Raw genomic sequence first — 72,089 nt, forward strand, 5'->3', positions numbered from 1 at the left:
TCCAGCGTCAATGACGTTCCCCTCGATAGACATCATCAGGCTAAACCGAGTAAGAGCCAGGCGTGCCAATGCGGAAGATTTAGCGCAGTGTAAATCCCAGTTCCTTGCTGCTCTTAGTACGTACAAAGACGAGCTGTCTAGGAGTAAAGAAGACAATTGGAGGAGATTTGTACGAGACAATGGTGATGATCCATGGGGTATAGTATACCGTGTGTGCCGGCATGGTGGGTCTAAGAGACAGCTTGACCTACAGGGGTTGCGTAGCAGCTCTGCGACAACCACCTCGGGGTGGGGTCAGAGCGTAGGGCTTTTGTTTGGATCATTCTTTACGGAATCGGAGACTCCATCATTTCCTCCGGTTTTTGAAGAAATGAGGGTGCCTCCGGGTTTGGATCGTATAGAAGTTGTGGACAGTATCTGCCGGGTTAGAAGTAGAAAATCGCCAGGTATTGATGGTATGACTGGAAGGATGGTGAAAGCCATCTGGAAGGTTATGCAGGAATATATCGAGTCAGTTTTCTCCAGCTGCATTCGTCATGGATACTTCCCGCGTACTTGGAAGTGTGCCCGAGTTGTGGTCTTGCTTAAGTCGCCTGATCGGGTTAGGAGTGATCCTCGTTCGTATCGGGGCATAAGTCTTCTTCCAGTGCTTGGAAAGGGATGTGCAGCGGGGTTGCCCACAGGGTTCCATTTGTGGTCCATGTACATGGAATCTTATGATGGATCTCCTGTTGCGGGAGCTAGCTGCCTCCTTCAAGGTCTGTGCGTATGCGTATGACTTGCTCATCATGATTGAAGAGGATAGTCGCCTTGAACTGGAAAATCGTGGTGAGCAAGCTATGCAGATTGTGCAGGCTTGGAGTGACTACCGAGAAGACGGTGCTGATGCTGCTGAAAGGCAGATTGGCACGCAGTCGTCCTCCCTGGTTCAAGCTGGTGAACGCGACATAAGGTATTTGTGTACTGTCAAATATCTCGGGATAACGGTGTCAGAGCGTTTGAATTTTCTTCCACACTTCGATCGGTTAAAGGAGAAGCTGACAACGGTCGTTGGGACTATCAGGCGTGTTTTGCGGACTGATTGGGGGTATCATATATGGTGGGCTTTTTGTTGCCTGCGCAACTTATGGTGCACCTATATGGTACAGAACTGCCTCTTCTGTCTTTGGGCAGAAGAAGCTCATTTCGTGTCAGCGGGTCGTCATGTTAGCATGCTTGCCAGTGTGTCGCACTGTGTCAACAGAGGCGTTGAAGGTGCTGCTTGGCGCCGCGCAGCTTGATCTTGAGGTGAGATGTAGGGCTATCATGTATAAGCTTAAGCGCTGTTTGCAGTTGGATGAGGATGAATGGCTCAGGCCTTCTGATTTGGTGGATGGGGAGAGTAGGCGGTAAGCACTATCCTTCGGGATTGTGTTGTTGATAGGTGGAGGACAAGGTGGACGAACAGTGACAAAGGGAGGATGACGTACGAATTTATTCGTGACGCAACGTTCGTAGTTGACCGGCCAGACTTTCGCTTGGTTTAAGTACTGGATTCCTACTGACGGGGGCTTTGCCCAGACGGATTTATGTGGGTGCGGGATGACTGAGGACTGGAAGCATATACTGACGGAATGCTGTTACTATTATGACATTAGAGATTTAGTAAGTTTGGGAATATCGAATGGAGGGGCGGGGTGGGATTTCAGTAGGTCACTTGAAGACGATCGGACCTTTAGTTGTTTAAGTAGTTTTGCTCGTGAAGCATTTAGGAGAAGGACAGTACTTAGTGGAGGTGGTCCTCGTACATAGCCCCTTGCAGTTGGGTTTGGTCGGTTGCACCGGGTGGTGGTGGGTAGGTGCACCGGGTGGCGGTGCGGTTATCGGCGGTTGTTGGCAGTTGTAGGTGGTGTACGTGCCGCGTGTGCATCGTGGGTGGTTCGTGGTTTCCACTTCAAGTGTTTCACTTCCTGTGGATGTAGTGTAGGCTGTCCGTGAGGGCAGTTTTGTTCATTATTTGTGATGTGATGTCCGATGCCGCGGTCCTTTGGGCCCTTTGTGCAGTCCGTGAGGACGTATGTTAGAATTGGTCTAAAAACGCTCTTATAGATCCAGTGTATCATCTTAGGATTGAAACCCCATTTAGAGCCTATGGTTCTTCTACAGAAAGACCTTACCAATTAAGTTTCTTGTCTAGAATTACTCCCAGATACTTAACTTTGTCTTCATACTGAACTATTTTTGTTTTTCTAGTGAAAATACATATCTCCGGCTTTCCTGCATAGTAAGTTAGGGTTCTTTCCCCTAAGAAGTATTATGACGTCATCTGTATAACAGACTGGTTCAAATCCTTCATCGGTTAGGTTCCATAAGAGTCCATTTATGGTAGTTAACCACAGGAGCGGTGACAAAATCCTTCTCTGTGGTTTCCCTCACCTACTTCGTCTCTGATTGTTATGTCCTGTATGCTACAGCTAATCTATATATTCCTTAGCATATAATTAACCCAGTCTATTATTACCCGGTCAACTTGGAAAGTATCTAAGGATTGGATAAGCGGATTAGTGCTGACATTGTTGCCTTCAATCATGTCAGCAATAATTCTGTTTCCATTGATTTCCCCCTTACATACGCATGTTGTTTATGTTTCAGCGTATCATTCAGTATACTGCTCTTAATCATAGTGTCGATAGTATGTTCCATGGCTCTTAGTGGGAATGAAGTTAGGCTTATTGGCCGATATGATTTTTGTGTGGCGTAGTTTGCCTTGTCGGGCTTGGGTATGAAGACTACCCTGTCTTCCTGCCAGGCTTTCGGTGTGTACGTCAATCTTAGGTATGCATTAAAGAGCGCGGATGTGGTGATAAAAATACCGCCTCTTTTTGTAGTAACGCGGGGAAGACGTTATCCGGTCCTGCCGCTTTGATTGGTGAGAAGCTTTTTAACACGTCTAACACCATTGCCTTTTCAATTATAGGTTCCTCTGATCTTTCTTCCCTATCTGCCATAAAATCGTCCATTGTCAATGTGTTCGATGGGAAATGTGCATTCATTTGGAACATTAGTGTTTCCTCGATTGTCTCTATCCTGTTACCCTCACCGTCTACCATAGTTTCGGGTGGGTTGGGTCTTGGATAGAAACTTCCTGATTTTTGAAACGTCGTTCAAGCTGTGTATCTGTTCGCAGAACAGCTTGCAGGAGTTGCGTTTGGCGGTTTTTGTCAATTTGTTGTATTCTTTCCGTTTATCGTGGAAGTTGTCTCAGAATACTGTAGATATTGTTACGAATTTAGATTTAAGTTAATTTAGATGAATTCCGTTAATTTAAGAATTTGAATTGTAACGCAAATTTCTACAGTTTATTCGAATAACTTCACAACAACAACTACTGTATAGATTTTTCAACATCCTTCCATTTCCTCTTTCATTTTCTATTTTGTTATTGACGTACAATTCTTGTTAAACGTCATCATTGATGATCGCTTAATTTCTCTTTCTTTCGTTTAGAAACTTCTGTAGCGACAGGCAAGGCTCATATAAATAGGGAAACTGGAAAGGCAGTTAGTCAGTTGTGAATCAGATCGCGTATTGAAACCGTCAAGTACCGCCTCGCCTGTATATGTGTTGTTGTTATTGCTCACTCAATGTAAGTTTGTATCTGTTTGTTGCATTGGTAGATTCTTCGTACTCTAGGTGTTACCAGATCGTCTAGAAACTTCTGTAGCGACAGGCAAGGCTCATATAAATAGGGGAAATGGAAAGGCAGTTAGTCAGTTGTGAATCAGATCGCGAATTGAAACCGTCAAGTAAAGTGCAAAGTAAAGTTGTGTCAATAAAATCATTGTAACACTCGTAATCAGAAAGAACCCGCGTTTTATTTGGTACGAACTGTATTGGGAAATAAAACAACGTCTACACGGGATTAAGCAAAATCCAAGAACGTAACAATATTTTTTCGGCGGGCTCTGTTGTAAAGCTTTCGTGCCTCTTTTCCTTTCTTCCGAATCTCTCCTGCCATCCAGGGTTTTTTCAAAGGCGATCTCCTTTCTCGAAGTGTACAACTTTCCTCGAAAGACTTTACAATTACTTCCGTTAATTTGTTGACGTTTTTGTCCCTGTCATTCATGTCTAGGCACTCATAATTTGGTTCCCCTAACCTGTCCTTGATTAGTCTCATAAACTTTATGTATTTGTGGTCAGAAAAGGAGTACTCTTATGAGACTCTCCATTCCTGGACCTCATCTATCAAGTATGGTGAATATATTGTTATATCTAATACCTCCTCTCAAATTCTGTTAACAAATGTAGATTTATTGCCTATGTATAATCTAGAATGGTCTGGCTCATTTTGTTGGTATTTGTACTACCCCACGCAATATGATGTGGACTTCTATGAGAGAGGCATTATAAAGATACCTTTAAAAAGACAATGACAAGAAACAAAACGGTGCATATTTGGCCCAAATCGGACATTCTGAAGCATCTTATAGCCTAGACAGACGACAGCCTTAATTTGCATTAACAGCCGTAATTCAAATTAACTTGTACATTATCCTCATTTTTATGTGTTGTTAATGCACAAAATCAAACTGAATTTATACTGAATTAAGCAATTTCAATATGGCAATGCTGTAGAAAATAAATTGGTTGTTGTCAAATTTTTTTACGTTTACGAAAATAAAAATTAGAAATAAAGGCAAAATTCAACATTTCTTCAAATTTGGACCTGTTTTATCTTCATTATAGCTGTTAGTTTTCCTTCCTGTCATGTATCAATTTCAAAAAGATGTAAACCTTAAAAAATATTGTAAACAAATGTCAATATTTTCTTCCTACACACAGACAAACAATAGTTTTGAAAGAAAAAACTGGTTCATAAATGCAGAAACTCTCGTCTGTCAGGGGTAAATTTTAATTCGAATTAAGAACTTTTTAATGCAAATTAAGGCTGTCGTCTATCCTATAGTTCATATACAAAATAAAATTCTATGTCGATTTATGCATGCACTCTGTGTCTTCGTCTGTTGTACGACGGAGATCGAAATATTTAAGGTATTTTGAAAATTGAAATCATATTTTTTTTCACGTCATTTTCGTTATCACGAGAAATAAGAATAAACTTATTGAATAAAAAATTGATTCGAAATAACTACAAAATTTAAGTGTGGTCTGGAACTTTTTAATGCAATTTAAGGCTGTCGTCTGTCTATGGTATTAAATAAAGTCCTATAGTTCATATACAGAATAAAATTCTATGTCGATTTATGCATGCACTCTGTGTCTTCGTCTGTTGTACGACGGAGATCGAAATATTTAAGGTATTTTGAAAATTGAAATCATATTTTTTCACGTCGTTTTCGTTATCACGAGAAATAAGAATAAACTTATTGAATAAAAAATTTATTCGAAATAACTACAAAATTTAAGTGTGGTCTGGGGAGTATTTTCTCAGTACAATTTAAGAATCAGAAACGAACAGTTCGTTTGGAAATTGGACAGTACATTTCGCCAATTCCTTTTTTATGGATTACATTTCCTGTTCCCAATATGTATAAGACATTGCTGAAACAAACAATACTGGTTCATATTTGTGTACCTCACGCTTTGATGTATTTAAAATAGGTTCATCAACTTCTAAAGCAATACTTTCAGTTGGTTCTCGTTTCGACATGGGCTATCCTTAACGAATTTTTTGTGATGAGAGTTCTATCACATTTTAATATCAAATTTAGAGTTATCAATGGATAAAATACCCTACTTACGTTTATAAATCTAATTGTTTATAATTATATATTTTGGGTTTTTATTGGACAGCCAGTCTTTCTACTAAAACTTGTAAATAGTGGTCCACGTTTTAAAGTAGACGCCATATAACTCACGAAATTTCGATGTTTCATACTAAACACCAATAACGACTAATAATTTTCTAAACAATAAGTTCAGCCTTTCTCGAGATAAAACATTTAAAAACCAGGAAGAAACGTAGTAAAGTCGACCTGGGCCGACTATCACCTCATTGGGTATATTATATATATTTAGATGTCTCCTTTTTGAAGGAACATTATTGAAATACTCATTTAACTTCATTCGGGCAGATTTAGAGTAATTTGCGTACAATGCACTATAGGTAATTTGCACTGTTTTTGGGGCAAAAATTAACAACAGCGGTGTTATACGATTTTTTGACTTTTTAAATGATTTATATTGTTACGTTCTTGGATTTTACTTAATCCCGTGTAGACGTTGTTTTATTTCCCAATACAGTTCGTACTAAATAAAACGCGGATTCTTTCTGATTACGAATATTACAATGATTTTATTGACACAACTTTACTTTGCACTTTACTTTACTTGACGATTTCATTCGCGATCTGATTCACAACTGACTAACTGCCTTGCCCTTTCCCCTATTTATATGAGCCTTGCCTGTCACTACAGAAGTTTCTAGACGATCTGGTAACACCTAGATTACGAACAATCTACCAATGCAACAAACACATACAAACTTACATTGAGTGAACAATAACAACAACACATATAAAGGCGAGGGAGTAACAAAGAAAGAGGAATTACATTGAGTGAACAATAACAACAACACATATACAGGCGAGGGAGTAACAAAGAAAGAGGAATTAAGCGATCATCAATTATGACGTCTAACAAGAATTGTACGTCAATAACAAAATAGAAAATGAAAGAGGAAATGGAAGGATGTAGAAAAATCTATGTAGTAGTTGTTGTTGTGAAGTTATTCGAATAAACTGCGTAGTAGAAATTTACGTTACAATTCAAATTCTTAAATTAACGGAAATCATCTAAATTAATTTAAATCTAAAGTTATATTCGTAACATTGCCCCCCGCTTAAGCCTGTCCGTCCCGAATAGGCACAGTTCCCGTTCCGTAGGGGGTCAGCCGCTCCAAATGTATAACTTTCATCTTCGACCTGGGACTGTCGCTCCTCTGGATGCGATAAACGACGTCATTTATTTTCGTGACAATCTTGTAGGGTCCTTCCCAGTGTGTTTGCAATTTGGGGCATAGTCCTTTTTTCCGTTGTGGATTGAACAATAGTGCCAGTTGCCCTTCTTGAAACCCATCGGTATTTGCCGCTCTATCGTACCTTGCCTTCATGCAGTTACTAAGCTTTTTTATTCGATGGCGAACTGCATCGTGGACTTTACTGAAAGAGTTTTGACTGTCTTCATCTTGGTTCACATCGTCGTTTGGGGTAGCACCAAATATCAAATCGCCATGTAGCTTTAATTCATTTCCGAACAGAACTTTGGCTGGGGTCCGGGATGTGGAATCATGAATGGCCGATCTATAAGCCAGTAAAAACTTTGGAATATGCTCATCCCAGTTTCGTTGGCCACTGTCCACCACTTTCCGTAGATGTTCTTCCAGGGTGCGATTGAATCTTTCCACCATGTCATCTGATTGTGGATGTAGGGGCGTCGTTCTGGTTTTCTTGATTCCGTAGGAGTCCCACATTTCCTTGAAGATCGCTGATTCAAAATTCCTACCTTGATCGGAATGAACCTCCGATGGAACACCATAGCGACAAATCCAATTTTTGCTGAACACATCCACAATTGTCCTGGCTTCTTGATTTGGGATAGAATAAACCTCTGGCCATTTGCTGAAGTAATCCATGACCACTAAGACATACCGGTTCCCAGAGTCACTTATTGGGAACGTTTCAGCTACATCCATTGCGATTCTTTCAAAAGGGGCTCCTGAATTATACTGCTGCATGTAGCCTCGACTCTTCCGTGTTGGACCTTTAGCTCTTATGCACCTTTCACAATTGGCGATCCAGTCGGCAATGGATTTTTAACAGCCGACCCAGTAGAATCTCTGCTTTACCTTTTCAGCGGTTTTTTTGAGATTTACCGTCCTCACTTTCCCATTTGCGATATAAGCAACCATCTATTATAAGTAGACTGTCCCACTGGGCCCAATAGGATTTTAAAAGAGGGCTTTCGGAGGTAATTTCTTTGCGACTAGGTCGCTTGCCCGTTTCTATGGCCGAAATTATTTTGCCCAGAATGGGATCCCCTCGTTGTTCCGTCGACCAATCTTCACCCGACTCAAACTGCAATAGTCGGACATCAACGATATTCTCCTTACACTCAGCCTTTGAGCAATGCCTGCATTCTACCTTAAATGGCCGACGAGACAGGGCATCAGCATTACCATGTTTTCCGCCTTTTCTGTGCTCGATTCTGAAGTCATAACTCTGGAGCCTCTCGATCCAGGGGGCTAGTTGAACTTCCGGATTAATAAACTGCAGCAACAATTGGAGAGCAGCGTGGTCGGTCCTCAGCAGGAAATGCTGGCCATATAGGTATTTGTGGAAGTGTTTAACGCTCTCAGTCTCCCGCTCTCCGCGGGCTCCCCCGTTGCTGTGCGCAGTCTGACTCCATTAAGTTGCGTTATTTTTCACTTTACAAGATCTGATCTTATGATGGACTTTGATGCGCCAGTATCTAACGTCAGAACTCGCTTATCACCATTGGTGTACCCAGTTGTTGTTAGGTTGTGACTTTTCTGTTGTACTATTGCTATGGAGATTGTGGGGCCATCGTCGATGGGAGCCAGTTCATGCCCCGCTGGACTGGCTCGATTTAGTTTAACGGTGACTCATTGGTGGACTGTTGAGCCATTCTTCTTCAGTTGAGCCGGTCTCCAATTGGCGAATCTTGTGGGTCTGGGGCTTAACAATTATTCTTGCCGTCTCTTGGGCAAGGGCAAACGACACGGTTTCGGCATTTTCTTCTCCAGATTCGTAAACCTGTGGTCGTGGGCCAGAAATTTCTCATCCATTCATAATTTGGACCTCCACGGTTTCCACTCTCCTTCCAATAACTTCTGTAATGTTCTCGAGTTTCTCGTTCATTATTCTCGAATTTTCGTCAAACATTCTACAATTCTCTGCCTTGAGTTCATCTAACTTTCTGGAATTCTCTTCGAACATTCGTCTCGTGTTTTCTTCTAACTTTCTGGAATTCTCTTCGCTCCTTCTGAAATTTTCCTGAAACATTTTAGCCAGCATTTCTCTTAAATCGTCACCTCTGGCAGCTACTGACGAGACTTCCCCACCGTTGGATTCGCCCATTTCCGATAAATCCACTTCATCCTTACTGTCAAACTCATATGTATCGATGTTCATACCACGGCGCTCGAACTCATCCAACAGACGTTTTTGTAGCTCAGCCTTGTTGCCAGTAGAGGACAATTCCAATTCATTGAGCTCCTTCTTCAAGTCTTCCACTCGTAGATCCTTAAACTTCATCGTAGTATTATCGTAATCCCACTTCCGACACCAATTGTTACGTTCTTGGATTTTACTTAATCCCGTGTAGACGTTGTTTTATTTCCCAATACAGTTCCTACTAAATAAAACGCGGGTTCTTTCTGATTACGAATATTACAATGATTTTATTGACACAACTTTACTTTGCACTTTACTTTACTTGACGATTTCAATTCGCGATCTGATTCACAACTGACTAACTGTCTTGCCCTTTCCCCTATTTATATGAGCCTTGCCTGTCGCTACAGAAGTTTTTAGACGATCTGGTAACACCTAGATTACGAACAATCTACCAATGCAACAAACACATACAAACTTACATTGAGTGAACAATAACAACAACACATATACAGGCGAGGGAGTAACAAAGAAAGAGGAATTACATTGAGTGAACAATAACAACAACACATATACAGGCGAGGGAGTAACAAAGAAAGAGGAATTAAGCGATCATCAATTATGACGTTTAACAAGAATTGTACGTCAATAACAAAATAGAAAATGAAAGAGGAAATGGAAGGATGTAGAAAAATCTATGCAGTAGTTGTTGTTGTGAAGTTATTCGAATAAACTGCGTAGTAGAAATTTTCGTTACAATTCAAATTCTTAAATTAACGGAATTCATCTAAATTAACTTAAATCTAAAGTTATATTCCTAACAATATGTACAAGAAAGAGAAACGCAGATTTCCGGTTATAGCGAACAACGCTTATAAGCAACTACACATATAACAAACAAAGCTAATTCTTTCTCAGATATTTTCATTAGTTTTCTTACACACAACAAACGGTTGAAAACTATTAGGGTAGTGTGTTAAAAAAATGTCGACCCCGCGATCAGATTTTTAAAGGAGTAACTATTACAATGTTGTATGTTTTTGCAGAATGCATTAATAACAATTAATTCAGTACCCATTTTTACTCTTTAATGTTATTAATATGTAAAAGTGAGATAAAACCATGCTTACTACAGTTGAACACGATTATATTAAATCCTGGATATACTGAACAACATTTTTTCATATGTCATTTTTTATTTTTAATCAATGCTGAAAAAAATAAATGTTTGGTGGTTTATATTCTAAGGGAAACCCAAGCCCGGCATTTCCTGTTCTCCAATTTTTAGATTTTTTTATCATAATCTTTTCTTCGACAACCTATTTTCGGTTTACGACTCACGTTATTTATATTGTAATCAAAATTCGAGTGTATTCGGTTTTTTCTTCCTATGACATTTGGTCCATCTTGACAAATGCATGCAAAATAACCAAATTCCCTCTTTTAATTTGACGTATTTTTTGTCCATATTGTTGTTATTGCCAACTTTACTTGCGGGGACGTAGTAAACAAGAATATGTTTCTTTGCTTTTATTTCTTTCATCAAACCAAATATTAAAAATTTTATTGTTTTTTATTCTAAAGTTCTCTAAAAAAATCGCAATTTGAGACCTATTGGAATCGATTTAGAAGGCTTTCATTTATATATAACAGTTGCTAAAAGATCAGACAAACTTAAACATTTTAGTAAAAGTCTATCTAAAATGACTTATGTGTAAAAAATAAACACATTTATTTTATTATAGTCAACTATGTAAATTTTGAATCGCTACACAAACCTATTAAAAAATATTATATATTAAATAACCAGCACACACCACAGCAAATACTCTCCATGTCTAATTTTTATGTTTATAATTTGTATTTAGCGGTTTCAAACGTTTTAAAATACGAATTGATATTTAAAATTTTTTATTTCTTTAAATTAATTTTCAAAGTGTAGAGTTTGGCTACGATTTCCACCGCTTTTATGGCACTTTTACGCAAAAAATCTTAGAGAATCATACATTTTGACGTTTCGTTTTTATTGCCACCAAAAAATATATTATTATTAAATTTTGAAAAATGACTTTTTGCCTAAAAAACTTTCCAAATTACCTATACTTCAATGGGACAAATTTATGTTAATCGATTTAAAGTAAACGTAATATACGGTATTCGGTATGCTCACTCAAAATAAAATCTCAATCAGACACCCATTCGAAATATATGTGAAAGCTATATTTGCATCTGCACCAATTTCAACAAAACGCAATAACGCCATTCTAGTCTTAATTTGATTTATACTAACTGCAGTACATTGTACAAATTGTGTGTCAATCGTAGAAACTTTGGATCTTTAGTGCACAATTTACATAAAATTGAAAGAAAATATATATGTCAGCTCTATCTAAATCTGAACCGATTTTCTCGAATCAATTCAGTGCATTGTGCCTAACTTCGTACAAATCGAAGATATATAGGGGCTTTGGTGCACCATTTACATTAAATCGGACGAAAATATATACCGGAGCTATATCTAAATCTGAACCAATTTTCACCAATTTCAATATGGTTCGTCCAAACAAGTTACCTGAACCAAATTTCATCCAAATCGGATTATAAATTCGACCTGTAATTTAATACTAACAGACGGACATGCATAAATCGATTCAGAACTTGATTCTATGTATATTCTCAAAAGGAACCATGGGTCTATCTCGTTTCCTTTTGCATGTTACAAACATAATACCCTGAACCATAGTGTATTGAAGGGTATAAAAAGGAAGTGTGGGAGATCCGCGACGTTATCCACTTTTGGCTTCAAAAATAGCTTCTCTGGCCTATATAATCTAAATACAAAAGTTGATCAAAATCGGTCACACCATTTAGGAGGACAATTTATACGAACACTGTCACAAGTGAATTTAATATATATAGCAAAAAAGATATGTATGGCCTTTGAGAAACATAATTTTACTACACCTACCTTGGCTGCCATCTGTGCAATCCCACGTATTGAAATATGCCTCTATACGAACGTTTAGAGCCATTTAAAAAGCAAGTGTCGTGAACAGCTGTAAAGTGTGCTAGGTCTGCGCCATTTTCGGGAATTTCTTGTATATGGCAGTTTACGAAGAATTCGTTTCTGCCATGATAAACCAATTCGTTGTTATCAATTTCACTTAATGTTGGTATGTCCCATGGTATCTGTTCCACATCTACACTATACCAAATATATATATTGTGATTAACTTCCCGTGATGTCCAATTTCGTATTTTACTTGACTTGGGTACTGTACAAAGAATGATCAAATATCAAAATAATAGTTTTAAGTTGAATTCAATTATAATTATTAACCAAACAAGACAAGAGGTGCATAGCACCGAAACATAAATGTTAGAGATCAAATAAAGCAACACCATAGCAGTGTGAATAAAAACAATCACTTCTAACATTAACTGGCGTCCAACAACCACAAGGATTAACACATCCTAGAACCCAACAACCGCAAGGATTAACGCATCCTTGAACCCAACAACTACAAGGATTAACACAACACAGAAGAAATGTTAAAATAAGATTAAACAAAATAAAGAATAACACAGAAAGTGAAACTGTGACATCTAATTTACAAAAAATCATATTTGTGCTAGAATACGTTTAATAAAAATAACAAAAGCAAGAAGAAAGAAATGTTAGAGTAAGGTAAAACAAAAAATAAAGTGTGACATCTAAATTTACAGAAAAAAATCATATTTTTGCGTTTAACAGAAATTAACAAATGTAAGAAATATGAAATGTTAGATTAAGTTAAAACAAAAATAGAGTGTGGCATCTAAATTTACAAAGTCATATCCGTGCTGAAATAAGTTTAAATAAATTTTGATAATAGATTTGTGACGAGAACTAGGGTTTGGTGTTTCAGGACAGACATCTTCGTCCTCTGGGACTGCTCCCGGAAGGTTTATTCCCTTTACGGAAACGCAGACTAATGATGTGAAGCGAATAATACGTGAGACGGTGGCAAACCTTCTCAAACAGGGGGAGAATGTTATCGCCATTAAGGATGTCGTCATAGAAGGATCTGGGGATATCTCAGAAGGAGAGAGAATACCAGACATAGTGAACACGTTAAGGGAATTTTGGGCAAGCCAGGAGAATTTAGTTCGTGGAGAAAGGCTGTTGATAGGATCATGAACATTTATGAGTCACAAAGGGGAACAACCAAATACTTCACAATTCTACACACTGTTAGGCACAAAATTGTTCATGAGACCGACACGGCTTTGGAGTCTTATCGGACCCCATTAAATTGGAAAGCGATAAGAAAGTTTTTTAGTGCTTCATTCTTTAGATAAGAGAGATATTTCGACCTTAGAGTATCAACTGATCGTTTTGTCTCAGGGTGGGCAAACCATAACGGATTTTTACCAGAAGGTTTACAACCATTTGTCGTTGATTCTGGACAATATTGATTGTCTGGATATAGGGAATGAGGCCCTACTCAATATCGTTATCAGAATTTCCGAAGTTGAGAACCACAATATGGAGGGCAGGAGAACTTTTCGAATCGACCTCCAGTAGTGAATAATTTTGGACACCCCCAATACGGAGGATACAGACTCCCACTTCCTTCTAAACCTGCTGTACCAATGGACGTGGATCGACGAATACAGACTAGACAGGTAAACTATCAGAATAGGCCACAGATGAGTAATGCTTTTAACAATGGTCAGCCTAACATTAAGAGAAATAATTCAGGTAAATTTATCAGCCGCAAAAGCAGCAAAGAATGTTTAATGTTGAGGCCCAAATACGTGTGGATGCAGAGCCGGATGAAATGAATGGTTCTGATGAACAGGAATATGAGGTTGCCTATGACGAAGCGTACGAGGAGGATCTAGACGATCAGTTGGCAATTGTAGATGACGTTAATTTTTTAGACTAGCTTCAATGTTGCCATACCTCGCTTTCTGAATGAAAAATGTCAACGAACTGAAATTTCTTATAGACACCGGTACGAACAAAAATTATATTAATGGCAAATTTATTAGAAACCCTCTAAAGAACCAGAAACTTTTTCATGTTAAGTCCGTAGGCGGCATAGTTAGTATCGATACCCATAGTTTTATTGACGTTTTTAATTGCGGGATCGGAAAGTTAGAATTTTACATCCTTCCTGGTCTAGAGACCTTTGATGGGATAATAGGGACTGATACATTGAAATCTTTGAATGCAGTGATTTACACTTGGAGATCCTATCTCACAATTCTGGATGGAAAGAAATTTCATTTGAAAGAGCTGCAAATTAATGAGATTAATAAATCGTCTAAATCCCGACGATGAAAAAGAAGTCAGGAATATTTTGGATGAACATCCAAACCTTTTTGCAGATCCCAATAAGAAACTCACTTACTCGACAGTCGTACAAGCTGAAATTAATACGAGTAGTGATAGTCCAGTATACTCAAAATCCTATCCATATCCAATGGCACTAAAATCCGAAATTGACAAACAGATTAAAGAACTATTAAGGGACGGGATAATTCGCCCTTCCAGGTCAGCATATAATGCTCCAGTTTGGATAGTGCCAAAGAAACCAGATGCTTCAGGTGTGAAAAAATACCGCATGGTTATTGACTATAGGAAACTAAATGAGATAACTAGACCTGACAGATACCCCATACCTGAAATTACAGAAATCTTGGCTAACTTAGGCGAGCAGAATTACTTTTCCACCATAGATTTAAAGAGCGGATTCCATCAGATTCCACGTAGGGAATACGATATTGAGAAAAAAGCTGTTTCCGCCAAGAATGGGAAGTTCGAGTTCACAAGACTACCATTTGGACTACGTAACGCGTCTGCAATATTTCAAAGAGCTCTAGATGATATTCTTCGAAAACATATAGGGAAAAGGTGCTACGTCTACATAGATGGCATTTAAATATTTGGTAGGACTAAAAAGGAACACATTGAAAATTTGAGGATAATATTCCGGACTTGGAAGACTCTAATCTGAAAGTTCATTTGGACAAGAGTGAATTCTTAAAGGAAGAAATTGACTTCTTAGGGTTCAATGTAAAGGAAGGAGGTTTTTCCGCAAACCCAGACAGACTTAAGGCCATAGTTAATTTCCCTCAACCCAGAACAGGTCATGACTTGCGATCGTTCCTAGGTTTGACTGGACATTATCGTAGATTCATAAGGGGCTACGCTCAAATTGCAAACCATTAACCTCCATGATGAGAGGCGATATAGGGAAAAACCCGAAAAACCAGTCAAAAAACATCAGTGTCAATTTGAATTCCGAACAGATTGAATTCGAAATACGCTTTAGGAGCAGTTTTATCTCAAGGCAAAAGACTTATCACATGCCTTCTAGAACTCTCAGTAGGACAGAAGAGCAATATGCGACAAATGAGAAAGAAATGCAATCGATAATTTGGGCTTTAAAGGAATTGAATTGTTACTTGTATGGAGCAAGATGTATAAAGATATTTACCGGCCATCAACCTTTGACATTTGCGCTAAGCAACAAGAACACAAATGTGAAGATGAAAAAGTGGAAGGCACAGTTAGAAGAATATAATTACGAGTTAATTTATAAACCAGTTAGCACGAATGTAGTAGCGAACGCGCTATCGAGACCAACAGTGACAGATGTTAATTCCCTAACGCCCACGGTTCACAGTGCCGAGGATCTGGGGATATCTCAGAAGGAGAGAATTTACGAAGTGGAGAACAACAATACGGAGGACAGGAGAACTTTTCGAATCGACCTCCAGTAGTGAATAATTTTAGATACCCCCTGCCTAAACCTGCTGTACCAATGGACGTGGATCGATCCATACAGGCTAGACAGGTAAACTATCAGAATAGGCCACATTTGAGTAATGTTTTTAACAATGGTCAGCCTAACTTTAAGAGAAATAATTCAGGAAATATTCATCAGCCGCAAAAGCAGCAGAGAATATTTAATGTTGAGGCCCAAATATGTGAGGATGCAGAGCCGTATGAAATGAATGGTTCTGATGAACAGGAATATGAGGCTTCCTATGACGATGCGTACGAGGAGGATCTAGACGATCAGTTGGCAATTGTAGATGACGTTAATTTTTTAGACTAGCTACAATGTTGCCATACCTCGCTTTCAGAATAAAAAATGTCAACGAACTGAAATTTCTTATACACACCGGTTCGAACAAAAATGATATTAATGGCAAATTTATTAGAAACCCTCTAAAGAACCAGAAACCTTTTCATGTTAAGTCCGTAGGCGGCATATTTAGTATCGAGACCCATAGTTTTATTGATGTTTTTAATTGCGGGATCGGAAAGTTAGAATTTTACATCCTTCCTGGTCTAGAGACCTTTAATGGGATAATAGGGAATGATATCTTGAAATCTTTGAATGCAGTGATTTACACTTGGAGATGGAAAGAAATTTCCTTTGAAAGAGCAGCAAATTAATGAGATTAATAACATGAATCTACGTTTAAATCATCTAAATCCCGAGAATAAAAAAGAAGTCAGGAATATTTTGGATGAACATCCAAACCTTTTTGCAGATCCCAATAAGAAACTCACTTACTCGACAGTCGTACAAGCTGAAATTAATACGAGTAGTGATAGTCCAGTTTACTCAAAATCCTATCCATATCCAATGGCACTAAAATCCGAAATTGACAAACAGATTAAAGAACTATTAAGGGACGGGATAATTTCCAGGTCCGCATATAATGCTCCAGTTTGGATACTGGAGACTCTAATATGAAAGTTCATTTGGACAAGAGTGAATTTTTAAAGGAAGAAATTGATTTCTTAGGGTTCATTGTAAAGGAAGGAGGTTTTTCCGCAAACCCAGACAGATTTAAGGCCATAGTTAATTTCCCTCAAGCCAGAACAGTTCATAACTTGCGATCGTTCCTAGATTTGACTGGACATTATCGGAGATTCATAAGGGGCTACGCTCAAATAGCCAAACCATTAACCTCCATGATGAGAGGCGATATAGGGAAAAACCCGAGAAACCAGTCAAAAAAATCAGTGTCAATTTGAATTCCGAACAGATTGAAAGTTTCAAACAGCTCAAGAACTCAAGTCGTTTTGAAGTATCCCGACTTTGATAAGCCCTTTGAACTCACTACTGACGCCTCGAAATACGCTTTAGGAGCAGTTTTATCTCAAGGCAATAGGCCTATCACATACCTTTCTAGAACTCTCAGTAGGGCAGAAGAGCAATATGCGACAAATGAGAAAGAATTGCTGGCGATAATTTGGGTTTTAAAGGAATTGAATTGTTACTTGTATGGAGCAAGAAGTATAGAGATATTTACCGACCGTCAACCTTTGACATTTGTGCTAATCAACAAGAACACAATTGTGAAGATGAAGAAGTGGAAGGCACAGTTAGAAGAATATAATTACGAGTTAATTTATAAACCAGGTAGCACGAATGTAGTCGCCGTCGAGCTATCGAGACCACCAGTGACAGATGTTAACTCCCTCACGCTCACGGTTCACAGTTCCGAGGACTCATCGGAAGACCTGATTCCTTCCGCTGAGGTGCCAATAACTACCTTCAAAAATCAGATCATTATGGAGGAATCATCAGCTTCCTCATATGAATTTAACATTGTATTTCCCTCCTTGTCTATGGTAGGAGGGAAATACAGTGTTAAATATCATTAAAGAAACCAGTCTAGCGGAATCAGATCTGAAAGTCATATTAAAGAGATATTTAAATCCTATAGTAGTCTATGGCATCAAGACCTCTGCGCCAGTTATGCTTATGATTCATGCACTGTACCCTCATCATCCGAAAGCTCCCAAACTTAATAAAACACCTATGCTAACTTATCCTGGGCATACAATCCACATAGATATCTTCTCTACAGACAAGATTCGAGTTTTAACCGCAATAGACAAATTTACAAAACTCGCAGTAACCAGAATGGTAAATGGCAAAGGTATTGAAGACGTTGGGAAACCATTGAGAGAAATAATTTTCTACTTTGGGGTCCCGAAGTCAATTGTATTTGATAACGAGCGATCTTTCAATTCTCAGACCATTCGGTTTATGTTGGAAGATGAACTTGGCATGGAAATTTTTACGGCACCGCCTTATAAGAACGAGGTTAATGGACAAATAGAGAGATTCCATTCGACCTCATCGGAAATTATGCATTGCAGTAAGTGTGAGCGACCCGATTACTCTTTTGAGGAGCTATTGCAAGATAGTGTTAACAAGTACAATCACACAATACATTCGTCAATTGGAAAGAAACCCGTAGATCTATTTTTCGGACGACCGACGACCTTTGGACCAGAAGATTACGAAAGGACTCGCCTTAGCAACTACGAGAGACTCTTGAGGAAACAGGAAAATGATTTCAGAAATTATTTGATAGGCAGAACAAGAGATTAGGAACGTTTTACAGAAGAAATTGTAAAGGAGAACAGGCACTCAAGAGAGTCATATCAGTTCTTAATTACAGGTTGCGTAGGGGTCACAGAAATATTGGACTACTCTCAATCAGAAGTGGTTCTTATAAAGGGTGGAATAGGAAAGATACAAACAGGGACATTAAAAATTTTGCATGTGATTAACATCAAGGAGTATCATGACACTCTAGAGAGGATCAAGGACGACTTGGCCAAAGGAATCCCAGACAACCACCCACTACTGCCCTTCCTACATAATGACATCACTACCCTATCCCACCTTATAAATCGGCTAATGCCTGAAGAGAGTTCTTAAAGATCTCTTGATAGAATTGGCATGGCGTGGAAATGGCTGGCAGGTAGCCCAGACCATGATGACCTTATGCTTTTGACAAACAAAATAAATGAGTTAGCGGACAACAGCAATAACCAGTTAATAATCAACAGAGATTTAATAGAAAGAATGCAGGAGATAATGAATGCGACAAATAGTATTTCAAAAAGTTTAAAGACTAATGAGGATTTCCGTAATACCCTCATATTGCAGGGAAAGTATAAAATTGAAATTCTAAAGGAGGATATAACGAATATTAATACGGCCATTCATTTAACAAAATCCCACATTGTAAACACATTTATTTTATCGGAAATAGAAATTAGAAAAATAGAAGAAATATTTAATCGAGATGAAACCCCGTATTAAAACATTGAACAAGCTTTAAATTTCGCACGAGTAAAAATTGTAAACAATAGTACTAATATAATTTACATTATAAGCATTCCCAAAACTGTAAAAGAAATTTGTAATGTCATAACCCTAAAACCTCTAAAAAATCAAAATACTGTTTTAAATCTTGATTATAAGAAAATTGTAAAATGTGAAAGAGCAACATTTGGAATTAAGAGTCCTTGTCAAAAAATAAATGGTATTATGTCTAGAATCTAATGTAGCCAATATAACAAACAATACATGTATTCCTAAATTAGTAACTAATATCCCACATAAATGTTCAATAGTAAATGCCGATCTCATTAATAATTTAGAAGAAAGAGAACCTGGATTAATTTTGATAAATAACATAAAAGAAAATATTGTCATAAATGGAAACGAAAAAAATGTAACAGGAACTTATTTTATAAGATTTAGCAACTCTTCAATTAGGATATGCATTAAAAATTTCACCGTCGAAGAAGCTGCTTAATCCAAACCGTTGCCTGCGCTACTAAAACACTCAGCTAGAAACAACTACACCGAAGAAATACTACCTCTACAACTACTAAAAACGTTGCGCGTGAAAAGTAATAAAAGAACCGAGCGTCAAATTAGTATTGGTCATCCTCCTAATGGCAGTTAAAATGAATTAAAGGCGCAAAACGAGTATGAAAATTATAAATATGTCCCCACATGAAGGAATGTCTACACCTCGAATGGAAATTACTGTGTCAGAAAGCCAATTGACAGCCGGCACAACAGAATCTGTTATCAAAACAAAACAACTAGCAAACCACAATATTAACTAGAATCAACGCAGCAGTCTTTATAATCTGCCATTTTTCTAAACAGATCAATCGAAGGGGAGGAGTTAACGGCTCACCCTAATAAACATCAAACTAAACATGCAAACCACCAAGTAAAGCATTCCCATGATTATGCTGCGCAAGCAGTCAGTCAAATCAACAGGAATCTGACACCAGGGCAGTCATCCGCTGCACACACGCGCACTAATACCAGCGCACCGCAAGTGATGACTTAGCGTAACAACGAGCACGGCCAGGATGCAGTAAAATAATAGTTTTAAGTTGAATTCAATTATAATTATAAACCCAACAAGACAAGAATGAATAAAAACACTCACTTCTAACATATCTTATATCCAGGTTACCATACCTCTGTCCTATCTGCATTAGTGTTCTGAACTGTTTCATTTCAATTGAACATATTGATAATCCTGACTTTTTCTGCTCTGTCTATTTGCCGGTACATTTTTACAGCATCCGCAGAAATAACATACTTTCATGTTTGCCATTTGGTAATAATATCAAATATGTATATTAGGGTCCAACGTGAAGGTCATCGTCAAGAGATTTGTCGTTTGATGTTTCATAAGAAGCATCGAATGCCACCCTAAGAGTCTAAACACAACCAGAGAGTCAGCGGCATACTTTTTCGCCGGCATGTAAACCAAACGAAAGAGTTAGCGGCTACCTCATTCATCATAACTTTGTGTTTTGTCCGACAATTTTCTCGTCGTGACGAACTCCATCTTCCAGTATTTGTGAGAACAGTAGGCCTATTCTGTGCCTTTTTACAACATTCGATATTGTTTATTTCACAAAAATTTCATTTGTTTGTTTTGTTGTTTTTACAATAACAAAAGAAATTTAAACAATATCGATAGTTATTAAAAGTTACAGAATAGACTTACAGATCGGCACGGAAAATCTTAGTCTTATTTCCAATACTGCTTTTGGTTTTGCAACTCCCACCACCGTTTCTCCGAAACCTTGATTTTTATTTGTTCTTTTGTAGTTGCAGAAGTTGTGCTGAGTCTTCAAATATAGATGTAATTTGCGATCCTTGTTCAATTAATGCTCTTTAAATTACAAATTCTCCTTGCAATGATTTTACGCGAATTTTGGGCCGTTGTTAGTAAGACATTAATGGTTGACTTCGTGTTCGTAGATTTTGCACTTTCTCTTTTTTCTAAATGTAATAATGTATGGTGGGATATCGACAGTTCTCACATTTATTTTCAGATATGCATCTCTCTTCCCTTTTTTCGCCCAATTGCACCTTTCCTGAGATGTCTGCCTCAAAATTGCTGACTTCGATTGTTGTATTGGAGTTGTTTCTGCTAGATGACGCTTCTATTACTTAGTATTGTTGTTCCAGGAATTCCATTTTTTTAAATTTTTGTTCATAGACCAGAAGCCCCTCCTTATCGAGTTCTCTTTTAATTATACGGGCTATAATTAGAACCGCATCTTGGTTGCAGTGCGTGTATACCTTCGTTGACGTTGTCCAATAAATGTTTCAAGTTCGATAGTGAAGGACTAGTCACATTTGGATGATTCAGTATATTATCCACCAGTTTACGTTTTCAGATAATACAGGTTTTGAACTTCTGATAATTTTGGATTGGTATCAACCATCTTTTGAAATAGATTATGGACCAAACACACCGATTCAACGTTTATATCAAGACATAGTATTCATAGTTCGTTTCAATTCGACTGTTTGGGCTTCTTCTCTAAGGTCATCAATTTTTTTAATCAAATCAAAAACATTTGACTCGTATTTTTTTCAATATCCTCCATTTCCATGTCTACGTCCTCTATGATATGCACAGTAGACAACACCAAATTAAGTTGTTTTATTTCGTTCAATTGCTTTGGTTGGTCGCGGATAATTCTGTTGTATTTCCTTGTTCTGGTATATTTGTTTGGATATTTTTTTCAAGACTCTTAAATTTCTGCATCTGGCCTTGCATGGGTTTTTGAAATTGACTTTCACCATATTTCATGGATTATCATTATATATCGAAGGATATGACTTTGTTATATAAATGACAAATTCTCTCTAGAATACACTTTATTGCACTAACAATTGACCTATATATGGTATAAAAGGGTGACATTTGTGTGAGAGCTATGTAAAAAATGAAATCTTCTATGAAAAAGTTGTTTCCAACGAAGTTTTAGAAATGTCAAATTGCATCTATGGGTTACAAAATGTTCCTAGGGCCATACAAAACGTCTACACATGGGCTGTTTCCTAAGATCGACCGATCGAACTCGCTAGAAAGCGTGTCTTAAATCCTAAAAAAATTTACAGTGATGGGCTCCTATTTTTTGTAAGAAACATTTTAAACCAATTTTAATATATAAGGTAGAGCTTATATACCTATCTACCTAAAGAATATTAAGTCTCCGGTAAATATTTCGAAGTGTCGTCAATGGAATGACAAAGTTAGTACGAACTCCGTTGTATAAGTAATTCATTAAAACTTGGACCTACAGTTTAAAAAAAAAAAACCCTAAAAGGAAGATAATGCGGTGCAAAAATTTAAATAATTGAACCATCTTTATTGGCCTGTACTGCTATTTTCGGGCTATATTAAAACAAAATTGAAAACAGCTTGAACTTCAAATATTCCAAAGCGGACGGTTCCATTACATAGTGGCTATAATAACGTCATATTCGCTTGAGTCATGTGACAGGTGTCTTGTTAAAATCACATATTCTCCAAGTCGCATTCTTTAAAAGCAGACAACAAATCGTTATTACTCCGATTTGACTGTGATAGTTGTTCCCTCGTTGTTTTGGAATATGTAATGTCCAATCACACCTTCGAAACAAGGAACGCACAGAACATTGACTTTAAATGGATGTATTGGCCACTCCTCAATTTCTTGAGAATTCTTATTGCCCCCATATTTTTGAAAACCCGGCCAAACATTTTATGGCAATCAACATATTTAAAATTAATGGGGGCTTCTAGGACATAACCCATGTTATGTTAGGACCTTGAACATACCGAAAAATATTGAAATTCTCAAAATCTCTAAATATGGGGCTATAACACAACGGAGATCAATGTTTACATTTTTTAGTAGTGAGATTTGACAGCCAATGATAAAACAAAATACCAAATTACAGTCAATTTGTTTGGAAACTTTTCCAAAATCCCTTAAATACGGAATACTAGGGGGTATCGTTATATGGAGGATACATTGAAACATAAGTCAATGTTAATAATTATTAACATAAAGTTTTACTATAAGTCTTAGAATAGACTAAAACTCAAAAATCAACCTAAACGTCAAAAATCTTAAAAAAAGAAAATCTCATTTTAGGGTTAATATCGTACTTATTACTAGTTTTTATCCATTTTTCCCACAGGATGTCCTTTTAGAAGGATAGCATAAAGGACAAACATATTCTCCATCAATTTTTAGCATAAGTCACTGAACAAAAGAAATCTGTATATATAATGTATGTATCGAATATATAGTCATACATTTTGTATCAAAAATTCAAAATGTTCTAATATTTTTTTTCAAAGACATTTTCCAGTATTTCTTCGACAAAATGCATTAAAGTAACATGAAACTTAATTTTAGGTATATAATGTCAAAGAATAAAATATTCTACGCTAAAATCCACTTCAAGTCTCAGAATAAACTATAAATTAATAATTAATAGTTTTTAAGAAGATTAAATAAATTACTGGCAGCCTCTTATAGTTGTTAAAAATTTTACAATCTGTCCAATGTCAATTCGCAGAAATTTCATATCGAATGTTACATTCAATTTTTAAAGGGAGCATTTTGTAGTGCTTGCGCATTACATGAATGTTCATGAAGAAAAAAATTTCTTATTGTTTAAAATTATTAACAAGTTGAAAAGCGTTAAGCTCGACCGGGCCGAACTTTGCATACCCTCCACCATAGGTGAAATGAAACCGATGGCTAAATCGTCTGAGAAATCCATCATTGGTAGGGCAAAACTGACTATTTCGAGTAACGAAATACAGAAAATAAAGATATTTTCAATGAACAACCTTAAGAATACATTTATTTATTTCACATATTAGTATTTTTACTGAAATTATAATTTTGCGAATATGTCATTAACATTCGTTTCTTCGAATATTTCAATTTGTGTGCGTAAATAACAATGCATCAATAATAAAACCAATGCCTGATTTCTTTTTGAACTGCGGTACAAATACGTGGCAGCTACATTTTGAAATAGTATGCAATCTAAATATTTGTTAGAGGACACTGGGGCACATATCTCAGTACACATGCCTGGTTATAGTCCTCTGATTATAAAAATTTGTACCAAAAACATATAATAAATTAGTAATAGTTAACAATTATTAGAATTTAAAAAAAAGAAAAATTCGCTGAATGTGCCCCTACCCGGAAATAGCTTCGGTATTTGATTGTGCCCATTCGGCACCAAAGTCATAGCCTGGTATTTATCACCGATATCAGTCTGGTTGAAATTCAATATTCTTTTTTGTTTTAATAGCTGTGTTCCCAAACCTGCAATATAGTACTAAATTGTACTAGTTTTGGAATTTTTGTTAGAAAAGCGTTCCCTTACGCCGAAAAGTAGGAAAAATTGAAGTTAAATTTAAGAGAGTTAGAACCAAAATGGCGTTCTCTTCTCCTATTTTCTGCAAGACCAATTTGGCCTAGCACGAAATAGTAAATGTAGTAAATTGTGAATTTGACATTTGATTGCCAGAGATATACAGTCCGAAATAAAGCATATGAAAGTTAGCGCTTCAACCAAAGGGATACACGCACACACATTTGCTTGAAAATAAAACCAAATAAGAAATTTAAAAATGGGCAAAAAGATTTTTTATTCTCTTTTGGAGGATAGTGAAGATGAATGGCTGGCAGAAGATTCAGATGAAGATACTATAGAATGAAGACTTGGGTTGGAAACATGCATATGTTCCGAAATTTCAAGGCCAATATCTCGGGATATCACAGTAATCAGCTCCAAGGAGGGCTATTAACGGTAATCATTTTAAAATGATCCGAGTGGAGCCCCTAAACTTTACTTCTTCCATATCTTGTTGTTCTAGTGCGCTAAAACAATGCAATAAAAATATCTACCAATTTCAATAGCATTAACATTATGGGAGCGTCCAACCATGTAAGCTTTTCCGGGCTTGGAGTCGTCGGAAACTCCACTTCCAAATATTCGATAATATTTTCCTATAAATTATGCAAATGAAATTTTTTATTTGGACGTTTCTTCATGTTTTAACTATTTTCCGTTCCTTTACTTTTTGCGCAAATCTTGTATGTGAGAGTAATTTTTGATAGTTCGCTCTTTTACTAGCTTTACTATCAAAAAGTACGGGAACGAACCTAATATTCGACTTAATGTTTGGCTTTTAAGGCAACAAGGCCACACTCACCATCAGAAATATCTTTTTCTATAGCATTTCGATCATTACAAGCACGTTTGGTCTTGTATATGTAATGTGGAAACAAATTAAAGGACTATGTTTAAAGCCAAACTCAAAAACATTTTAAGGAAATAATATAAAATGCCGAATATACCCCGAAGGTACTTTCTATAGTTTTTTAATTTTCTCTAACAATCTTTTATAAACATTATGTTTTTAGTTATTTATATTATAATTATGCTTTGGTATTAATAATAATACTGTTAAATGTTTTATACACGAAATGGAATGGAAATGTTTCAAAACGTCTGTACAAATACTTATAAACTAGAGATTTCAAACTTTATTTTAATATTCGATACCTATGGATCAAAGCTAGTGATGTACAATGAGAGCTTCTTATCGAAGACGCCATTGTCGAATGTACCCCGATGCCGAAGGTGCCCCAGTCTCCTCTACTGTTGCATTATGAAAAACAATGCATTGTCCGAATGCAAATCAATTAACATTTTGGAAGTCAGCCAGTTTGTGACATGGAATTCGTTGTAAGGTACATTTTTAAAAATTCGTTTTCATTGGGCTTCTGTTTTACTCAGACCACACAAGTATTGCTCTAAATTTTATATTTGATGAAATACAATGTATATTGTGGAATTTTACGAAAATGGTGAATTTTATTTTCTTGGTGATGTCTTCATCTTTATCATTGCAGTTGTTATCGAGGTTCTTAGTATTCTCTTCGGGAAATATTTAAAAAATTAACATATATTTGGTAAATTTAGCATTTTTGGTAATTAATCATAGCTCGAATCCAATATTGAAAATGCAAGAAGTTCTTTGAGAAAATTATTTATACTATTATATATATATATATATATATATATTCTTACCGCAACTACTATATGGAACATGAACACATGCACCATCTGTTCCGCGGAAGCGCCACTTGTGAAATGGACATTCAATCGTATCACCAATTACTCTTCCAGCTCCAATATTGGCACCTAGATGTGGACAATAAGCATCCAATACATAGACTGATGAGTTTAATGTTCTAAAAACGACTAAGTGCTCTCCAAGCGCAAACACATTTCTTGCTTCCCCTGTCTTCAGTTCAAATGATTCCAAAATGCTGTACCAACCATTCGGGTAAGGTGGTGGTAGCTCTTTTAATCCGATCTTTCGTAGCTTATTTATAGAATCCTTCCTTTTCACAACATTAATAAATCCACCGTTTGCCAAACATTCGTTTCCCATTTTCTTATTATCAATAAAATAAAAGTAATAGTAATTGATACAAAAATAATTCTATAGATTTTACGACGTAAAACTGCACCTAGTTGAAAATGGTCTATATTTACATTAAAAATATCGTTGCCAATTTTATGTATTATGTCAATCATTATTGCTATTGAATACAGTGGAGTCGTGAAATGAGTAATGTTTGTACTAGTATAAATTTTGATGTCATAGAAATAAAAAATTATAATGCAAATTTTGTAGTTTATTTAGTCGAACACGTTGCTCTTCGCAGCAACGGGTTTCAGCAAGTGAAGCACTACGATTTTTAGTGTTTCGCTACGTGAAACACAATGATATTTAGAGTACGGGCCGCGGTGCACTACAATTTTGGTGCCGACCGCGGTTCGAAAAGTTGTTTAGGGTACGATGATGTGGAACACTTCGACATTCGTTGGGCTAAATTAAAATATATTTTAAGGTTTACGTATTGGAACACTTACACTAAAAGCATTTTAGTGTTTTTTGTACCCGGTACGTTACACAACAATAGTTATCGTAAACGCATCATCGTTATTTCTTCATCTGAACCATTTTATACTCCCTGTCTTTTAGGATTGGATATGTAATTATCTGAGTATCATATACACATAAGTAATGTATATTAGCAGAGTTACTTTCGATTCTATAACACAACATCAATGAGGAGTTTATTTAGCCTATCTTAATTCCATGGGATGGTACGACGTACCATCAACAATAAAAAATTTCAATTAAAAACTATTCAAGGGTTCTGAACCTATAACCAAAAATGTTTCAATTTTGTATATAAAGATTAGTTCCGTTCCAGAACCTAAAAGAATCTACTAATTTTACAAGTTTTGCAACTTTTTACCTGAAACCCGTTCCTGAAACCACAAAAGTGGTAAAACATTGAAGCAAATTTAAGAGAACACAAAGCAAAATGCCGTTCTCTTTGTAAACGTTTTAATCCGAACTTTTTAATCCGATTGGCTGTTATGTTGATTTTGAAGTATTGCTAGATTTACGTTTCCGAACTTTTTAAATTATTTTGTGCTGTGAGAGCGATTTTGACATGTTTCCCTTTTGCTAGCTTTACAATTAAGAAGTACTGGAATAAACCAATTTTTAAAACGCATTGGGGAGTACATTTACCCATTTATATAGGGATGATGCGATTTGGTAACCAAGTTACTCCGACATATTCTGAAGTGTGAAGCTGTAATACTCTCAGAGGCATGATTACATTGGATGCCATAACTCCACATCCAAGCGGAATTTTAGCAGTTTATCTACGACATGTTACCTCTATTTGATGGCATGGCGCGTTGTTAATATCATAGTAAAATCTGTTCAGCGGTTTTTGAGTCTAAAAACAAAACAAATTTTATTTTCTGTATGTAGATTATTTAAGGGAATACATTTTCCCTGATCGTACTAAGCTCATTTTATATTTTATATGCACTACCATTATTTAGGAAAATTTTGAAAATACACGCATAAAACATGTTTAAAATTATTTAAACATAAGCGTTTTCAATAAAAAAATAACAATTTAAAAATATTCCAAACGATTCGAAGATAAATCAAAACACTTTTCCCTTCACGTGTGTGCTAATTACGTGACAGGCACTGTATACAGTGAGCAGCAAAAGTCATGGTACCCCATACAAATAAAAAGTATTCAGTAATTACTCAAAAAATAATTTACAAAATTTAAAACAATTATTTTTATTTTATGTATTCAGTCCTATACTAACAATGGAAAGTTATATTTCATTTATTTGTTCCAACAAATCATAAAAAATCGAGATCGTGTTAACTCAAATTTTTGCACAGCATAAGTCATGGTAATTACTCAAAAAAATAATTTACAAAATTTAAAAGAATTATTTTTATTTTATGTATTCAGTCCTATACTAACAATGGAAAGTAATATTTCATTTATTTGTTCCCACAAACCAGCAAATTTTTGCACAGCATAAGTCATGGTAATTACTCAAAAAATAATTTACAAAATTTAAAACAATTATTTTTATTTTATGTATTCATTCCCATACTAAAACAATGGAAAGTAATATTTCATTTATTTGTTTCAACAAATCATAAAAAATCACGATCGTGTCAACTCAAATTTTTGCACAGCATAACGGTGCTTTCCACATTTCCAAAAGTATTTGCTTAGTGCTACAGTTGAAAGCAATTTTTTTTAAATGCCTAGAGAAGAACTAAATATTGAAGAGCGACAAATAATAATAAATAACCAGGAAATGGGAAAATCCTATTCCGAAATAGGTAAAAAGATAAACAGAACCAAATCAGCAGCCCAAAAAGTGGTTAATCAATACTATTGGCATGATACCGAGATGCAGTGAAACCACAAAACTAAAGAAAAGAAAAAAAAAACGAAAGAGTTTTTAAGTAAATATTTTCAATCTTTATTGTAAAGTAGGTGGGTTTCGTGAAAAACAAGAATTTACCTTAGCGTGCGTTAACTACTATAGCGAGAGAATAAGTAGTATGATAGACGAAAGCGCGAATGCAAGTGTTTACTCTACGAAAGCAAGTGTTCAGATATGAAAGAAGCCTCTGAACCCTTGCAATCTCACTCTCGTCGGCTACACTTGCTTTTTAACTCTGGTTTGTAAAACTTGCTTTTTCGCTTTCGTAGAGTAAACACGTGAATTCGCGCTTTCGTCTATCACACTATTTATTCCCTCGCTATCGTAGTTAACGCACGCTAAGGTAAATTCTTGTTTCTCACGAAACCCACCTACTTTACAATAAAGATTGAAAATATTTACTTAAAAACTCTTTCGTTTTTTTCTTTTTTTTCCTTTCTTTTCTTTTATTTTTTTATTTTTGGGGTTTCACTGCATCTCGATATCACGCCAACATTTCGATCCATTCGAGCCGGATATTTCCTAGCATTGTTGTTGCATTTTGATCCCATTAAGTCGGATAATCTACCAACAATTTCGCACTTTTCGCTATTTTAAAGGAGAAAAACATCATCACCCCTCATCAAACACAACACCTCATCATAGACATAAAAAAAACTTCATCGTATCCGGCTCCAACGGATCAAAATGTTGGCGTGATACCGTGTAGCAGTGAAACCCAAAAAATAAAGAAAAGAAAAACGAATAGAGTTTTGTAAATGTTTTCAATCTTTATTGTAAAGTATATGGGTTTCGTTAGAAACAAGACTTTACCTTAGCGTGCGTTAACGACGATAGCGAGAGAACTAGTGTTTATTCTACGAAAGCGGAATAGCAAGTTTTACAAACGAGAATTAAAAAATAAGTGTAACCGACGAGAGTGAGATTGCAAGTGAAGTTCCGATGGGCAAGAAAGCTACAGCAAGGCCGTGTTCAACAACTACGACCACAGCATTGGAAAGCGCATCTCTGCATCCGAACAAAGCGAATGTGGCTCCCAGGAGAAATAGTAGAATAGATCGAAACTCTCCCCTACAATCCGAACTGGGCGAATGAGGCTCCTGGAAGATATGCAGAGAAGATTTCCCCATTGGCCTCCGAAGAGTGGCCAATTAAAGTGGTTAATTGTAATGCTGTAGAAGGGGAAACAATGTATCGAACATATACATTGCCGTAAGCAATGTATCGAACTTAAACATTGCCGCCCACCTAGCTGCGTGGCAACCGATATTAAATTAGTACGCGACTTAAACTAGGGTTAGTAATTGCATTGTGAATTAAATGCATCGATAGGTATAGTAGTTCAGTTTTTATTGAGCAACAAATTAACAACAAATAGCGAATTTGCAATATGATATATATAAACTACAATTAAAAGTTGTTCGTTAAGTCAACTATACAATTTGACTAGGAATCGGTACTGTAAGTATATAACCGAATATATTTTCTGAGCCACCAGTGAATTCAAAACAATGTGAGTCGACTCTGCCGATAGAATTTTAGAGTATAAATCTGCACCCAATAACAAGTCTATATCTTTATTATTGGAGGTGTCAGCAAAATCTATGTGTGATAAATTACTACTCAGATCCGGATAGACTACAACGACAATAACACTGTGCTACAAAATAACAAACAAATATTTTTCAGGGATTCTAATGTACCAATTCTGTTTAGTTGGAGTCTCTGGACCACGAAAATACCTTTGGTTTTTCTGGGTCACTTCGAAAATTAATTTTATAACGGTAAATATAGAGAAAAACGTGGTTTCATGGATTTTCAATTTAAAACTCGAATAACTTATTTACTTTTTAACAGATTTATATTACTCTTTTTTTCTTTCGAAGAGTACAAATTTTCTTTTGAAACAAGGTATATATTTGGTAAATCGGTTGAGGATTGGCTGAGTTACAGCGGTTGAAATATGAAAAAATACGCATAAAATGACAAAATTTATTTTTCTTCGGACTGTACGATGAAATTATGATATCAAGCCATATAAGTTTTACTATATTACGGCAAGAAAATTAAATTAGCTTTCGACTTATACAGATTTTTGTATTGATTCTATGCATATTCTCTATAGGAACTATAAAGTGCAGTAGCGTGTGATGTCTATTTTTCCAAATGGAGCAATTGTGTTTACTTCTACAGTTTTTAACCGGGTGTCCATGTGAAAGACAGTTTATGCAAAGACCATGCTTTTTTACCAATGAGAATCTATTCTCAAACGAAAGTTTTAGAAATCGAGAGCAGACTCGTAGATGATGACGTTGCTGTGGACACTCACACAAGTACGATAGAACGATTTGGAAGTGGAATTAGGCGATTGTGGTGTGGAACTAGGCGATTGTGATTTGAAAGTAGGCGATTGTGATTTGGAACTTGAATTACTATATGGCGAATGCAATTTTGTGGGAGAATTGATAAAAATCAAATTATCAAGACACGACAATGTTTGTATTCTATCTGGAAGGGAAGCATCGAATTGTTTCCAAGTAGATAGATATGATTTGTCTTTGATAGTTTGTTCCCAGAGTGTTACTGTTAGTTTTGGTAAACGATGAAGACAAATGAAAACTAGCATAGGATCCCAATGATCCGTTACTAAATCGTAAACAGACATGGCGGAAATACAACTATTCACTCCACGTTGAAGAGTTTTGAGGCCAATGAGTGATTCTTTTTCTAGTGCGGGAAGATTAAAAAGCAACTTGAGATGATTGTTCACAAGGATACGTTTATTATCAAAAATGTGATACAATGATTTCCAAGCAAGTGAAAAACTACGATAGGTGAGTGGAAAATTCGAACAATTTCACGAGCCTCGCCGCTAGTTTTTGGAATCAAGTGACATAATCTTTCAATGTCACTCAAACGAGAATTATTTATGAACAGCGTGGAGAACAAATCACGAAATGTTGGCCATGACATAAAATCTCCACTAAAGATTTCGATGTCGCCAGGAGGCAAGCTTAGATATTGAGAATCGAATAGATATCGACGAAGCGAGGGTTTCGTAAGAAAGCAAACTAGAAGGTTTGCTTTCGTCGCAGATATTTGACACCGAAGATATTATGTCCGAATCAGTAGGTGGTACAGAAGGCGTACTTGCAAGGCGTTCCTGTGTAGGTGAAACTAGCTTCTGATTTATTGCCGAAAGCCAATGTTGATATGCCCGAAAGGAGAACTCGGCGATTTCGACAGGTGGTCAATGCAATTATCATGCAAGTTTTTGAAGTTAGTCCATAGTTGACAAATTTCAGATCTATGTAGGTCGAGACTAAACAAATTGAGTTTCTCGGGTTTGATCTGATCGAAAAACGCGTCGTATCTTATGAGAGCGTCGGCGGCTCTAATGAAACGCGTAAGAGGACTGATGGACATGATTGCAACGAAGTAAGAGGAAGTAAGGGGACGAAAGAGGGAAACGAATCAATTCCGAAAAATATATATGGGCACAGAAGTTTAGGACACGACCAAATTGAATCCAAGTGTGGCAAAGTAACGAAAAGTCAACTAAAGAAATTTTAGAAAATAGAGGAAAATGTGCCGACTAAGTTTACAATTTTCTTTATAATATCGAAAAGGTAGAAACTGAAAACTAAGTTCTACCCGTAGAGTGCGAAAGCTTAAATCATATTGAACACAATATTCCGTGATGAATTTATGTTGTCAATCTGCCGATGAGGAAATTTAGAATTATCCAATTTATGGAAAATATCTATCGAGTTAGCAACGAATTAATATTCAATTTAAGATATGCGATAAGAAACTTCAAGAGCAAACAACAAAAAAATGATTGAGAGAAATTGCAAAGATTCTTTATTTGAGGAAGTAACTATCGAAAGTAGTCTGTAAGATGTAGGGTACCAATGTCAAAACTACCAAACATGCAAAGAATAATGTAGAATATTTCCAAACCAAACTATAAAAAGTACTACAAAACCAAGATAGTCGATTGGAACGACAAAAAACAACAAAGTGTATTATACTTCCAAAAAGAAAACAAAAAGTAGCGAAAGTAATTTGAAAATTGCTATCCCCGACTGTAGGGTGCACGAAATTTCAGATTGTGCTACAATTTTACAGCCAATGAATTTTTTGTGTAAAAGCAAATAACTATTTTTTTTCGAAAAAATTACAAAAAAATCAATGAAATTGCCAAAAAGAGTTTTTAATTAACCCACAAATTAATGCTTCGAATGCGCTTTTAAAATGCCGAAAGTAGGATATTTTTTGGTAAAAAGGCCAAAATCTACAATAGACCAACAAATATAACAAGAATTTTATATAAATTATTTTTAAAAAATAATTTATAAAAATTCACTATTTTCCATTCGGACCCACTGTGCAGTGGTGAACAACGAATACCGCACAAAGGAAAATAAAACACAGAGATGATTCGATATATAAATGGTTAGTAGGTTTAAGAATAACAAAAGAAATTAGAAAGGGCACGATGAGTATTTGTATTGTTGTTAGTGCTTTTTCTCACTAGTGGCTGTCGAAGTCATCCAGAAAGCGGAGTGTATAGGTGGCATTTAGTGAAAAATCGCAAGTAAGCACTACACAACACACTACTGGCAAACAAATTATATTTAGGAATGCGCGTGTTAAGGTAATTGTAGGGCGAACAATGCGTGACGTAGCGAACAAATTTAACAAAAAATTGAATATTAGATATTTGTTTTTGTAAATCGAAAGTAAAAAAACGACAACACTCGCGCTATGCTCAATATAAAAGAAACTGAACTACGTACCTTTTTATATGTGATGTTTGTTGATGATGTATTTGATGAGGTGTTGTGTTTGGTGAGGGGGCGATGATTTATTTCTCCTTAGCAAATAGGAAAAAGACCGAGATTAGCTACAACGTCACAATTTATTGGTTGATGATCCAACAACGAAAATTCCAATTTTTATCCGGTTCGAACGGATGAAAATGTTGGCGTGATACCGTGTAGCAGTGAAACCCAAAAAATAAAAAAAGAAAAACGAAATAGTTTTGTAAATATTTTCAATCTTAATTGTAAAGTATATGGGTTTCTCTAGAAACAAGACATTACCTTAGCGTGCGTTAACGACGATAGCGAGAGAACTAGTGTTTATTCTACGAAAGCGGAATAGCAAGTTTTACAAACGAGAGTTAAAAAGCAAGTGTAACCGACGAGAGTGAGATTGCAAGTGAAGTTGCGATGGGCAAGAAAGCTACAGCAAGGCCGTGATCAACAACTACGACCACAGCATTGGAAAGCGCCTCTCTGCATCCGAACAAAGCGAATATGGCTTCCAGGAGAAATAGTAGAAGAGAGCGAAACTCTCCCCTACAATCCGACCTAGGCGAATGAGGCTCCTGGAAGATATGCAGAGAAGATTTCCCCATTGGGCTACGAAGAGCGGCCAATTAAAATGGTTAATTGTAATGCTGTAGAAGGGGAAACAATGTATCGAAATATACATTGCCGTAAGCAATGTATCGAACTTAAACAGATACAAAAAAGAAAATATAATTGAAAATAAACCGCGATCAGGCCGTCCCAGGAAGCTCAACATCAGAGAAGAACGAAAAATTTTATATATTATTAAAAAAGATCCATTTACCAGCGCTCCTAAAATCGCTGCAGACTTAATAGAATCATTTGGGAAAACAGTTTCAGCAGGCACGGTACGTAGGTGCTTCAATCCGAAGAATACTCGGAAAGCAGTAAAGCACGGAGGGGGTGGAGTAATGGTATGGGGATGCATGTTAGCAACTGGTGTTGGCAATGTGGTAATCATTGAGGAAATAATGAATAAAACAGTTTACATGAATATTTTGAAACAAAATTTGAATCAAAGTGCTAAAAACTCAACATTCGTGATAATTATTACTTCCATCAGGACAATGATCCAAAAAACACACTGCTATTGACGTTAAGAATTGGATCGTATACAATACACCACACATGCTGATATCACCTCCACCCGATTTAAATCCGATTGAGCACCTATGGGATCATCTAGATAAACGAATCCGAAATCATACAATTTCCAGTAAGGCCCAACTCCAAAAAGCTTCTGACAGAATGGGATAAAATATCGTCGGACTACACTAAAAAACTTGTGTACTCAATGAACGAGCGATTGAATGAAGTTTTAAAACTCAAGGGATATCCTACCAAATATTAGGTAAGTCAATTTAAATCTAAATATTAAGTAATATTAAATAATACATTATATTATAATAATACATTATATATGCCTAATTGAGTAGTGATATAGCTCAATTGCGAAACTAAAATTTTTGCATCACAATAACTTCCTTTACGCTAAATATTAAAAATCCCGAAAATCGGTAAGTATCATTATATGCGGGCTAGACCTAACTGCTAGCCGATATAGTTCATTCTCGAACCCCATGTTCCAGTTTTTTTAACTCGATATCCTCCGCAGGTAGTGTTACGGGAGAATCAAAACAACTATATTGTTTGTATTGTGTAATATAAATTTTTAATTTGGCTGTTTTTAGTGATCTTATGTATATTTACTGACAAACACACCTGCTTCCAATTACAAGGTATGTAAAATATCCAGTAAGTGATAATTATTATCGTCATAAAAATTACGAACATGCTGTATTCTTGGAAGCATATATTGTTGGTAAAATTGGACATATTTGGAATTTCATTCATAAGAATATATTCAAAGTTTAACCTGCAACACATGGCATATGTATATTGTACATCTTCTTAAACGAATTAAGATTATAAAGATTTGAAGACTATCATATTTCAGTTTAGTCTATGAGTTCTACATTTATGACTGAACTTTTATCGTTTATATATCATATATAAGGACGTGTGGTCCCTATACAGATCAATTGGTATGTATAAACCCCTGTGTGATTTATGTTGACTAATTAGTCTTTACAGACCTATGGCCTCTTCGCAAACTTGCGGCAACTATATACTTTCAATCGGTCACTGAACAGGCCAAATGGTCTTCATAAAGTCCAGAGGTCTTAATACAAACAAATTCTCTATTAAACATCTGTGTTATTTATACAAATCAATTAATATTTATGCAGACCGGTGGTTTCCATACAGACCTATAGCTTCTATACCCTTTCAATTGGTATTTGTATATAACTGTGATCTCTATTCTGATCAAATGGTCTTTATAAATTCCATTGAAAGTGTAAGGGCTATAAGAGGCGTATAAGAAATGAATTTCAAATAACTGAAGGAAAATAACTGATATATGGAATTCTATCACACAAAATGAAAGTAAAATAATCGCTTTAAAAATAGGCGATTTTAAAATAAATGTAAATGTTCGATAAATGTCGTTTGGTTGAATTTGGACTATTTTTGTGGGAATTAGTGAGATTTAAATTTTAATATTTTACTAATAGATACAATTTATTAAGCCCAATGACTGTACGTGAAAAAATGGTTTGAGAAATTACAACTATTGTGGCTACAACTTTGCAAATTTGATTCGCAATATGATAAAAATAATTTACAATACCAGTGGTCATTAAAAGCATGTTGTTAATAAAATTATAATAAGTCGGGAACAGTAATCAAAGTAAAAAATTAAAAAAGAAAAACAACGATCAATGTAAGAAACTCCATTTTAATTGTGCATTTTTTAAGAAAAGAAAAACCAGTAAGGAAAGCAGCAAAGCGAAAGTGGGACGGGCCGACAATCTGATACCCTTCACCACTTTGGGTACATACAAGAGATTTTAATATCTACAAAATTCTGTATATAGAAAAGACAGAATCTTCGGAGGACAATGGAGATAGAATCGGGTGAAATTGAATGTACTATCTAGATAGATATTTCAACCAAATTAAAAACCCCATACACATATCATTCTGAAATCAATAAAACATTGCATGTCAAACGAACAGAAAAAATCGAACGAAACTATATATTGGAGCTATATCAAAATTTAAATTGATTATAACAAAACTTTACAGATATCAGTCTGCACCTAATTCAGTACTCTGTGCAAAATTTTGTCCCAACCGGACAAATATTGGAAGTTAGGTGTATCATTAACAAAAAATCGGACAAAACTATGTATGGGAGCTATATCTAAATCTGAACTGATTTTCTTTAATTTCAATATGGTTCGTCCTTGGGCCAAATAAGTGAACCGTGCCAAATTTCATCCAAATCGGATCATAAATGCGACCTGTACTTTGTTCACAAAAATGCATGGACGGACGGACAGAGGTGTTTTTGCGACTTACGCGCACAAACAATACATGCAACAATTTCAGAGTAGGTAAGTCAATAGTGCAGATATCTTAAATACACTTATTTACATTAATGTGGACGAAAATCACTGCAATCACAACATTTTTCCTTGGACAAAACTAAAGCAATTCTACTGTACAAACAAATGACCTCTGAAATTTCTCCATAGCTTGTAGAGTATATTATTTTTATCATTCCGTATGTAACTCATCGAAATATCCATTTCCGACCCTATAAAGTATATATATATTCTTTATCAGGGTAATATTCTAAGACGATCAGCCATTTCCGTCCGTCCGTCTGTCGTAATCACGATATCTTCTGAAGGAATTGAGATAGGTCCATTTTTTCGGGTAGCCCCCATATAAGGGCACCCTCAATTTTCACTATTTTGGCGTTTTTCAACCGAATACGTTGAAATTTGGTACAATGGGTTCTTATAGGGTACCAAATGTCTTCACTAAAACTTGTAAATATAGGCCTATTTTTTAACCGAATACGCCGAAATTTGGTAAAATGGGTTCTTAGTAGTTCCCATATAACCCCCTTCTTATATTTAACTAGCTGACCCGGCAAAAGTTGTTTTGCCTTATCAATATTGCATCAATATAAGGTTGGTAAAAAACTTTTGCCACTAAGATTATGTCAATAAAAATTATTAACTGGTACCCCAATGCAGACCCAAGCACATAACAGTTTATAATTTGGTAGAACTTATTTCACCAAATGTTTTTTTGTTTCCATAGAAGATCTTGTTTTGTTATTGCTCCAACGTTTTTACATTATCTCATTTGTCCCTTATTGAAGGTTTCTTAATTACAATGCCATTTTGTTCATGTCCAACTGTCCTTTTGATTTTTATATTGAAATCAGTATATAACTCGAAAAATTGTAGATTTGGCATAGGCATTTTGTGGTTTACGCTCAGTTATAGGTATTTTTTCATTTTTAAACAAATTTTTAATTAGTTTTCAGATTGCCATTATAGATTTGTATATGTTTGCTATATATTCTATAAATAGTTTTTGACAGTTATGGGGTAAAGTTTGGCCAATGTTGACGCCGTATACCTTCTTTAAATCATAAATGTCTGTTTTAAATCTTAACTCTACATCGTAAAATTTTGATTTTAATTTAACATTTGAATAAGTTGTTGAATTTCAAGTTGTCGGCAAAAAAAAACATTGTAGAAAAAGTAATACACTTTTTTGACAAATATGAAAATGAGATTTCATATCCAACAGCTTGGGCTCTATAGAAAATAAGACAAAACTTTTAATATCTGTAGGGGATACTAATAATGCTATGACTACCATAATTTTCGTCCCTGTTAATGATCGCATTATTAGTATTAGAACATACACATATTTTATGAAATTAGAAGTTTTGATCTAATTAGCTCAAATATGTCTTAAAAAACAAATGCTCGATACAAAAATTGGGGAATTTTAAATATTACTTAATATATTTGTTTTGGCGGAATCTTACAATTACTTTCCATATTTTCCTATTCCGACCACATACGATTTATAAGCCATTTGAATCTTCAAAGTCGGTGTAGACGTTCTTGAGTTATAAACGATGTTACGATGTTCTCAACATTTTCTTCGTAAAAACCTTCTCAATGCAATTACAAGCAGCCGAAGGAAAACGTGAGTGAAATCGGTACAGTCAATATACCATACAAACATTATTCACCTCTTTAAAAATACATTTGAGGAACCATAAAGACATATTTAAATTAGTCACAAACAGGATATAATGCGGAATTGCCTCCATGCAGGATTCGAATTTAAATTTACTCTTCCCGATTATAAGAATATGCTCAATAATACCTTCGTATTTTGCTGACGTATTTGTAATCGTATATAGCGAATTACTAACATCATTGAACTGTATTGAATACTTTAATGGAAATATAAATTTATTTTCATATACAATAGTTTTTTCAAGGCAACAACAATCCAACTAATTGTAGAAAATTAACATATTTTGAGAATTTTCCATAATTGACAATTACTTAAAGAAATACGAAGCCCATTTTTGGCCAAAATATGTCCAAAAAGAACTACGAAGAGATGAAACCATAAAGGTTCGATATAAAATGTGTTGAAATCCTAATATCTTTCAAAATATATTTTGCAACATTTTCGCGGATTTTTCGCAAAATGTTCTTTCATTGAAACCTTTCCACTTCAATTACAAACTACTATCAGTAGCTTTAAGTCAAATCTGTCCAGCCGTTTCTTTAAAATAATTTTTACAAGATTTTCGCGGATTTTTCTCAAAATTTTCTTTCATAAAAAACTTCCCACTGTAATTACCGACAACTGAAAGAAATGTTGAGGCAAATCGGTGCAGCCGTTCTAGGGGTTGTCCCTATATAGGCGTATTCTACCATAGTATAGGGGATAGTCGATACTCGAAATAGTCAGTTTTACCCTACAAATTATGGAATTCTAAGACGATTTAGCCATTGGTTGTAATCATTCCGCTTTCTAAGGAAATCGCGATAAAAAAAACTCTAACCTGACGATAATGAAATATATCGGCCAGCTTATAGGCATTTACCCCATATAATTATACCTCCTGAAGGAACGACATATGTCGGTCATTAAGTCGGCATAGACCTCATATAATTATAACCCCAAATATTCTTCGTTGTAAATTGTGTTATTAAATGTGTTACTAGTATCAGTCCACGCTTTGGGATTTTCATTACAAATTGCTGAAATTTGTATTTGGTGTACATAATGGTTTACATAAATCGGTTTGTAAAATTATCGGTATAGGTTCACTTTTTGGTATGTTGCAAAGTTCGGCCCGGCCGAACTTAACGCTTTTTCACTTGTTACCTTTACGATTACTAAATTTTGGTTTCTACACTTATTCGAATATTATATATAATATATATATATATATATATTTTTTTTTTTTTTAAGGATTTTATTACAATCTGTTTGTTATATATTTCGGAGAAATAATATTCTGTGATGGTATAAAAAGAACCTTAAAAAGTCCGAGATTGCTCGAATTATGAGTTTCTTTTATGCAACTATAAGTGTGTATGTAGTGAGAGTGTAGCAGGGTTTTCGTGAAAACACATCAGTTTGCACTCAGCTCAGTTTTATTGGAACTTGACTCAGTGAAGAAATAGTACGTTCTCGGATGAATTAAGGTTTAATATTAAAGGCTCAAGCAACAGTAATACAAGGATACTTGAAAGCACGGAGAAAGAGCAATAATGGTATTGGTCTGTTGTTCTTTTCTATGAGTTTCACTGTAAGTTAATTTAAAAAAGTTACAGGTCATTTATTCTGTTGTTTTAGCTTTGGAGACCTGTATTTTCTGCAAATTCAGAGAAGAATGAATCATGAAGTTATGTATGTATATACATGTATTCAGATATATATATTATATATATTTACACCTATTTTGAGTATTTACCCAAAAATTGGGTATAAACTCATTAACTGGCGAAACACTTGACATATGCGACAAAAATTTGTTTCGCATGTTTTTAAATCAATACAACTACTGGTATGGGAAATGGGGTCCAAGTATAGATATAGCGATTTTAGGTTTTTTGTCTACTATACACATTTTACGATCAAACTGTCTGCACCATTGGGTATTTACCCGGTAAATACCATCTCCACCGATTACTGGTATTTGAACTATAATTGCTATGTCGATTTAGTGCGCTTTTCATTCTTCTTCGAAATATAAATCTGCCATGCCTTTGCAATGAAACCAGATTTGCAGTGAAAGCAAACATTTGAAGGCAAAGCAACGTTTGACTGGGTCAGCTAGTTTTTAATAAAAAAATTATTTAAAAATATTCCAAACGAATCGCGAGTTAATCAAAACACTTTTCCCTTCAGGTATGTGCTAATTAGAAGACCGGCAACTTGTGTTTTATTTTTTATACATGTTGTATTTTATGCATTGTTTTCAAGATATTGTTGTTTATTGTTTTTTATGTTTTGTTCGAGGAGATGTTCAATCCATCGATAGGCCAAATGGTAAACTGTGGTCAATTTTTGGGGGAATGACTCTGGAACTCTTTAAATATCGTACTTTAAACCGTACATAGAATCTCCATCTTCGAAGTAAGCATGTTACAAGAAAAACACTCAGTGCTGCCAGGAGAAAACGAAATACCAAACAATTAGGTTGGAAAATGTAGAACCTTAAACATGCTGAAAATGACAGCTGACGATTGAAAACCAATTCTCAAAATACCGAAAATTAAATGGGGGCTATACCAATTTCCTTAAACTACCCTAAAAATTGGATTAATATTAACAATTGTTAATAGGACGATTTGTTACATAATTGGAAATGAAGCGGAACCTTGTATAGTAGCTATGCATGGCAATAATATACAAGGTAGTCTCATTTGAGAAATTAATAATGGCAACCCCTTTTAATGTGGAATTCATATATCAATTTCGGTTAAAATAAATTCAATAAAATTTTGCGCATGGAAATGGGCAAATTTTCAACAAATTAAAAATAATATTTTTTTCTAAAGCCCCACATTGTTCTCAAGATTTAACTTAGAACTTAAAAATATTAATAAATATAAATGATTCACCCGACACAAGATTTGCGTACATTTTGAAGGATCACATTTTCGTTTAAATTTTGAAAGCTGAATGTTGTCAAAAGCAAATTTGTAACAAAGGAAAAAGCGTTAAGTTCCTCCACCCTCCACCATAGATATAGTGGCAGGTTCTTGAAATGAAAATATAGGGAGCATACCAAAAAATGGACCTCGATATCCTTCCCAGGTGAAATGATTACAACAGAGTGTTAGAACCAAATATAAAAAAATGGGGTTATATAGGGACTTTTTTGATACGGTTACAAAATACCAAATTTCAGTGATTTCGGTTGAAAAACGCGCTCAAGAACTTCAAAATGCCGAAATTTGGGGGTACCTTTATTTGGGGGCTACCAGAAAAAATGGACTTATATTTATATGGGGAATGGGGTCCAAGTATAGATATAGCGATTTTAGGTTTTTTGTCTACTATACACATTTTACGATCAAACTGTCTGCACCATTGGGTATTTACCCGGTAAATACCATCTCCACCGATTACTGGTATTTGAACTATAATTGCTATGTCGATTTAGTGCGCTTTTCATTCTTCTTCGAAATATAAATCTGCCATGCCTTTGCAATGAAACCAGATTTGCAGTGAAAGCAAACATTTGAAGGCAAAGCAACGTTTGACTGGGTCAGCTAGTTTTTAATAAAAAATTATTTAAAAATATTCCAAACGAATCGCGAGTTAATCAAAACACTTTTCCCTTCAGGTATGTGCTAATTAGAAGACCGGCAACCTTTGTTTTATTTTTTATACATGTTGTATTTTATGCATTGTTTTCAAGATATTGTTGTTTATTGTTTTTTATGTTTTGTTCGAGGAGATGTTCAATCCATCGATAGGCCAAATGGTAAACTGTGGTCAATTTTTGGGGGAATGACTCTGGAACTCTTTAAATATCGTACTTTAAACCGTACATAGAATCTCCATCTTCGAAGTAAGCATGTTACAAGAAAAACACTCAGTGCTGCCAGGAGAAAACGAAATACCAAACAATTAGGTTGGAAAATGTAGAACCTTAAACATGCTGAAAATGACAGCTGACGATTGAAAACCAATTCTCAAAATACCGAAAATTAAATGGGGGCTATACCAATTTCCTTAAACTACCCTAAAAATTGGATTAATATTAACAATTGTTAATAGGACGATTTGTTACATAATTGGAAATGAAGCGGAACCTTGTATAGTAGCTATGCATATACAAGGTAGTCTCATTTGAGAAATTAATAATGGGAACCCCTTTTAATGTGGAATTCATATATCAATTTCGGTTAAAATAAATTCAATAAAATTTTGCGCATGGAAATTGGCAAATTTTCAACAAATTAAAAAAATATATATTTTTTCTAAAGCCCCACATTGTTCACAAGAATGTTGCAGTTTATATTTATAGGTTTTATAGGCAGGGAACTTAAAAATATTAATAAATATAAATGATTCAAAAATATTTGCCACCGAACACAAGATTTGCGTACATTTCGAAGGAAGATATTTTCGTTTCAATTTTGAATGCTGAATGTTGTCAAAAGTAAATTTGTAACAAAGGAAAAAGCGTTAAGTTCCTCCACCCTCCACCATAGATATAGTGGCAGGTTCTTGAAATGAAAATATAGGGAACATACCAAAAAATGGACCTCGATATCCTTCGCAGGTGAAATGATTACAACAGAGTGTTAGAACCAAATATAAAAAAATGGGGTTATATAGGGACTTTTTTGATACGGTTACAAAATACCAAATTTCAGTGATTTCGGTTGAAAAACGCGCTCAAGAACTTCAAAATGCCGAAATTTGGGGGTACCTTTATTTGGGGGCTACCAGAAAAAATGGACTTATATTTATAATTTTTAGTGAAGATATTTGGTACCCAATAAGAACTCAATATACCAAATTTCAGAGAATTCGGTTGAAAAACGCGCTCAAGAACCCCAAAATTCCGAAAATTGGAGGTACCCTTATATGGGGGCTATCCGACAAGATGGACCTATATTTATAATTTTTAGTAGGGAGATTTGGTACCCAATAAGAACTTAAAGTACCAAATTACAGCCAATTCGGTAGACAAATGCGACCAAAACACCCAAAATACCGAAAATTGGGGGGTACCCTAATAGGGGTGCTATCCCAAAATAGGGGTGATATCCATAAGAACTGAAAGCAATAATATTATATGATGGTATAAAAAAGAACCTTAAAAAGTCAGAGATTGCTCGAATTATGAGTTTCTTTTATGCAACTATAAGTGTGTATGTAGTGAGAGTGTAGCAGGGTTTCCGTGAAAACACATCAGTTTGCACTCAGCTCAGTTTTATTGGAACTTGACTCAGTGAAGAAATAGTACGTTCTCGGATGAATTAAGGTTTAATATTAAAGGCTCAAGCAACAGTAATACAAGGATACTTGAAAGCACGGAGAAAGAGCAATAATGGTATTGGTCTGTTGTTCTTTTCTATAAGTTTCACTGTAAGTTAATTTAAAAAAGTTACAGGTCATTTATTCTGTTGTTTTAGCTTTGGAGACCTGTATTTTCTGCAAATTCAGAGAAGAATGAATCATGAAGTTATGTATATACATGTATTCAGATATATATATATATATATATATTATATATTTACACCTATTTTGAGTATTTACCCAAAAATTGGGTATAAACTCATTAACTGGCGAAACGCTTGACATATGCGACAAAAATTTGTTTCACATGTTTTCAAATCAATACAACAACTGGTATGGGAAATGGGGTCCAAGTATAGATATAGCGATTTTAGGTTTTTTTGTCTATTATACACATTTTACGATCAAACTGTCTGCACCATTGGGTATTTACCCGGTAAATACCATCTCCACCGATTACTGGTATTTGAACTATAATTGCTATGTCGATTTAGTGCGCTTTTCATTCTTCTTCGAAATATAAATCTGCCATGCCTTTGCAATGAAACCAGATTTGCAGTGAAAGCAAACATTTGAAGGCAAAGCAACGTTTGACTGGGTCAGCTAGTTTTTAATAAAAAATTATTTAAAAATATTCCAAACGAATCGCGAGTTAATCAAAACACTTTTCCCTTCAGGTATGTGCTAATTAGAAGACCGGCAACTTTTGTTTTATTTTTTATACATGTTGTATTTTATGCATTGTTTTCAAAATATTGTTGTTTATTGTTTTTTATGTTTTGTTCGAGGAGATGTTCAATCCATCGATAGGCCAAATGGTAAACTGTGGTCAATTTTTGGGGAAATGACTCTGGAACTCTTTAAATATCGTACTTTAAACCGTACATTGAATCTCCATCTTCGAAGTAAGCATGTTACAAGAAAAACACTCAGTGCTGTCAGGAGAAAACGAAATACCAAACAATTAGGTTGGAAAATGTAGAACCTTAAACATGCTGAAAATGACAGCTGACGATTGAAAACCAATTCTCAAAATACCGAAAATTAAGTGGGGGCTATACCAATTTCCTTAAACTACCCTAAAAATTGGATTAATATTAACAATTGTTAATAGGACGATTTGTTACATAATTGGAAATGAAGCGGAAACTTGTATAGTAGCTATGCATGGCATAAATATACAAGGTAGTCTCATTTGAGAAATTAATAATGGGAACCCCTTTTAATGTGGAATTCATATATCAATTTCGATTAAAATAAATTCAATAAAATTTTGCGCATGGAAATTGGCAAATTTTCAACAAATTAAAAAAATGTATATTTTTTCTAAAGCCCCACATTGTTCACAAGAATGTTGCAATTTATATTTATAGGTTTTATGGGAAGGGAACTTAAAAATATTAATAAATATAAATGATTCAAAAATATTTGCCACTGAACACAAGATTTGCGTACATTTCGAAGGAAGATATTTTCGTTTCAATTTGAATGCTGAATGTTGTCAAAAGTAAATTTGTAACAGGGGAAAAAGCGTTAAGTTCCTCCACCCTCCACCATAGATATACTGGCAGGTTCTTGAAATGAAAATATAGGGAACATACCAAAAAATGGACATATGCCGACATTTCTACAAACCGATTATGTAAACAATAATTTTTAATAGAAAATTATACCCTCAGCCTTATGGCTAATTAGTGTGTATACACTATCAAACGGTGAAAATGTGCCTCATCGAAATATTGGTTCTAGAAGAAAAAATTGATTTCATCCCATCTTATTATGTCTTTCAGACTTAGTTCAAGTCCGAATTTGGGGAATATCGGTCCATGGCTTCTGGTACATCCCACATAGGGGCTACGGCTAAGCCTAAATACGGGCTATAGTTCATTATCGAACCGTACGTTCTAGTTTTTTATCTCGATATCCCTCGCAGGTGAAATGATTACAACAGAGTGTTAGAACCAAATATAAAAAATGGGGTTATATAGGGACTTTTTTGATAGGGAGATAGGGAGATAGGGAGATACCAAATTTCAGTGATTTCGGTTGAAAAACGCGCTCAAGAACTTCAAAATGCCGAAATTTGGGGGTACCTTTATATGGGAGCTATCAGAAAAAATTTACCTATATTTATAATTTTTAGTGAAGATATTTGGTACCCAATAAGAACTCAATATACCAAATTTCAGAGAATTCGGTTGAAAGACGCGTTCAAGAACCCCAAAATACCGAAAATTGGAGGTACCCTTATATGGGGGCTATCCGACAAGATGGACCTATATTTATAATTTTTAGTAGGGAGATTTGGTACCCAATAAGAACTTAAAGTACCAAATTACAGCCAATTCGGTCGACAAATGCGACCAAAACACCCAAAATACCGAAAATTGGGGGGCTATCCCAAAATAGGGGTGATATCCATAAGAACTGAAAGCAATAATATTATATGATGGTATAAAAAAGAACCTTAAAAAGTCAGAGATTGCTCGAATTATGAGTTTCTTTTATGCAACTATAAGTGTGTATGTAGTGAGAGTGTAGCAGGGTTTCCGTGAAAACACATCAGTTTGCACTCAGCTCAGTTTTATTGGAACTTGACTCAGTGAAGAAATAGTACGTTCTCGGATGAATTAAGGTTTAATATTAAAGGCTCAAGCAACAGTAATACAAGGATACTTGAAAGCACGGAGAAAGAGCAATAATGGTATTGGTCTGTTGTTCTTTTCTATAAGTTTCACTGTAAGTTAATTTAAAAAAGTTACAGGTCATTTATTCTGTTGTTTTAGCTTTGGAGACCTGTATTTTCTGCAAATTCAGAGAAGAATGAATCATGAAGTTATGTATGTATATACATGTATTCAGAGATCCGATTAATGTTAAATTAACATTAAGTTTATTTATAAAAAATAAAATGAAATCAAAAACAGAGAACCGTAATAATAACAATAATATTGACTTTCGTTTGGTCAATTTTAGGCAGGTTTAGGTCCACGTTTTCTGGTAGCCCTTATGCAAAGTATTTACCCAAAAATTGGTTATATATATATTATATATATTTACACCTGTTTTGAGTATTTACCCAAAAATTGGGTATAAACTCATTAACTGGCGAAACGCTTGACATATGCGACAAAAATTTGTTTCACATGTTTTCAAATCAATACAACAACTGGTATGGGAAATGGGGTCCAAGTATAGATATAGCGATTTTAGGTTTTTTTGTCTATTATACACATTTTACGATCAAACTGTCTGCACCATTGGGTATTTACCCGGTAAATACCATCTCCACCGATTACTGGTATTTTAACTATAATTGCTATGTCGATTTAGTGCGCTTTTCATTCTTCTTCGAAATATAAATCTGCTATGCCTTTGCAATGAAACCAGATTTGCAGTGAAAGCAAACATTTGAAGGCAAAGCAACGTTTGACTGGGTCAGCTAGTTTTTAATAAAAAATTATTTAAAAATATTCCAAACGAATCGCGAGTTAATCAAAACACTTTTCCCTTCAGGTATGTGCTAATTAGAAGACCGGCAACTTTTGTTTTATTTTTTATACATGTTGTATTTTATGCATTGTTTTCAAGATATTGTTGTTTATTGTTTTTTATGTTTTGTTCGAGGAGATGTTCAATCCATCGATAGGCCAAATGGTAAACTGTGGTCAATTTTTGGGGAAATGACTCTGGAACTCTTTAAATATCGTACTTTAAACCGTACATAGAATCTCCATCTTCGAAGTAAGCATGTTACAAGAAAAACACTCAGTGCTGTCAGGAGAAAACGAAATACCAAACAATTAGGTTGGAAAATGTAGAACCTTAAACATGCTGAAAATGACAGCTGACGATTGAAAACCAATTCTCAAAATACCGAAAATTAAATGGGGGCTATACCAATTTCCTTAAACTACCCTAAAAATTGGATTAATATTAACAATTGTTAATAGGACGATTTGTTACATAATTGGAAATGAAGCGGAACCTTGTATAGTAGCTATGCATGGCATAAATATACAAGGTAGTCTCATTTGAGAAATTAATAATGGGAACCCCTTTTAATGTGGAATTCATATATCAATTTCGATTAAAATAAATTCAATAAAATTTTGCGCATGGAAATTGGCAAATTTTCAACAAATTAAAAAAATGTATATTTTTTCTAAAGCCCCACATTGTTCACAAGAATGTTGCAATTTATATTTATAGGTTTTATGGGCAGGGAACTTAAAAATATTAATAAATATAAATGATTCAAAAATATTTGCCACTGAACACAAGATTTGCGTACATTTCGAAGGAAGATATTTTCGTTTCAATTTGAATGCTGAATGTTGTCAAAAGTAAATTTGTAACAGGGGAAAAAGCGTTAAGTTCCTCCACCCTCCACCATAGATATACTGGCAGGTTCTTGAAATGAAAATATAGGGAACATACCAAAAAATGGACATATGCCGACATTTCTACAAACCGATTATGTAAACAATAATTTTTAATAGAAAATTATACCCTCAGCCTTATGGCTAATTAGTGTGTATACACTATCAAACGGTGAAAATGTGCCTCATCGAAATATTGGTTCTAGAAGAAAAAATTGATTTCATCCCATCTTATTATGTCTTTCAGACTTAGTTCAAGTCCGAATTTGGGGAATATCGGTCCATGGCTTCTGGTACATCCCACATAGGGGCTACGGCTAAGCCTAAATACGGGCTATAGTTCATTATCGAACCGTACGTTCTAGTTTTTTATCTCGATATCCTTCGCAGGTGAAATGATTACAACAGAGTGTTAGAACCAAATATAAAAAATGGGGTTATATAGGGACTTTTTTGATAGGGAGATTTGTTTCCAAATACGGCTACAAAATACCAAATTTCAGTGATTTCGGTTGAAAAACGCGCTCAAGAACTTCAAAATGCCGAAATTTGGGGGTACCTTTATATGGGAGCTATCAGAAAAAATTTACCTATATTTATAATTTTTAGTGAAGATATTTGGTACCCAATAAGAACTCAATATACCAAATTTCAGAGAATTCGGTTGAAAGACGCGTTCAAGAACCCCAAAATACCGAAAATTGGAGGTACCCTTATATGGGGGCTATCCGACAAGATGGACCTATATTTATAATTTTTAGTAGGGAGATTTGGTACCCAATAAGAACTTAAAGTACCAAATTACAGCCAATTCGGTCGACAAATGCGACCAAAACACCCAAAATACCGAAAATTGGGGGGCTATCCCAAAATAGGGGTGATATCCATAAGAACTGAAAGCAATAATATTATATGATGGTATAAAAAAGAACCTTAAAAAGTCAGAGATTGCTCGAATTATGAGTTTCTTTTATGCAACTATAAGTGTGTATGTAGTGAGAGTGTAGCAGGGTTTCCGTGAAAACACATCAGTTTGCACTCAGCTCAGTTTTATTGGAACTTGACTCAGTGAAGAAATAGTACGTTCTCGGATGAATTAAGGTTTAATATTAAAGGCTCAAGCAACAGTAATACAAGGATACTTGAAAGCACGGAGAAAGAGCAATAATGGTATTGGTCTGTTGTTCTTTTCTATAAGTTTCACTGTAAGTTAATTTAAAAAAGTTACAGGTCATTTATTCTGTTGTTTTAGCTTTGGAGACCTGTATTTTCTGCAAATTCAGAGAAGAATGAATCATGAAGTTATGTATGTATATACATGTATTCAGAGATCCGATTAATGTTAAATTAACATTAAGTTTATTTATAAAAAATAAAATGAAATCAAAAACAGAGAACCGTAATAATAACAATAATATTGACTTTCGTTTGGTCAATTTTAGGCAGGTTTAGGTCCACGTTTTCTGGTAGCCCTTATGCAAAGTATTTACCCAAAAATTGGTTATATATATATATATATATATATATATTTACACCTGTTTTGAGTATTTACCCAAAAATTGGGTATAAACTCATTAACTGGCGAAACGCTTGACATATGCGACAAAAATTTGTTTCACATGTTTTCAAATCAATACAACAACTGGTATGGGAAATGGGGTCCAAGTATAGATATAGCGATTTTAGGTTTTTTTGTCTATTATACACATTTTACGATCAAACTGTCTGCACCATTGGGTATTTACCCGGTAAATACCATCTCCACCGATTACTGGTATTTGAACTATAATTGCTATGTCGATTTAGTGCGCTTTTCATTCTTCTTCGAAATATAAATCTGCCATGCCTTTGCAATGAAACCAGATTTGCAGTGAAAGCAAACATTTGAAGGCAAAGCAACGTTTGACTGGGTCAGCTAGTTTTTAATAAAAAATTATTTAAAAATATTCCAAACGAATCGCGAGTTAATCAAAACACTTTTCCCTTCAGGTATGTGCTAATTAGAAGACCGGCAACTTTTGTTTTATTTTTTATACATGTTGTATTTTATGCATTGTTTTCAAGATATTGTTGTTTATTGTTTTTTATGTTTTGTTCGAGGAGATGTTCAATCCATCGATAGGCCAAATGGTAAACTGTGGTCAATTTTTGGGGAAATGACTCTGGAACTCTTTAAATATCGTACTTTAAACCGTACATAGAATCTCCATCTTCGAAGTAAGCATGTTACAAGAAAAACACTCAGTGCTGTCAGGAGAAAACGAAATACCAAACAATTAGGTTGGAAAATGTAGAACCTTAAACATGCTGAAAATGACAGCTGACGATTGAAAACCAATTCTCAAAATACCGAAAATTAAATGGGGGCTATACCAATTTCCTTAAACTACCCTAAAAATTGGATTAATATTAACAATTGTTAATAGGACGATTTGTTACATAATTGGAAATGAAGCGGAACCTTGTATAGTAGCTATGCATGGCATAAATATACAAGGTAGTCTCATTTGAGAAATTAATAATGGGAACCCCTTTTAATGTGGAATTCATATATCAATTTCGATTAAAATAAATTCAATAAAATTTTGCGCATGGAAATTGGCAAATTTTCAACAAATTAAAAAAATGTATATTTTTTCTAAAGCCCCACATTGTTCACAAGAATGTTGCAATTTATATTTATAGGTTTTATGGGCAGGGAACTTAAAAATATTAATAAATATAAATGATTCAAAAATATTTGCCACTGAACACAAGATTTGCGTACATTTCGAAGGAAGATATTTTCGTTTCAATTTGAATGCTGAATGTTGTCAAAAGTAAATTTGTAACAGGGGAAAAAGCGTTAAGTTCCTCCACCCTCCACCATAGATATACTGGCAGGTTCTTGAAATGAAAATATAGGGAACATACCAAAAAATGGACATATGCCGACATTTCTACAAACCGATTATGTAAACAATAATTTTTAATAGAAAATTATACCCTCAGCCTTATGGCTAATTAGTGTGTATACACTATCAAACGGTGAAAATGTGCCTCATCGAAATATTGGTTCTAGAAGAAAAAATTGATTTCATCCCATCTTATTATGTCTTTCAGACTTAGTTCAAGTCCGAATTTGGGGAATATCGGTCCATGGCTTCTGGTACATCCCACATAGGGGCTACGGCTAAGCCTAAATACGGGCTATAGTTCATTATCGAACCGTACGTTCTAGTTTTTTATCTCGATATCCTTCGCAGGTGAAATGATTACAACAGAGTGTTAGAACCAAATATAAAAAATGGGGTTATATAGGGACTTTTTTGATAGGGAGATTTGTTTCCAAATACGGCTACAAAATACCAAATTTCAGTGATTTCGGTTGAAAAACGCGCTCAAGAACTTCAAAATGCCGAAATTTGGGGGTACCTTTATATGGGAGCTATCAGAAAAAATTTACCTATATTTATAATTTTTAGTGAAGATATTTGGTACCCAATAAGAACTCAATATATACCAAATTTTGAAAGACGTACCCAATAAGAACTCAATATACCAAATTTCGAATTCGGTTCGTTCAAGAACCCCAAAATACCGAAAATTGGAGGTACCCTTATATGGGGGCTATCCGACAAGATGGACCTATATTTATAATTTTTAGTAGGGAGATTTGGTACCCAATAAGAACTTAAAGTACCAAATTACAGCCAATTCGGTCGACAAATGCGACCAAAACACCCAAAATACCGAAAATTGGGGGGCTATCCCAAAATAGGGGTGATATCCATAAGAACTGAAAGCAATAATATTATATGATGGTATAAAAAAGAACCTTAAAAAGTCAGAGATTGCTCGAATTATGAGTTTCTTTTATGCAACTATAAGTGTGTATGTAGTGAGAGTGTAGCAGGGTTTCCGTGAAAACACATCAGTTTGCACTCAGCTCAGTTTTATTGGAACTTGACTCAGTGAAGAAATAGTACGTTCTCGGATGAATTAAGGTTTAATATTAAAGGCTCAAGCAACAGTAATACAAGGATACTTGAAAGCACGGAGAAAGAGCAATAATGGTATTGGTCTGTTGTTCTTTTCTATAAGTTTCACTGTAAGTTAATTTAAAAAAGTTACAGGTCATTTATTCTGTTGTTTTAGCTTTGGAGACCTGTATTTTCTGCAAATTCAGAGAAGAATGAATCATGAAGTTATGTATGTATATACATGTATTCAGAGATCCGATTAATGTTAAATTAACATTAAGTTTATTTATAAAAAATAAAATGAAATCAAAAACAGAGAACCGTAATAATAACAATAATATTGACTTTCGTTTGGTCAATTTTAGGCAGGTTTAGGTCCACGTTTTCTGGTAGCCCTTATGCAAAGTATTTACCCAAAAATTGGTATATATATATATATATATATATTTACACCTGTTTTGAGTATTTACCCAAAAATTGGGTATAAACTCATTAACTGGCGAAACGCTTGACATATGCGACAAAAATTTGTTTCACATGTTTTCAAATCAATACAACAACTGGTATGGGAAATGGGGTCCAAGTATAGATATAGCGATTTTAGGTTTTTTTGTCTATTATACACATTTTACGATCAAACTGTCTGCACCATTGGGTATTTACCCGGTAAATACCATCTCCACCGATTACTGGTATTTGAACTATAATTGCTATGTCGATTTAGTGCGCTTTTCATTCTTCTTCGAAATATAAATCTGCCATGCCTTTGCAATGAAACCAGATTTGCAGTGAAAGCAAACATTTGAAGGCAAAGCAACGTTTGACTGGGTCAGCTAGTTTTTAATAAAAAATTATTTAAAAATATTCCAAACGAATCGCGAGTTAATCAAAACACTTTTCCCTTCAGGTATGTGCTAATTAGAAGACCGGCAACTTTTGTTTTATTTTTTATACATGTTGTATTTTATGCATTGTTTTCAAGATATTGTTGTTTATTGTTTTTTATGTTTTGTTCGAGGAGATGTTCAATCCATCGATAGGCCAAATGGTAAACTGTGGTCAATTTTTGGGGAAATGACTCTGGAACTCTTTAAATATCGTACTTTAAACCGTACATAGAATCTCCATCTTCGAAGTAAGCATGTTTCAAGAAAAACACTCAGTGCTGCCAGGAGAAAACGAAATACCAAACAATTAGGTTGGAAAATGTAGAACCTTAAACATGCTGAAAATGACAGCTGACGATTGAAAACCAATTCTCAAAATACCGAAAATTAAATGGGGGCTATACCAATTTCCTTAAACTACCCTAAAAATTGGATTAATATTAACAATTGTTAATAGGACGATTTGTTATATAATTGGAAATGAAGCGGAACCTTGTATAGTAGCTATGCATGGCAATAATATACAAGGTAGTCTCATTTGAGAAATTAATAATGGCAACCCCTTTTAATGTGGAATTCATATATCAATTTCGATTAAAATAAATTCAATAAAATTTTGCGCATGGAAATTGGCAAATTTTCAACAAATTAAAAAAATATATATTTTTTCTAAAGCCCCACATTGTTCACAAGAATGTTGCAATTTATATTTATAGGTTTTATAGGCAGGGAACTTAAAAATATTAATAAATATAAATGATTCAAAAATATTTGCCACTGAACACAAGATTTGCGTACATTTCGAAGGAAGATATTTTCGTTTCAATTTTGAATGCTGAATGTTGTCAAAAGTAAATTTGTAACAGGGGAAAAAGCGTTAAGTTCCCCCACCCTCCACCATAGATATACTGGCAGGTTCTTGAAATGAAAATATAGGGAACATACCAAAAAATGGACCTATGCCGACGTTTCTACAAACCGATTATGTAAACAATAATTTTTAATAGAAAATTATACCCTCAGCCTTATGGCTAATTAGTGTGTATAAACTTTTAAACGGTGAAAATGTGCCTCATCGAAATATTGGTTCTAGAAGAAAAAATTGATTTCATCCCATCTTATTATGTCTTTCAAACTTAGTTCAAGTCCGAATTTGGGGAATATCGGTCCATGGCTTCTGGTACATCCCACAAAGGGGCTACGGTTAAGCCTAAATACGGGCTATAGTTCATTATCGAACCGTACGTTCTAGTTTTTTATCTCGATATCCTTCGCAGGTGAAATGATTACAACAGAGTGTTAGAACCAAATATAAAAATGGGGTTATATAGGGACTTTTTTGATAGGGAGATTTGTTTCCAAATACGGCTACAAAATACCAAATTTCAGTGATTTCGGTTGAAAAACGCGCTCAAGAACTTCAAAATGCCGAAATTTGGGGGTACCTTTATATGGGAGCTATCAGAAAAAATTTACCTATATTTATAGAAGAAAAAATTGATTTCATCCCATCTTATTATGTCTTTCAGACTTAGTTCAAGTCCGAATTTGGGGAATATCGGTCCATGGCTTCTGGTACATCCCACATAGGGGCTACGGCTAAGCCTAAATACGGGCTATAGTTCATTATCGAACCGTACGTTCTAGTTTTTTATCTCGATATCCTTCGCAGGTGAAATGATTACAACAGAGTGTTAGAACCAAATATAAAAAATGGGGTTATATAGGGACTTTTTTGATAGGGAGATTTGTTTCCAAATACGGCTACAAAATACCAAATTTCAGTGATTTCGGTTGAAAAACGCGCTCAAGAACTTCAAAATGCCGAAATTTGGGGGTACCTTTATTTGGGGGCTACCAGAAAAAATTGACTTATATTTATAATTTTTAGTGAAGATATTTGGTACCCAATAAGAACCCAATATACCAAATTTCAGAGAATTCGGTTGAAAAACGCGCTCAAGAACCCCAAAATTCCGAAATTTGGGGGTACCCTTATATGGGGGCTATCCGACAAGATGGACCTATATTTATAATTTTTAGTAGGGAGATTTGGTACCCAATAAGAACTTAAAGTACCAAATTACAGCCAATTCGGTCGACAAATGCGACCAAAACACCCAAAATACCGAAAATGGGGGGGTACCCTAATAGGGGTGCTATCCCAAAATAGGGGTGCTATCCATAAGAACTGAAAGCACCAAATTTCTGCGAATTCGGCTGAAAAAAGCGTTCAAGAACCCAAAAATACCAAAAATTGGAGGTACCTTTATTGGGGGCTATCCGAAAAAATTAACCTTTATTAATGATTTTCTGTGGAGAGATTTGGTACCTATTAAGAACTCAAAATACTAAATTACAGCCCATTCGGTGGAAAAATACGATTAAAACCCCCAGAATACTGAAAATTAGGAGATACCGTTATATGGGGGCTACCAGAAAAAGTGGACCTATATTTAAAATTTTTTGTGGAGACATTTAGTACCCTATAAGAACCGAATGTAGCAAATTTCAGCGTATTCGGTTGAAAAACGGTTGAAAATAACCCCAAAATACCGAAAATTTGGGGTACTGTTATATGGGACCTATGCCTAAACGTGGACCGATATATCCCATCTTCGAACTTGACCTGCCTGCAGACAAAAGACAAACCTGTGCAAAATTTCAGCACCCTATCTCCATTCCTTCAGGAGATAGCGTGATTACAACAGACAGACGGACGGACATGGCTAGATCGTCTTAGAATTTTAGCCTGATCAAGAATATATATACTTTCTAGGGTCGGGAATGAATATTTCGATGAGTTACAAACGGAATGACAAAATTAATATACCCTCCATACTATGGTGGAGGGTATAAAAATGTTGGAAACATATGACTGCATGAGTTGTGCTATAGTAGCTATGCAAAAAATAAAAAGTCCATATTAAAAAAACAGTTTTTCATTCACATTGGCATTTCGGATGCCAAATCACAGCGAGCTTTATATGTGAACTATGGCAAATATTATCCTATATCGAAGTTTGTGTGGCACAATTCTGTTAAAACCTTAAAAATACCTAAAGTAGGAAGGGTCCTTGCTTCCTCTTCAGTTGGAAAGCCCGGTAAAAACCATCAAAATAGAAAATAAAACATAAATGGGCTTATATATCGTTAGCTAAAATGTAAAAAGGCGTAACTAACAAAAGCATAATTGTGTAGGAGAAGCAAAAAACTGTTTTGAATGAAAACTATAAACATGTCAAATGAAGATTTTCTAAGTTCACGTTTAATACACTGACAGATGTGTACCTAAATAAAACAAAATTGTTTTTTTCAATTATTATATTATTATTATAAACCCACTTGTAGTTACGTCTTTTTGTTTTTTGTTAATAGAATCTCCTTTTTTGACCGCAGATGTGTAAAACTTTGCCAACACATGTAGTTTATTGGCATTCACAATATTCATTCAAAAAGTCAATTTTCAATTTTTTGTCAGTTACGCCTTTTTGCATTTTAGCTAACGATATTCTATTTGTAATAAGAAACATTCTAGTAGTAGTTGCAATTTGTACACAATTTCATCAGAAAACAAAATTTATAACAATATAAAAGCCGACACAATGTACAAATCAGCTGTTGTTTTCCTTTGTTTCCTATTACAAAAATATTGTAAGGGCAAATAAATGTTTGTCGGAAATAACAGCAAATATTTGCCTTTATGCCATGTACAGACGAGCGTCGTTCGCTCTCTCATTCGTTGTTCGACCCTTAATTATGAAGTAATTACTTAGTTCCCCATACAAAAATGTCTGAGCGAACACCGACTTTTGTACGTTGTTCAATTCGAATCACTCTCTCAATAACCAAGAAATTTGTCCCATCCCTAACAATTGAGAGCATTTATCGAAAATAAATTAATTTTGACAGCTTGAAAATATTTATAATGAAAATTAAAAAATTGTCTAGTTTTTAAATATGCAGCAGGATGTCAATTTTGTTATCTACATAATGCAATGTGAATTTCATTCCCATTGGTTCTAATTAGCGTACAAAACAAGAAACAAATTTGGGGAAACTCAAACAAAAAATTCTCCAACTTTTTATATGTGACATTTGAATTTAGAAAATATAAAAATGTATGAAAACAAGAATATTTTCAGAAAAAATGGAAAACATGAATTAAAAGTAAATAGATATGGGTTCATACTATACTCAGGAGAAAGAGAAATAATTTTTCTATTTAGATCCATATGTAATTCATGCAAATATATTAGAATTTTGGTGTAAAATAAGAAACAAAAAGTTTGAAATAAAAAACTCTGAAGACATGAATTAGGAATAGTGTTGTATGAACGGGTTAATTCTACGTTGTTCGAATGCCCGTCAGAACATGGCTTTAGGTGCTCACATTTTGGACACATTGCTTAAATTTTTGCTTTCTATCAAAAAAAAAAAAAAAAAAAATTTCGCAAAATCAGCTGTTTTTGTGTTTGCAATTGAACATATTTTGTGGTCAGATTATGGCAAAAAATATTATACACTTTTCGTCCAATATTTGCTTAAGCGGACCTCCCCCATTCTCGATTTTAATTTTTTAAGATATGCATTGGGCTGGTAAATGAATACCAATGCATGTTATGGTTTGTAACTATACATATATAAATTGACGATTTAAAAGAAAAGAAAAATAATTTACAAAATTTGATTGTTGTTGTTTTTGGTGATTAAAGAAAAGTCCTTATTTTTTATGTCGGGCATGATAACTCCCCACTGGAACATCGGAATCCGTAATTCCAAGGGCGTTAGAAAGAGTACATGTCTGGCTCTCGTATGAATTAGGATTATTGACTTCGCACAAAAAAAAATATTGGAAATTCGCCTCTTTTTGCCCACAAACTAAGTTAAAAAAATCTAGAAGTTCTTCGCCGATTGGCTTTATCCTAGTTAAGAAAAACGTGTCAAAATTTGGAACCGATTGGATTATTAGTTTTTGAGTTATCATGCCCGCCATTCGCAAAAAACTACTTCGAGAAAAAGTTTGAGAAAAACTCTTGCCGTCACTTGATGCTAACACAATAAATCGGCTATATCTTCAAGAGTTCTTGAGATTTTCACTTGCAATTTTGTAGGGACATTTTAGAATTAGAGTAGATTAGAACTAAATCAAAAAAATTTTTTACCAGTAGTGTTGGCGGGTTATTTGGGATACCATTTGTATTTTGTTTTTGCAAAATAGTCAGGCTTAATCCCAGTTTGTTGTTTTTTTTACCCCGAAAATGGGGGGGTCCCCTTAATGTGACCTTACCTTTAAACGATAAAAATTAATTTTGTTGTTTTTTGTAGCTAAAGAAAAGTGCTCCATTTCGAAGGCGAGCACAAGGATTATTAACATAGCCAAAAAATGCGGACATATGAAATATATATTTTTTGCCGAATACATTTATCTTAATTCATACGATATATTTGCGTATAAAATAACGTGTTAAAATTTGGATTATTAGATTTTCAGTTATCGTGTCCGCCAGTCGTTTGAGAAGTACTGTTGTAGTCACTTGATACTAACACAATAAGGCTTCAAACATTGTTTTGATTTCCATTTGAAATCAACATCGCTTCATTGAAAAAATACATATGGGTACTTTCTTTAATTGTGCTTAGATACTTAAAGTAAAGGCAAAAAATAAAAAGAAAGACCGCATTTGTTATTTTTATACCCTCCACCATAGTATGGAGGGTATATTAATTTTGTCATTACGTTTGTAACTCGTCGAAATATTCATTTCCGACCCTATGCAGTATATATTCTTGATCAGGGTAAAATTCTAAGACGATCTAGCCATGTCCGTCCGTCTGTTGTAATCACGCTATCTTCTGACAGAATTGAGATAGGGTGCTGAAATTTTGCATAGGTTTTGTCTGCAGGCAGGTCAAGTTCGAAGATGGGATATATTGATCCACGTTTAGGCATAGCTACCATATAACAATGCACACCAATTTTTGGTATTTTGGTGTTTTTGAACGCGCTTTTCAACCGAATACGCTGAAATTTGGTACATTGGGTTCTTATTGGGTACTAAAGTATAAAGTAGTTAAATACCAAGCACCATTGTATTGAATTTACTTTTTCCAGGTCGGTAAGAAATCCTCAAATTTTAATTCCAAAATTAACTTCTCATCTTAAAAGGTCGTTTCTTGTAAGAGTTGCTAGATCATATAATTCATTGCCTGTATATTTGAGACATTTTCATTTACTTCCTATGACATACAAATGTAAACTTTGTGCGTACTTTCAGACAAGTCCTTTTATATTTTAGCATTCTATTTTCTCCTTGGGTACACAATTGTGATTCTGTCTTTCTGCAGTTACATTATTAGTTTTTAATTTTGCCTACAACTTAGTTTTTACATTTAATTCCAATTTTATTTTTAATTTCAATTTTATTTGTAATTCTTTACATTTAGTAAATTGTTTTAGTAGTAATTACAATCCTGATCTTTATTTTAAGCGGTTATATTTTTTTTAATGCTGGGTTTGATGCTAAGTTTGTAACTTATGTTTTTGTTGCAATGCCTGTTGATGAGCTATTTCTGCTCGGCAAACCGAGTAGTTATTTAGACTGCTATCAGAGTTTTATGTCATTTTTTCTCTTTACTTTCACTTTTTATCCTTTTGGAGATTTGTGATAAGTAAATGTTGAATTTAATTTTCTTGTTTGAGTTTTGTGTTTTTTGTACTGAGCATCAAGCCAAGCATATATAAATTTAATTTAATTTTGTTTTATTGTTGTTATAAGTATATTCTGTCGATTGTCAATTTGTTAAATGTGGTTTTCGGACTTTGGAATTGTTTAATAAATAAATAAATATCTCCACAAAAAATTATAAATATATGTCCACTTTTTCTGGTAGCCCCTATCAGTATTTTGGGGGTTTTATCGTATTTTTCACCGAATTCGCTGTAATTTAGTATTTAGAGTTCTTAATAGGTACAAAATCTCTCCACAAAAAATTATAAATATAGGTCCATTTTTTCGGATAGCCTCCATATAAAGGTACCTCCAATTTTCGATATTTTGTGGTTGTTTGTGGTTCAACCGAATTCGCTACAATTTGGTATTTTGTAGTCGTATATGGTAACAAATCTCCCTGCCAAAAAATTTTTAATATTCGTCCCCCTCTTTGGGGTCCTTCCCATATAACCCCCTTTTTATACCCTCCACCATAGTATGTAGGGTATATTAGTTTTGTCATTCCGTTTGTAACTCATCGAAATATTCATTTCCGACCCTATAAAGTATATATTCTTGATCAGGGTAAAATTCTAAGACGATCTAGCCATGTCTGACCGTCCGTCTGTTGTAATCACGCTATCTTCTGAAGGAATTGAGATAGGGTGCTGAAATTTTGCATAGGTTTGACTTTTGCCTGCAGACAAAGGTTCGAAGTTGAAATATATCGGTCCACGTTTAGGCATAGCTCCCATATAAGAGTGCCACCCAATTTTCGGTATTATGAGGTTCTTGAACAAATCAATAACAATCAATAACAAATCTCCCTACCAAAATTTTTCAATATTCGCCCCCTTTTGGGGGGTTCTTCCCATATAACACCCTTTTTATATTAAAATAGTTATATGATTTGTTCCGTGTTCATCTGCGGAAGATTAGAAAAAAAGTAGAAGATAAGGTTCGATAATTAACATTATATATATGAACTGTAACTACCCCTGTGTGGGAGGTACCAGAAGGAGTGCACCGATATTCCCCATGTTCAAACTTAAACTAATTTTGGAAGAAATAATAAGATGGAAAAAATTTGGATGAAATCAACATTTTTTGAAACAAATTTGGTCCAAAGAAACATGGGGTCTAGGACCAATATTTAGAACCATAATCGGTTTGTAGAAATGTCGGTATAGGTACACTTTTTGGTATGTTCCCTATATTTTTATTTCAAGTACCTGTCAGTATATCTATGGTGGAGGGTTTTCAAAGTTCGGCCCGGCCGAACATAACGCTTTTTCACTTGTTTCTTCTTGTTATTGGCATAAATACTAATTTAATGACGATGAATGCATATACTGCAGAAATTACAACAACAAAATCAAAAATGTCGCGTGATTGACCGAGAAAAATCCTTCGCAAATAAAGGGGAGCCAAATTTTGAAAGTGCAATAATAATAATCGATATCTCTTATTTACGTAAAGAATATTAAAAGTTCAAAATATTCACATAATTCGCAGAGTTTTCCATTTATTAGCGGTGATGTCTAAAGTCATGTATATTTGAAGTCGCGTGAGTGACCGCTCTTTTGTGGCTTTTATTTCAAAAGTTAAAAACTCGAGGCTCTTAACTTCTATAAAAAAGTATTATGGTAGAGTTGTAAAAAATTTAGGATTTGAAATTGGATTTTGCCGCTGAAAGTCGTGTAATGACTGCGGAAGTGCCCATATGTTTATTTCTATATTTTTTTATACCCTCCACCATAAGGTGGGATAAATAGCTGCCTTGCGGTCTATGAAATCATCTCGGATCAATGAGAGATTCCCAACATTTACTTTTACTCTGTGAAAGCAGAGTTGTCTTCTTGAAAAGAATTGGACGCTTTCCTCACAGGGAGGTTACAAATATTAATTTGTCCCCTCAAAAAATAACCTGTTACCAACCTTTTCTAAGAAGTAGATCTTTTGTTACATCGCTTCTCCCCACTAAAAAGTGCAAAATGTCTCGAGCTCTAAACACACTCAGAAAATAGTTTAAAAAATGTAATGAACGCCCCCTGGCGGTGGTCATAGGTAAAAATAAACATCAGAAATGAATTTTTCGACACCCAAAGCCCCATATACACATAAAAATGAAATTGTAACGATGAATAAAAAATCGCATTTGAAAAAGATGTTAAGGGAAAAAAGATTTTGAAAAGTGAGAGACTGGAAAATCGAGATAGACCTACGGTTCCTTCACCAAAGTTGCTTAGAATTGTACATAGAATCAGCCTAGGTGCTGCGTTTAATCGAATTTTTGCCATATATGTATATGTTTTGACCCATGGTATTTATTTATATAATTTGTCATATTCATATTGACACTAGTATTACTTTAGAATCAAGTCAGCTGTTTATGTTTTGAGCCATGGTATAACAATAAAAGGTAACAGCAAGTGTTGTACAACAAACGATACAACAACTACATGGAAATTTGTTATTTTAAGTAATACTAATGTCATTAAAAATGTAAACAAAACAAATAAATTATCAAAAAAAATTATTTATTTAAAAACGAAATATTTTGGAATCCTCAAAATAAAATTGAAAAACATGAATGAAAATCTATCAAATTTATATTTTTATCGCTTCCACATCTTACCTCTAATTGAGATATTGCTACTTATATGTGTAACATATACAAAAATGCTGGAAATTGTGAGTTATTCCATGAAGAAAGATTTGCTTTCTTTCTTTCGTATTTATGTATATAATTTGCCATATTCATATTGACACTAGTATTACGTTAGAATCAAATCAGCCTTTTATAATTGTACCATGGTTTTGAGCGATCAATATCGATAGTGCACGTATTAGTTAAGTTGTCGAAATCGGTTCAGTTATAGACATATCTCTCATATATATTTTTGAACGATATAAACCAAATGATCCCCAAAACACTGAACGTTTATGGATGCTGACGAACATTTGCACAACGTATCGAATTTAGTCTAGAAGGTCTGTTAAGTTTTGATGAGATCGGTTAACATAACTATTGGTCTGTTCCCGTACTGCAAGAATCTACTACTTTTTACTACGACAACAGATTTTTCTTGATGATATCGAAAATAGTAAAAACTAGTAGTTTCTTGTAGTACGGGAACAGACACATATATATATATATATATATATCAGCGGCATTGTTAATTTTTTCCATTTTCAAAACATCGCGTTTTTATTTTCGTACTACTTCATTCGTACTACATGTTTGGTACATATATAGGGAATAATGTCTTGACTCCGAATCCGTTCTCGATCAAATCTTTGGTTGGTACGAAGGTCTTATTTTTGGACATAACAGAAAAATCCTTAAATTAATTTGTTTATTATAGTGACCAAAAGCATTGATATATGGCTCATGAAAAAGTTACATATTTTCGTTCGGTATTGACTGACATTGCGTCAGTTAAAGTTATCCTGACGTATTCATTTTACAAGAATGCCGAACGCAGACATGGCTTTTAACACCTCTGAACGAATAGGGGTGTCGAATGCGGATTTGCAGTCGACGAAACGGTGGAATGTGTCGATGTGTTCCTTATAGGATTTGGCGCAGACTGAAAATTTGGTCTATGGTGGATTTGTCAGGTCTGAAGCCGCATTGGTATGGTCCAATAATGTCATTGACCATTGGCTTCAGTCGTTCACACAGTACACTGGACAGCACTTTATATGCGATGAGAAGAATATTAATTCCTCTATAGTTCGCACATATAGTATTGTCTCCAGGGATACAGAATGCTGGAGTTCAAATTATTCTAGCCAAATTGTACTAATAAGCTGGTGCATGCATCTGATCGCACCTGTTACTTTATTATTCTTCAGCCGATTGATTGCTATTCTTACCTCTTCTTGGCTAGGTTCTGGGGTATCTTCTTCGCCGCCACTATTGATACCAGAAGCTTTGTAAAATACTTCTTCAAGATCCTCAACACGCTATCTTTCACCAGGTTTCCATCTTCATCTCTACAATACAAGAAGATTTGCCTGCACCAAAGCCTTTGGTTTGGTGTTTTACTCGTTTTACTTTATTTTCTCCCGCTCATGTTTTTCTTCTTTTTCTGAAAATACAATTCTCCTCTCTCGCATTACGTGTTGCTACTGTGTGCAGGGTTGCCCTATACGTTGCGTTCTTCACATCAATAGTATTACGAGACTTCTGATCGTACCATGGGTTTCTTGATGGTGGTCTTTGACACCCAAGTGTTGCTTTTGCTGCAGTTTGTAGGGAGTGGGCAATTCATTGCCATTGTCATTCTATGTTATTATCGGGACAAAGAGTGTTTTCGTCAAGCAGGTGGGAAAGTTGAGCGGAGTAAGATTCTGATATCTGTTGTGTTAGCTGCTTTTCGACGTCAACTTTGAGTGTTGCGTTAGAGCGCCCCTTTGCTGCTACATTACGACGAGTACAAACCTTGGATGCTACATATTCTATCCTCGGATCAATCGAACTTCTAAAACACTGCACGAATGCCTTTCGTCTATCACAACATGCTCAATTTGATTTCTCGTTGTTTGATCGGGAGAAATCCATGTGGTCTTGTGTATATCGAGATGCTTGAATCTGGTGTTGCATGCCGTAGTCTGATGTTTCTTCATGGAGGCTGAACTTCCCAACGATGAAGCTAAAAATATTTTACCTTCCAGTTATTTGCTTTAAAATCTCCTAGCAGAATGTTAATGTCATGGCCAGGACAGCGGGCATATGCTCTTTCTAGGCGCATGTAAAATATATCTTTGGTTTGTTCATCTCTGTCTCTGCAGGAGTACAAATGAGATTGATGTAGAAGAACTTCGCTTTTATATTATTATATGTATATATATACGCTCAAGTACTGGATTGAATCTGGAGACGAGGTCTTTAATCTCCTTTTAACCATAAATCCGTAGCCAAATGCATGTCTTGTTTCATAGCAACTATAATACAGTGCGTAATTATTCGATTTTCTTACGCCTGTCCTCTTCCATCGCATATGTCTTATATTACCCTCTTGTACACAAAACATTCCGCTTCCCAATTTTTTTGGTAAGTTCGGATTTACTGATTATCTTCCCTCTTCGCTTCTACATACAGTTTCATAAGTTTATGAAATACACGATTCTGGAGATGAATTCTCAGTCCAGAGAACGAGTACATCGATCATGACTACACATATCAAGCGTGAGGCGCATATTACTCTCGAGCCCTACATATCAACTGTTTCCCCCATTTACAGCAAAATACTTACCATAATTAATATTAGGGTTGGGTATACCCGTAATATATGTACAGTCGATTCCGCTTTACTGTAAGTCGCTTAACTGAAAAATATCGAATTAGTGAAATTGATTTCCGGCACCATTACATTTTAGGTTAATCGCCCACAATTTACTCCGCATAAGTGAAACTTCGCGTAACTGAAAATATCGGATAACTGAAAAAGCTTTTGGAGTCAAATATTGCAATGTCCTTTCAAATCACTCCATAATGACAGAATATTTTGCATTGAGGAATCACATCTTCAAAGCCATAACAAATATTTTTCTGCAATTAAAGATTTTTCCGACGTATGGAACGTGTGTGTCAAGTATATATAAATTTGACGTCGAAAAACGTTAAATTCGTGCGGCCAAATTTTTTAACCCTTTGGAAAATTCGCAAAAAATCTGTTCCGCATTTCTATATTTTATATACAAGTAACAAAGATGTACTAAGATATGTTACAAAATGTGAGAAATGTTAAAACGAGGTCCCATATACTTAACAAAATTTTGAAGAGGTCGTTCACTTTTTACTACTCTCCCAGTTGGTGACTAGGGAAGTAAACCCTGGCGAGGTTGAGGATCTGCACTCAATCTCCACTACTACTGAGACAATTGGCTGTCGAAAAGGATACTGGCACTGATGAGAACCCCGTCGATAAGATGGTTGTTTCATCAGTACCAGTATCTGCTAGGCAAGTCGATGCCAAGGAGATCGCTGCCAAGCAGATGTACCGGAGAGCAGTTAACTACTGTAACCGATACGTCGGACGGTACAGCAACTCCATCACAGGAGTTCCTTTTAATCATGAGGAACCTCAAATTTATCCGGTAGTTCTCCAGGAACTATCCTGATGATATTGAGAGGGATTTCTTGATTGATAGGATCCCCCGACCAGTACTAAGACCACCACGGCCGCCCTTCAAAGAAGGAGAAACCTGTTGGTGGCCCTAGTACATCCTGGAAGCTGATGCCTGAGACTTCTAAGCCCTCAGTACCCTCAAGGGTAAACTGAGTACTGAGACGTCCCAGACATCAGCATCCACAAAGAGGGAAGTTAGGGGACTGCCGAAGTCGGCCCAAAGAAGAAGAGCCCGTAAAAAGGCCTCCCTGAAGACCGATCAGACACAACCACCCTCTGTCACTCCACCATCTGTCGAATTGCCAAAGCCGATAACCAAGGCTGTGGCTATTGGGCCAAAGGTAGCGAGCGCGAAGCAGGTGCCTGGGCTGGGCGCTGATCTCTGCAGCGGTTGCAACCCCGGGTGCCAAATCTCGGCCACAGCCCACGGCTGTCAAGGAGGTTCTGGAATATCTGCGAATAGCAATCATTGACCGAGCTGACCCTGACGGGTTTATCAGCGAGGATAAATGGTTGCTGTTCGACAGTCATCTGTAGGACCCCTTCCTATCCGACGAGGTAGATCGACCGAGCCTACGTTTTGGCCTGACCTCCTTATGGAAAGGGGTCAAGGTAGTTGATTGTCGCACTAAGGAGACTTTGGAATTCCTTAAGAAGGCAATTAACAACCTGGACCCTCCTTTTCCTATCATAGACTCATATCCTTCCGGATTCCTACCTCCAGAGGAAAACAGGAACCTTGTAGGAATCCTCGGAAGACAAATTGGGACAAATTCAAAGCTAAAACAGCTGAAGAGCTATGAGGCTTCTTGTCCCCTAACATACCATGGGAAAAAATCTCAGCCGGTATGGTGGTCACTAAACGTTGCAACCTTGAGGAAGGCTGCAAGGAAAGCATACAATAGAGCTAATAAAACAAAGCTCAGTACAGATTGGGATGTCTATAAAAGACAATTCAATAGGTACAAGAGCGAAATCGAGAAGGCTAAGCGTGAGTCTTGGGTCTGCTATAGTGAGTCAAAGAAGCGGCCAGATTTCGCAGAGTACTATCTAATGATCCAAAACCTATAGACAGTATTAAGCGAAGTGATGGAACGTGAACAAACTCTGGCAGTGAGACCCTTGATCTTATATCGTCAACCCACTTCCCTGGTTGCAAGGACTATAGGGAGGGTGCGCAGTGTGTGCATCAGCCTATATTTCGAACGAGGGAGGAGGAGAAGTTGATAGAAGATACTATAAGCCACCCAAAACTGATATGGGTGATAAACAGTTTTCAACCCTATAAATCTCCTGGCCCAGATGGTATAATACCAGCCATGCTGCAACACGCAGATGAACGAGTAATATCATCTCTGCAGGACATCTTTAGTGCTTGTTTACTCCTGTCATATATACCAAGTCTATGGAAAGAGGTAACAGTGACCTTCATCTTTAGAAAGGTTACTAGACTCAGAGATTAGGAACACTATTGACCATAGTCATGCATACATCAAAGGCAGATCAGTGGATACAGCCCTGCATGAGGTGGTTTGGTGCTACACTTTGGCAGCATTCCTCGATATTGAGGCAGCTTTCAATAATGTGAAGCTGGAAGCCATCCATTTTGCTCTCGTAGGCACAGCTATCCCCTCACTCCTTACGGAATGGATTGATAGAATGCTGGAAAGCAGAATTATCAACTCATCCTTAGGAGAGAGTTCCGTGAGGAAATCTTTCAACAGAGGCTCATAACAGGGAGGAGTACTATCCCCCCTTTTGTGGCTTCTGGTGATAAACGAGATTCTTATGTTGTAGCCTATGCCGATGATAGAGTCCTGCTGGTTGGGGGTAAGTTTCTAATGACAATTACTCTTCACTAGGAAACGTAAGATTCCTAGTTTCTGCCATCACTGGGAGGAGTGATGGCAGAAAGATTCTGAAGAAGCAAAAAACCTTGGAACCATCCTTGACCGCAAACTAACGTGGAGTAGGAATGTTGAGGAACGCTCTAAGAAATAGGAATGTTGAAGAACGCCAGGTTGTGACCTCTTTAGGGGGAATTTTCATATTAGTGTCTATGTTTCCTCTCATAGAGACTTTAATGACATCTAAGTTTAGTTTCCTAGTAGGGAATCCTGGACTAGTGGCTCTTTACCTTACGTTTTCGCTGCTGACACACAATAAGAGGGAGATCACAATCGTTGTGGGGATCATAACAGGTCACTGCAAGATTAGATCTCTCACTTCGAAATGGGACTCCAGTGGAGAGGATTACTGTCGTCTATGTGAGGACGAAGAAGAACTGGAAACAATTGAATACATCCCCTGTAAATGTCCATCGCTGATTAGCAGAAGATATGAACAGTTTGCAAGATATGAAATTGATAATCTATTCTTCTTTTCCAAAATACACACAAGCCAGATCCTAGGCTTTGTCAAAAATTTGACATGGCTAAAATAACCTTTCTTCCGCTCTTCTTCTCTCACTATCTTTTCTCCACTCTCGCTTTCTTTTCTTTACAGATAATATAAAAGGACGATCACAATGGACATAGCCTCCGAGTGGGCGGTTGTTATTAACAACCGCACATCCCTAACCTAACCTTTTACTACTCGAAGTTTTTATTTAAAGCCTCCCAGATGATACTCAAATTTGAAATAGAAACAGTGTAAAAATGTGAATCTACAATGAACAAATATTGCAAAGAAGTATGTTACTTATTCACAGACCCATATTACAGGCAAGTCAGCTATTAAAAAGACTTAAAACGGCTAGTATGAAACCTTTTCAAAGACATGGTCCGATATTTTTCGTTTTCAAAATCAATCAATCATAAAAATTATATTATAGACCACATAATATGTAAGATTCGTTACAAGCCGGGCATTTTAATAACATTCATAAAAAAAGAGTTCATAATTAAAATCCCTTTAGCTGTTAACATGTCAACCAGTTACAATTCGTGTTCAATATAAAATATGAATTATTGAAAAGCCTTAAATTGAAAAATTGTATAAAGATCCTGTATATGGTTAAATCTTGTTCAATAATATATAATAATTATGATAGAAAATAAACACGTGAAGGATATATATTTAACATATTCGTATGTTGCTATCAATATCAATTGGGCTATTGATATAAAAAAAGATTGCTATTGGACAAAATTATATACAATGTAACTGGAAGATGAATAAATGGCAAACTTAACTACCATAAAATGTATTATGTATTTCTGTAGCATATTCACAGTCGTGGAAATAAATATAATTAAATAACATAGAAATGGTTTCCCTAATTGCTTTTCGTTCAAATTTATAACCCGGAAAACTTAAAAGAATTACCATTATTAGGTTTAAAATGACAATCGTTTTCGATATTTGATAACAATTGTTTCTAAATGTTACTGGATGCTGTCTCTTTGTTCCACAGTTCAGTACAAGAGAGTGAAATGAAAGACCTAGTTCAACAGTTCTATGCTGACAAATTACTGAATGTTACTGGGTAAATTTCTTCTAGTTGAATTTATCCGCCTCTTTTTGATGTATTTCAATCAGCCGTTAAATTAAATATATATATATATATATATATATATCAGCGTTCGAAAATAAACATTATGGTACCGTTCCATAGTGTACCGTTCCAAGGTGGATAGGTCCACTAAAATAACGTACTGTACCGGTACACAAACACTAAAAATATTTTTAGCGTTACTGTTCCGGAGCACAACGAAAATCTAAGCGTACCAACTGCGGTACACTAAAAAATCGTAGTGTACCGACAGCGGTACATTAAAAATCGTAGTGTACCGGCAGTGGTACACTAAAAAATCGTAGTGTACCGACTGCGGTACATTAAAAATCGTTGTGTTCCACTGGTCGGAACACTAAAAATCGTAGTGTTCCACTGGTCGGAACAATACAAATCGTAGCGTTCCACTTAATTGACGTCGTCTGTTTTGTTTTTTGAGGTAAAATGAGATCAAATAATAAAAAAATAAAAATGAATATAACTTTATTTGCTATTACAAAATGTATGTATTTTGGCCAGTTTTGGTGACAAAATTATATAGCTTTGGATAAAATTTTCATTAATTTACAGAACGAACACGATTTTTCCCATAAAATTAGAAGATCTCCTTGTAAAATGTTAGTAAAATTTGGTGATTGGGACACAATCAACATAATTATTAACGGCTTATTCATGAAAAGAAGTGTACAAGTTACGCGGATATGAAAAAAGTAGTTTTATGATTTTGGGATAAATATTACAAGACCACATACAGGTACCATATAAAAACCGAATTTCATATTTCCGATCAGCGCAATCGATTATAACCCAAATGCAATTCAATGGAATTTTCAGTTATGAGTGACGCCCTTTTTTAGTTACAAAATATTTATTTTGTTAAACTGTTGATGTTAATACAATATTACTATTTTTTAATAAAATATAAACAAATACAAATATAAAAAGATATTGTATTTATTAAATATATTGAAAAGCAATAAAAATATAAATTTTATTCATACAAAAATAAAAGATAAATACATCATTCTGTTTTCCGACAAATGGAACACTATAATTTTTAGTGTTCCGCCAAGTGGATCACTACGATTTTTAGTGTTCCGAGCGCGGTACGCTACAATTTTTTAGTGTTCCGACCGCGGTACACTATGATTTTTTAGTGTTCCGACCGCGGTACACTACGATTTTTAGTGCTCCGCGGTACACTACGAATTTCGTTGTGCTCCGAAACAGTAACACTAAAATATTTTTTAATGTTTGTGTACCGAAACACTAACGCTAAATTTTTTATAGTGTTTGTGTTCCTGGTACGGTACCCTACGATAGTGTACCGTTTTTTTGCGAACACTGATATATATATATATATATATATATATTTGGGTTTATAAAATTTATTCTCTATTTTTATTTAATTTATTTCGCTTTTTTGCAACAAAGCCTAAATGGCCATTGATAGTTACACAATACAACAATTATTTAAGCTCCTCTTACACCTAGCTTAAACTTAAATAATTAAGCATAAAAAAATTTTATATTTGCCTATATATTAAACTACTCAAAACAATATATTAGAATAATTATAATAAAATTAAACAAACATTCACCCAGTTATGCAATATGATTAAAAACACAACTACTGTTTAAATAAGTTTAATAAAAAATACACTATACGGGCAACTCTCACTAAAAATGATATTTCCATACGCGGCAACATTATGTGCTTATTTCTAGTAGACCCCCCAAATGAAAAAAGACTAACAACAGATTCAGGAATCTGGAACTTTTGAATCTTGTAAAACAAAATAGATATTTCTAATACACACAAAATTTTTAAAACTACAACCAAGGAAACTCTCAACATATAATGATACTTGCTGATGACAACCCACTACTCACAGACAACGTACTAGACACACAATTTTTACTACTATTATAAAAAAATCATACACTTTAAGCAAATTTATGGAATATTTCGAAAAATCTAGATGTTGTATGTTTACTTTTCTCAGTATTTTTGCAAAA

General features: G+C 35.1%; 1 protein-coding gene across 1 annotated transcript; it reads right to left on the bottom strand.

Moving 5' to 3' along the window:
- Positions 1–12,102: 12,102 nt before the first annotated feature.
- On the bottom strand, positions 12,103–26,759 carry LOC133336576 (cholesterol 7-desaturase nvd; the record flags this gene model as incomplete). The annotated part of the gene is made up of 2 exons (XM_061544857.1): positions 26,387–26,759; positions 12,103–12,406 (listed from the first exon to the last, which is right to left on the bottom strand). Coding segments are annotated over exons 1-2 (677 nt in total), but the record flags the coding sequence as incomplete, so codon positions are not given.
- Between the last annotated feature and the right edge of the window lie 45,330 nt (positions 26,760–72,089).

The sequence above is a fragment of the Musca vetustissima genome, unplaced genomic scaffold (assembly GCF_032173495.1).
Source record: "Musca vetustissima isolate MV318-11 ecotype Yass unplaced genomic scaffold, APGP_CSIRO_Mvet_v1 utg6290, whole genome shotgun sequence".
NCBI classification, from domain to species: domain Eukaryota; kingdom Metazoa; phylum Arthropoda; class Insecta; order Diptera; family Muscidae; genus Musca; species Musca vetustissima.